Below are 72,089 nucleotides of genomic sequence, written 5' to 3'. Positions count from 1 at the left end.
TTAAGTAATGAATCCTCAACAATCAAAATAATAAAAGACAAATTAATTTTGAATTCACAAATCAAAGAATGATCAGTGTAAATATGCAGAAAAAAACAGGTCAACTAGTTAAAATTATACATAATTGAATTTTCAATTCATCAAAAATATTTCCACCCTTCAGTTCCTGAAAGAGTATACAGTTTTTAACAAAAAGTGAAAATCCTCCAAAAGAAGAGAAACTATTACGCAAAAAAACCCCCAAAAAACAATCCCCAAAACATATTATTGGCTGTCGCACAGTGTTCATCAGTCCACCTGTCAGAACAGATTGTCAGACAAGTTGTTCACTTTTAGTAAAGGTTTGGTTGAGTTTGTTATTGGGAAAATCAGTGGGAAATCGGACAGAGACTGAACTACCTTTTCTACAGATATAAGCTCACATTTTTTTTTTCATACACTAAGAGATAAGACCTGCTGTAAACAGCTGATCTCTGCCATGACATGAAAATGTCAGGAAGAAATAATTAGAGATAGGGTCTCTGTGCAGTGGTAGCACTTTGACATAAAAAAAAAAAATAACTGAATCGTTGTAAAAGATGATGTTATGAATGTAGTGACCAGGGGGGAAAAAGGGGACTGAGTACCCAGGGCCCTCGTGTGAGGAGGGCTCAAAAAGATGCTAGAATGAATGGCTGTGAATACGGGGAGGGGCCCATAGAAAATGCCTTTCTACTGGCCCAGAATTTTGTGCTACGCCCCTGGTAGTGACTGTCAGGGGTATTTGAAGGGGTGTTCAGATCGGTTCGCATCACTGGAAGATATTGATTGACAGCCGGGGCCCAGTATCGCATTTTCATTACTCGCGACAATCCCTGCATTCCCAGGTGCAGCCACTGAGCGGGAGTGAGAACGGGTCAAATTAATTTCTTTGTTTCTGTTATTAAGACGAGATGTGTGTGACTCGAACATCTCACATTGACCAACAAAACGTACAGCGAAAGACCGTGCAAAACATTTCAGACCGTCCTGCCAACCTGTAGACATTTTAACATCAGTGTACGCTGTAACGGTTTTTCACTATAAAGTCACTGAAGCGGCTGCTGTTTGAATACTGTCGGCTCTCTGCAGCGGGCGGGGCAGCTGCTCCATTTCCCCTGCGACTGACGCACGCACACACACACACACACACACACACACACACACACACACGAACACAAACACACAATCACACACAATGGATGCAGGAAAAAACGCAGATGAGACGACACAATGACCTAAATTGAGGACCGCTACGCTCGTTGTTAAAGTCCAATAAGTACTTTATCAAACCGTATGAATGTGTGTGTGGCCAGGATAGGAAATTAACTAACAATGTAAAGATCAACAAGCCACTGACAGTGACATATATGTTCATATTTGATTCATTCAATAAATTATTACTTTTTGTCTTAAATCCCCCAGCCATTTTCCTATTATACCAACATTTGCAGCATCCTGAGCCTTTTTGGTAAGGTTCCTAGGAAATGTCAGCCCAGAGTAATTCATTAATAGTAATAATTATTATTCTCCCCAAAACAAGTTTCCTTTTTATTTTTAAAGAACCATACAAAAAAATTGCAACTTTTTTTGCAATTTTTTACAAAAGCTCCCGTGAAATCAAGCATTTTGGGCCACAACAATCTCAAAAAAAGGCCGAAATCCTGGAAGGACTGCCCTTGTGTGTTTTTTCATGTGTTATGTTGCGCATTCACCATTGTTTTGTGGCTACTCCTCATTTGGTCAGTCATCTCATCTCTTATATGCTGTGTCTCTATGATCCTATCCTGTCCTATTCATGGTAGCCTACTCGTGGACATTGCGCCGTCATCACGTGCTGTAGTAGGGGGGCCTGCCTTGATAATCCTGCATAGGGGCCCGGTGTTGGCTCGTTACGCCACTGGGGGTGTTATTTGTAGAGTTGCCACAACATGCTAAAATCACCCCTGGACTCAGAGGAGTCCTCATCCTTAGATGTGGTCTTGGGGCTTTGTTTCAAAAGCACATTTTCTCTTCCTTTTTCCCCTGATGATCGTTGCAGCCTGGCTGAGGACTGGAACGCAGCTCTTTGTTTTGTTTCCTCGGCAGCCTCATAACGCCTCTGTGTGTAGCTACTGCACTCTGTACTCTCCCACACTTGTTATTGTATCCCCAGATCACCAACAGGTGCCTCTGGAAAGCACAGAGAGTGTCACAAACCAGCTGGAGCTCGAGACATTGACTCAAGTCTACCAGCTGCGAAGTGGCTGACACCCAACAGGGTGTTAAGATGGGGATTCTCAGAGATGAGAAGACCTGCAGCCTAACAAACGAACAGAGCTGCGTCACAATGGCTGCTGGCTGATGAGGTCGAAACGTTAGTCTCGGCAAATCTCTTTAGTGTCACACTCAGTAGTAAGACATTTTAAATAATGAATCTTTTTAATCCAATTCCTTGTGTGATTTATCCAATGTCCCCATTTTGCTTTTATGACAGGCCACTGGATTGCGGTCATCAGGCAAAAGATGGTCTAAATGACTTTATGACTGATCTGTGGAAAGGAAGAAATAAAATACTAAGCTCTAGAGTCTATAAAGCACTAGTATTTAAGACTTTGCTGTTGTAAAATGAAGTGCAATTTCTAATAAAGAAGTAGAGGACCAACCATTTATCTTAAAATATCTAAACTTCACATTCCTCCTGGTCTTTGCTTTATAGTGAAAATCAGGGTGCAGTTGTCATGAGTGATGTGTCACTCTTCAACAGAGAAATCCAGCAAAAGCAATCCTGCTTTAATCTTGACAAAAAAATAATGTAATGCTAAAGTGAAAATAATTTGAATCAATTTGAAATGTACGCCTCACTGCTGGCCAGTTATCAATGCTAGGATTAAATTACCATGCGCTAATGAGTCTAGCTCACTTTTAGTGAGCACTGTTTATCTCTGGCACTAGAAAATGTAATACACAAATGCAGCAATCTCATGGGACCGTTTGCTTCGGTCACACACAGTACATACTGTATTGCAAACAGTTAGATGCAATTGTTGTTGGTGTGTTTCTAAACCTTTTTTCAGCAGCCATTGCACATTGTATTGGATGAAGAAGTTCATCTGTGGATGGTGTTGGTCTGCCCTCCATCAAAAGCTCAACCTTGCTTGTACAACCCATACATGTACACCCATACATGTACAAATTTCACTGAAATACAGTACGTAGACTACCTGTGCTTTGAAATCCCACAAATGCTCATATTTATGCCACCTCCGTGTTTACTGTAACAGCTCACTTCTTGAACTTGGCTTTATTGTTTTGCCATGCAAGTTACAGTTGGATATGTTTCACTGCTGTAATATAGTCTGGTCATATTGCATGTTCCAAGGACAAATGTCATCCCTGGTGGTTGTATTTCTATTTAACTTTTTTTTGTCTTCAAATGTAGCATTAGTTAATGGAACCATTAGGAGAGGTCTACTTCTAAGGTGATTATATCTCCAGTAATAAGAAATTGCTAATTCTTAGAAATAGCATGTAAAGATCTCACCCTCAGCAGGTGGAACAAAACTGAAACAACCCTGGGAAAACGTGATACTATCATCACTTGTCAAGGAGCTTAGGTTTGGCCGCTCGGACATGTGAATCTAGAGCTGAACACTCGGTTGCCAGGCTACAGGTCGTCGCTTTGGCCTCATCCGACCAGCTCACTCCGTGGACCAGCGCTGGTTATCATCGGTAATCCATTGACAGTTCATTTGTAGACAATTAAGATGCGGACAATAACATTAACACAACATAATGGGGAATAAGTATTTTCCTTCCCGGCACTCAGAAACATGTCTTTCTTCTTGAACTTCCTGACCCCAGCTTCTTCTTCTTTTTCTTCTTCTTCTTCTTCTTCTTCTTCTTCTTCTTCTTCTTCTTCTTCTTCTTCTTCTTCTTCTTCTTCTTCTTCTTCTTCGTAAACTGCCCCCAAGCTTTGTGACTTAAGTCAGCCCCTCCTACCTCAGCCTGGCAACCGATAGGAAGATTGTGCAGTGACACACACACACAAATATAGATGGATGATTTCATGCCCTCCATTGTGCACTCCTACAATCCTGTCTGCACACTGCTTTGTGTAATAGGGGAACATCAATGTTAATTATTAACACGATATTGATAAATACTGCACCTGCTGTGTCAGCATCCACCTTATTGACTTTATCTCTTACTTATGAAGTCAGTCTTCCACATGTCCATAGTCTGTTTGTTTATGCTGTGTTAATTGCTCATGTACATAATGATCTGCATCAACCAACTCATTAAGAAATCTCATTGTAAAGTAGGTAACCTTGGGCACCTACTACAGACATGATTTCTGCACACACACGTTACACAGTGTAATACTGTTGCTCTCTAGGGGTGAGACATAGGCTGCTCAGAAGTTAAACATGGTCAAATGTTCTGTTAATTAATTAGTCACATCCCACATTAGTTTGTCTTTTTCTGCCACAGTCTTTTAAGCTTCTCACATCTTCATGTTTGCCTTGTTAGAGGCATAATGTCAAATTCAGTACTCGTGAGTCATTACACTATATACTAATCATAGTGGCTTTATAATACAGCATGTAAAAATGTGCAGTTTGACTTGGGTTGAGGAATCCTTCTGCTCATACCCAATGTCAAGGTTTTTTAAAGTGAAATAAGACAATAGTTATTTTTCCTCTGGTGCTACATGTATCATCACAGTGCTTCAACGTGTCAGTCACTCATGAGCCACTTTGCTCCTGGATACCAGAGTCTATATTTCTTAGGAAAATTGTGTCTATTCTTTACTGAGCAGTATGCAGTTTATAAAAGTAAAAAATTACCTTTTGTCATAATCTACTTCTTAATGTATTCATTTGTGCAACATCTTTGGCACTCAGTCATCAGTGTGGTATTATCTCACTACTTTTCCAAGAGATCATAAAAGTTAGTCAGTTAACTTCTCTGTGTGAAACTGATGAGGCTGTAAAGAAGATCATTTCTTACTGTAACTAGTTCAGGCGTTCATACACGGCGTGCATCTACTTCTTCTACATCTTGTCACCAAACAACATCCCCTGTGCGTGGCTGTGTCTGGAGGACCTTTGCAACCTCATCTTCTGTAACAATCCACACCAGGAGGCACAGAGCACCACAGGCCACTACAGTATACCTTCCATTGAAGGAGGTGCTAATTAGTTTTATGTGAGTCATGATTAGCTGAATGCCCTGAAAAGCAGGATGTCCAAGTTTTCCCATTAGTACCCAAACACAACATGCCTTTGAGGATAATAAGAAGTGAAGAGTTTCAAAACTTCAAATCCACTTGTTGCATTACATATGTTAATGTCATTACATTAAGAAATTCCAAGTTAAAAACATTGCATATACATGAAATAATTAACTTTTGTTTAAGTTTTGTTGTATGTATTTGGAAAAAACAAACGTATTGCACATTTATTTAAGTTGAGTCTTACGTGTGGATAGGAGGATGCACTTTTTTACATTATTTATCGCATTACATATTTCTAAAACTCTTTTTTAGTTTTAGTTCATGTAAAGACTTATTTCTCCCCATATATTAGCCCCTTCTTCTCTGTGGACATTGTGAAAGTGACAGTTTTGGAGTTATGTACTCTGTGACAGATATGCTGACAAATATTATATCTGACAGAAAAAGTGCCAGTGTTCATATGATGATAGGACCCCAAAAAAAACAGTTACACCAGAGTCCATCAATGTCATGTTACACTGCCGACTATATGTCATTGTCACAAATGCACCACAGGATTGTGTAAAACACAATGTACTTTTTTCATATACACAATCCAAAAACCCCACTAATCATAAATCATAGACCATCTGGGAGCAATGATTGATTTCGTCGCAGTGAATAAAAGGCAGAATCAGCCTCGTTTCTCTATCCCTCACAACCCCTGCACCTCTTCCTGCTGTGTTCACTCTGCCAATCCTATGAAGCTACATAGAAGACAGCAGCAGGGAGAGTGTGTGTGTTTGTCTTAGTGCATATCTGTGTGTATGTCAGTTGGAGTAATGAAACAGAGGATGAGGCTGACATGAAGTCTATCAAAAGGTGTCAGCTTAAGGTTAATCCTGGGGCCTTTCCCATTTCCCAGTTTGTGCAACCCCAAATCCTCTCCTTGATTCCCCTCCTCGCGTCTTGGTCCCGCCCACAGGAGATTCGAGCCGAGGATTCGAGGCAACAGCCATTTAACAAACACGAGACATCTCTGCCTGCGAGCTGTCATTAAAAGTGACGTCAATTAAAAGTGACGTCAATTAAATATGACGAGCAGCACCACTGCATCAGCTGTCTATTGTTTTGTCATATGCTGCATGTTATGATCTCTGTCAGACAAGCAGAAGCGTTCATGACAACCTCTATATATTTACTTTGAATTCAATTCACAACGTGAATGAGAATGTACAGGGGTCGTTCATTTGTATTTGTTGTATTTAAAACACACACACACACAGGCCTTATATTTATAATAGCCTATGGCATACATACACAGTATGGTTATATATTTAGTGTAAACCTACAAATGTTTGTATTCAAAGAACTACAAAATTATGTATTAATGATGTATTCATGTCGAAGTGTTTTCTATAACAATTTACTTTAATGATTAGAGATGCTGTTTGTGAAAGTTTCCATGCGCACAGAAAGGCCACTGCAGCTGATATAGTCAGATATTCTAGGAGCAAAACTAACTGTAGTTATAAACTGGACATAGTAAACAGAACTAGACCTTTAGATTCTGAAATAATCCTAATGAAGTTAAATTACTTTCTCGAGCGGATCAGACACACTTACAAATGAAGCTGCATGCGCGACAGAAGCTCTGATATATGTAACTTTTTAGAGAAAGTTTATATTTTCCTCGTTGATTGTATATTATTTCACCCACCCGCTATTAATCAGAATAATAATTTGTATGATATGACCGGCCGATCCGTAACGTTAGATTAACCACGGAGCCGCGGATATTATCGCTCTTTCTCTCTTTCTCGCTCTCTTCCTCTTTGTTTCCATGTGGCGGGTGAAAAGTCTTCTGCGAGGATACAGCAGTGTATCCTCGACTCCTCTGAGGAGCCTCCTCGATGATCGATCCTCACTCCTCAATGTGCATTTTAGGAATTGGGACGTCCTTCAACATGACGCGCTGAGAACGATTTCCGGGTCACAAGCCTGAGGGTCGAGGAGGTACAAATTTGGGAATTGGGAAAAGCCCCTGATGTTATCCTGTCTGTATACACTACGCATAACACACACACACACACACACACACACACACACACACACACACACACACACACACACACACACACACACACACTAAAAGTATGAATTTGTCAAGCTTATGGACACAACCACACACACTCACCCCTATCCTGCCCTCACACACTCTCGCATCTCATACTTTGGACATAACAGTAATAGAGGAGGCCATTGTCAATTAACACTATTTCACTATCTCCCTGAAAGCAGCTAACCTGTCACTAATTCCATCATTACAACTACAACAGAGTTAATCACCATTCCAGTGCCATGCTAAGTTTATTTTGTTCTCTCAGGAAATGGGTCGCTTAGGTCTTTAAGTGACTCTAAGTGATACATAGCATTGTAATAATTTTAACTGTAACGTGCTCCAAGTGACAGGAGATTTGGAAAATGATAAAGTACTGTACATCATTAATCTCAGCTGGTAAAATATCTTATTACACTAGTAATGTGTGCTTTTAGTGGCATGTAGGATGTGATCCTCTTTTGAACACTTTTCTTGATTTCTAATTATATGTGTAATAACTTTACCCAGAGGAGCTGTATGCGAGTGCAAAACTAATCCGTTTTACCGGACATTAAACAGGCTTTACCCTGCCAGCTATCTACGTAGTGCAGAGTCCATTCAATGTCCAATTTAGCCCATGTTTGAATAGACAAGGTGATTGTCTGGAGAATTCACAGTAAGTGAGTTAGGCGTGTTGATGTTGTTTCTATCACACGGCTTGCGTGAAGCCTGAAAAATACAAACATCCGAGGGTGAAGAAGAAGGGTCATTTACACAAAGACACCAATGAAAATGTCTAACTGGAGCGCAAACAAGACTTGGGAACTTTTGTCGGCAAGAGCCGATGCGGAAATTTGGCAGACAAATTCAAGGAATGACAAGAGACTCGGTTGTTTAAGACCAAATTACGAACCAGGCTACGTGACTATGGTGTAATCTGCCTTCTACAAGCTCTACCCAGGCGCCACCCATCTCCTAAACGAAAAGGGAGTATTTCCAGTCGGTGGAAATTAATTGACTTGGCCTTTAATTGGATTTGTCGTCCGCCTTGTCCTTCAAATTTAAGTTAGCCACCTCTTCCTCTGCAGAACATCCATCTTCGTCCGCTTATACGGTATCGGGTCGCGGGGGGAGCAGCTCCAGCAGGGGACCCCAAACTTCCCTTTCCCGAGCAACATTAACCAGCTCCGACTGGGGGATCCCGAGGCGTTCCCAGGCCAGGGTGGAGATATAATCCCTCCACCTAGTGCTGGGTCTTCCCCGAGGCCTCCTCCCAGCTGGACGTGCCTGGAACACCTCCCTAGGGAGGCGCCCAGGGGGCATCCTTACCAGATGCCCGAACCACCTCAACTGGCTCCTTTCGACGCGAAGGAGCAGCGGCTCTACTCCGAGCTCCTCACGGATGACTGAGCTTCTCACCCTATCTCTAAGGGAGACGCCAGCCACCCTCCTGAGGAAACCCATTTTGGCCGCTTGTACCCTGGATCTCGTTCTTTCGGTCATGACCATAGGCGAGGGTAGGAACGAACACTGACCGGTAGATCGAGAGCTTTGCCTTCTGGCTCAGCTCTCTTTTCGTCACAACGGTACGATAGATTAAATGTAATACCGCACCCGCTGCGCCGATTCTCCGACCAATCTCCCGCTCCATTGTCCCCTCACTCGCGAACAAAACCCCAAGGTACTTGAACTCCTTCACTTGGGGTAAGGACTCATTCCCTACCTGGAGTAGGCACTCCATCGGTTTCCTGCTGAGAACCATGGCCTCAGATGTAGAGGTGCTGATCCTCATCCCAACCGCTTCACACTCGGCTGCGAACCGATCCAGTGAGTGCTGAAGGTCGCAGGCCGATGATGCCATCAGGACCACATCATCTGCAAAGAGCAGCGATGAGATCCCCAGCCCACCGAACCGCAACCCCTCCCCACCCCGACTATGCCTCGATATTTTGTCCATAAATGTTACAAACAGGATTGGTGACAAAGCGCGGCCCTGGCAGAGGCCAACCCTCACCTAAAACGAGTCCAACCTACTGCCGAGAACCCGGACACAGCTCTCAGAACATATCTGTTATAAAGTCTACAAAAGTTCCTTATTTTTCCTCTAAAATGTATTTGCTACAAATGGCCTTTCTCGGTCTCTCTTCCTCTCTATGTCCTGCGGCCCTTCCCCACATGAGTCGACATTTCCCAGCAGTGCTTGATGTATATCTGACCTTTTGATGTTGTCGCTGTGTGTCCTGGAGCCTAAGGCCCAATTATAACTAACAACCCCCAAGGCCCTCCAACCATCCTTCGAACCCACCCTTTGTCTCTTCCACCTCTTTTTGTCTCACCCATTACTTTTCCTCTCTTACACACTTTCTCTCAACTCGTCCCCTCTTGCCATCCTACCACTGCGCACCTCTGCTTGTCCCTTTCCTCCGCATTTGTAATTCTACCCTTCCCTTTCTTATCCTTCATCACTTTCCCCCTTTATTTGCAGTCCATCGCTAACACGAGAATGTCTGCCTTCATTTGCAGTCTCATCTTCTTTCTCTGTTGTCACATGGCAATGTATCATTTATGGGCACACAGACTTTGCTTTCTTTCCCATTTGTGTAATAGTTGTGCTGAATACCTCAGAACTCCAATTTCAGAATTTGCTCATTTCCTCACTTGAGCCCACTTCATGTGGAGGCAATATCCAGACTTCATTTATTCCATCCAAAGCACATTCGGTAATTTCAACAAGTGCAGATGCTGTAAACTCCCACAGCATATTCAGTGAGATGACTTATGGATCTAATTAATCAGTTTGTGTGTGTGTGTGTGTGTGTGTGTGTGTGTGTGTGTGTGTGTGTGTGTGTGTGTGTGTGTGTGTGTGTGTAATTTTACCCCGTTGCCTCTCTTGTTGATCAGCTGCCATCATCTCTTCTATAGAGTGTCAAAACAAGCAGGATATGTATAAACACTGTCACAATAATGCAATTATTCAAGAGTAACTGGAGATCTACTTTACTACTACTACTCTGTGTGCATTTAAGAGTAGCAGTAGTAGATCAGTGTGATAGTGTTTGGTGTAAACAGGAGACCAGGGTTCAGTTTACTTCATGCTTTACTTGCCATACAAGCAGGTATTATATTGCAAGGATATTGTGACTTGTTAAACATTTAATACATCAATTAGTCAACAATTTACTCATATGTTCAGTATAATTTTGGGCCATGTCAGATATGTTAATTGTGGTATGTGTTTTATTATATTAATAAGAAAATATATTTTCAATTCAATTTTCAATTCAATTTCAATTCAATTTTATTTATAGTATCAAATCATAACAAAAGTTATCTCGAGACACTTTACAGATAGAGTAGGTCTAGACCACACTCTATAAATTCCAAAAGCCCAACAATTACAGTAATTCCCTCAAGAGCAAGCATTAGCAGTGGCTATTGCGACAGTGGCAAGAAAAAACTCCCTTTTAGGAAGAAACCTCGGCAGACCCAGACTCTTGGTAGGCGGTGTCTGACGGGCCGGTTGGGGGCGTGGTGAACAGTGGTGATAACAGTCACATTAGAAGTCACATTGACTTTGAAGGTTATCGTGGAAGTTCATGTCATAGCAGGGCACATCGTGTCATACTGAGTAGTGCAGTCTCCTATACCGGATCCTGACTACTCTGTGCGTATGAACATCACAGCAGGGCGTTGCGGGATGTAACGTGGCGCTGCAGAGCATGGGGGGAGGCTGCGGATGCAGCAGGACGCAGCAGGATGCAGCCGGGAAATGCAGAGAATCGCAGAGCATAGCTCTGCGAAGAAGAAACATAAGGACTCCGGGGAGTATTACACATAATACATTATATTTCTGTCCAAACTTATTTGTTGTTGCAATTTAGTTGTATGTAAACATCAGTTTTGGGAGCCTTGGTTGCTCTGCTGAAGCCTTACTAAACTAAGCTAAGCTAGCAGTTCAGACCAGTCCGGGTCTGAACTAAAATTTGGAGCTTTAGTGAAACTAGGAACTAAAGTAGGTTTTTACTTAAAGTAACTATGTGGAACTTTTAAATGTTTCCTAAACAGTTTAATTTTCTATCTGATGATCATAAATCACCTATAACAGCAACCGAGACTCCCAGTGAAAAGAACGCTATTTTTCCCGCCAAGTCACAAAATGATTTACGACAGGCAGACAGGGTAATACTTTATAATAACCATCACTAATAAATGGTAAGTTGATAGTTAATGAATCTTTAGTTAATAGGTATTTTACGGTTAAAAGACAATGAAATGATTTGTTTTTTTTATATTAGTAATGTTATGTTATTTTATCATTAGTTTAGTGTCATATACAATAATACATTTATAATTTCAGATAGGTAATACTTTGTCAGTTGTTAATAATTGTTTTGTAAACTGTCTATAAACATTATTTGAATGGCTATTATAAAGTTACAACTAATCCTTATAATAATAAATTAATGATTAATAAATGGTTTATGGTTGATGTGAACAACAATACACTTTTAAAATAACATAAATTAAAGCATAACTAATAATTAGTAAACATTAATTATTTTGTTAACAGTAAAATAACTATTAATTTAAGAATTACAGGATTGTAAATTATTCAAAACCAACCCTGAATTGGCCCTCTTACTCCTACACAGATATGTAATATATTTCTATTTCATTCATAAATTAACTTTACAATGCGAGACTTTGTTGTACGTCAGTAGCCTCCATGAAATTATGTTTCACTTTCCATTTAGTGCCCAGTTTTTATTTCTTTTCAGTTCAGCCAACTATTTTCTTTTTGTCCCCCGGTACTTGTGTCAAGTGTCCTTGTGTTTCATGAAAGGCGCTATATAAATCTAAGTTATTACGTTGGTCGCTATAACAAACTAATGCTTTGGCTTGTGACACAGTGACAGTGTCACCCGGTTTAGCTCACGATACATTTAAAGTAGGCTAAGTTACCGTATGCAACACTTGAAATGCAACGACGATGCATTGGTAACGTATTCTCTTATTCTAAATGAATGATTTTTTGTCTGAGCAAAACATTCATTGCAACTATATGACCTCCCAGTAACGCTAACTCCGTAATACAGAGGGTAATACAGCACCGTCAAGAAAAGACCTTTACGATAGCAGGTGTGGTAACAACACTACCGCTTTTGTTCAAAGGAGCTGCTAGAATCAACACAAACTGAAAGTTCCTCATAGCCACTTTAATATTAATAGCCAAATTAATATATTACCCAAGCAGTCACTCTGTTGAACGCTCAGAAATAGCCCCCACCCTTACACTGAACAAAGTCAATAAACACTGTTCTGCTCATCTACCTCATGTATATTTTCAATTTCACAATTACAATATTGTTATTAATATATTACCATTGCACTGAACTGCCTTGCACTATATTTATATTTAAATCTTAAATCTCAGACTATACTCATATTGCACTATTCCTTCCCTCTCTTCAATTTATTGTATATTTTTTGTAAATTTCTAAATTCTATTGTATTGTTATGCTGCATACTTAACAGTATTCTTTTTATATTTCTTACTGTCCTTTCTGTTTTTATTCTTATATTGTTAAGTGAGTGTTGTACTTTGAGAGCAAAGATCAACCGGAGTCAAATTCCTTGTTTGTTTGTGCAAATCTGACCAATAAAGCTGATTCTGATATATTTTTAATATACAGTATGATGGTAGAGTAATCCAGACTTAATATTGCTTCTGAACACTAAAGTACCATGTGCAACTCTCTACAAATCAAAAGTTGTATTTTAGACTTCACTCCAAACCAAACATTGTTGTTTACATAAGAGAGTGACTGCATGTGGATTACCTCCCACATCTCAGATTTCGGCCAGAGGAGGGCGACTGCTGGTACAGAGCGTCAGGTCTTCCTCCACCAGGTCCTGACCTGCTGTCCGCCCCTAAGCCCCTATCTGGTAAATAATGCATGCAGACTGGTGAACTCCGTGACTCCTCCAGACAGCCACGCCGCTGTATCTACCAATCACTTGTACTTAGACTCTACATGGAGAGAAAAGGTCAATGTATATGGCAGCAGACATGTAAATGTGTGTATATACGGTGTCACTGTGGATATAGGTTGTGTAAGAGATACAGGGCTTTTTGCAGAACAATTCTGATTGAGATAACCATAGAGACAAGGTGCTTTATATATAGTCTGGGTGTGTAATACAGTTATACAGTTATCTTTCACATGAGATAGTATTGCATTACCAGAATTAAAGCACAGCTATTCATCAGACAGACAGAGCACCGTTTTAAACATCAGCTGTCAGCTGACAAAAGACGTTAAGGTTAAGAGTGTCCCTCACTCATTTTCTCTTTCTCCACATCTCTTTCTCCTTGGGGAACAGTGTGAATTGAGGTGAATACAACATGGATAACTCACCACAAAGAAGCTGTCAGACCTGAACAAGCCACCACTGCTTTTTTGTGTTTTATCCTCAAGATTACCATAATCGTGTAGTTGAACATAGGCCGTACTTCAATTTCATTTTGAAAGGATTTTGAAACATGCCTGCGCTGCAACTTAAACATTGCGTATATTTAAAACACACCTACTGAAGAGTACGGGACATGGTGCCCTGTGGAAATCCTTTGTACAAGGACTTTTTTTTCAAGGCTACTTTCACTTTTTTTTACCTACCAAAGTGCTTTAATATTACATATCACATTGCACTTGCAATTAAATCGTAAATTTCTCAAAAGTCACCTTGGTTCTGAATATCACCCAGCATGAAATGCAAAGTTTGTGGCTGCATGGCGATATGCAGAACACACAGTATTTAGATCCCATACATCACATTAGAAGTATCAGGCCTTAGCAGTCCAGAAGTTGCTTATCCGAAGTGTGGCGGCTCATGGGATTGTCAGCCGCCCTATGGAGTATCACGACAAAGGCTCATTCATCTTGCCCTGCTGCATTGTGGGAAGATGCTTTGCCGCACCGGTGGAGGGGGTGGGATGGGATGGGGTCAGGGGTGATGGATGCTGATAAACTTTGGGGCTGTCAGGAAAGACAGGCGACAATCTGTGCTTTCTGGGACCGTGTCACAGTGCACCTCCAGGTATGATGGCAAGAGCAGAGGGAACGTGTTGTGAGGGTATGTGAAGGCTTCCTGCTCAAGGGCGAGATGGGGATGCTGCTGGCTTCCCTCATGTTTCCTCTTTACCCTTCCCTAAAAAGGATGCAACACCCCACCAGGTCTACAGCCACATTCCAAAAACAACACACACGCACGCACGCACGCACGCACGCACGCACGCACGCACGCGCGCACACACACAAGCAGATGCAGACATATACAAACCCCAACCTGCACACACTTGCATGCGTACACACTCATAGACAGACCTAGCACAGGAACACAGACTTTGTCACACACACACACAGCCTGCAGTTGTTCCCCCTCTCTCCATGTGTGACCCCTGATGAAGGGGTAGCAAAGTTGTTGGCAGTTCTTCATTGACATTCAGGATTGTGTGTGTGGGTGAGCGTGAAGCAATCTAACTACAGACAACCCCTACACATTCACTGGTGGCCAGATTGACTTGGTATTCCTCATGGCACCACTCCTAAACCACTTACTAACATTAGCAATGCTAATGCAGGGAGGTGCAGAGGGATGGATTCATCATACACACTACCTCACAAGCTTTTTCTCCCACATACACACACACCTACGAGTAGTGGCACCGACTGTCATCTGCACGATGAGGAGGTAAACAACTGTTGAAGAGTGATTAGTAGGTTCTAGATGTTGGGAAAGTATAAGGTGGAGACAGGCTAGGCATGAAGGATGAGCCGTTCATTGTTATTACAATGAACTCTAAATGACTGATGTGATGGACACCATATGTTCCTCTGTCATACATCTTCTTAAAAGACTATGGGTGTCTCAGACAATAATTGAATAGATGCAATGATCACCTCTGATACAAAAACAAATTTGGAACAATACAACGGATCAGTTGTAACTGAGAGTGGGTCTGGGGAAGCTTCATTCACAGCCCATTTCCAAAGGAGCATCCCCAACAGACGCCGCTCAAATGCCTCTGGGCGCAATTGGACAGTCCTTCAACCAATCAGACAAACGATCCGGATGACGTACCAGCTACAGCGGCATCAACGGGTTGCTGCGCTTCGGTGGCCGTCATGTTGAAGGTAAACAAAAAGCTGCTCGCCGTCGCTGCGCTATCGTCCTCGTGTAAAGCCTGCCTCAATGGTTGTGATTGGTGCCTCGATTTGGAAAAATTGGAAATGGGCTTTTGGCCAGACGGACTTGTAGAGCAAATCTCAAATTTGCCAGAAGTTCGTCAGGGTTTTCCCAGGCTAGTGTCATCCATTAAAGTGTTGTAATTTCAACAACCGTAAATGGGCACATGTCAAAAGCTCATGGTTTTTTAAAGCAAGTGGATGGTTCAAAGTAGGTATATGACTGCACAAGCTAGCAGGAGAAGGTTGGCTTGCAAAAAATGACACAATTACTTTTTTTAATTAATAATCTTTTTTGACAAGTGATTGATTTCACATAATTTGGTTTAGATCAATAGTTGTGTAATAATGTAGCCATACTTCGGATTCTTGTTTGGGTCTCCCAATGTTTATTGAGTAATCTTTACCCTCCATCTTTACACTCTGATTTCTTCCAATATGTAAATATCTGTTTTGCTCCTATCACAGAATAGTGTTACACCACAGTGAATTGTATGTGTTGTGCAGCACACTGGGTGCCTCTTGGGAAAATTTGAATCCCTCTCTTCATTTTTGAATGTTACACTGTAAGACACAGCTAGTAATTTAGCTCACATTAAGCGAGCATTTTTCATGAAGCTTGGCTGATAAGCTCCTTTTAGAAACTAGATGTAAAAAGTCACAAGCACACAGATGTCAGGGATGTGCAATTACTTTAGGCCCCTCTGCACACAGGAGAATTGAATATTGCATATTGAAATTCAGCTCGAATAGCAACCTCCGTCATCAGATGCTGTGTGCTTTGTCCAACTTTGTCTTTATCACAACTCACAGCACATTAAAAGGCTTCCTAAAGTGTATGGTATTATAATCATGCCCAGCAGAAGTGGATCCACAAACCATTACTGCATTTGAGACTGCAGGAACAGTCTCAGTGTGGCCACTTAAACGAATCATTTGACAAATTACATTAAAATCTTTATAACAAAAGAAATGTCCAAAGTCAAATACTTGAATAAATCCAGTCCCCTAATAGTTCTTTGGTAATGATTTCTTATTCCAAATTATAGTAATTTACATGGTACAGTAATGAGGTTTTATTCAAAATGATTTTAAATTGTGAGGTTCAATGTTTACTTTTGAAAGTCAACCGCTAGGCATCTTTAGAAAATGACAGGCCAGAACTGTTAAATTTAATTACAGCAGGATTATTTAATGATCCTTTTCTTATAACTTCAGGCCAGCTTTCCTCCATTTTTTTTCTAACTTTTGCCATGCCATTTGCCTCACATCAACCTGCTCTCAAGGCGATCATATCAGCCATGACATTCAGCTCATGCATCATGTACGACGAGTCCCATGCAACGTCTTATTAAAGAAATATGACAAATGTTTCTCTTTCTCCGTCATGTTCCTCTCTCCCTATCCTTGCATTGAAATCATGTAACCTGAATGTCTACCCTCATTTTCACATCTTTCCTTTTTTGTTACATTACTCCACTGCATCTTGCTGCTTTGAAATCCTGAGGTGAAAAAAAAACACCTTTGATGTTCCATTGCGGAACTTCAAAGCAGAGTGCTGCCGTAATTGACCTTGAAGTAATTAGAGAGTGAATTGTTGATCCTGACATCAGCTTTTACAGTATGAAGTCCTGCTGGTTAATGCTAGGTCAGAGCCGTACTGCACAACTGCAGTCACATGGACTCTTTAATGAAGGGTCAGAGAGACAAATACTCTTTTATCTCTGTACACATGTTAATACAAAGGCATATTCATACAGTATGGACATAAAGATGTGTGTACTTATATAAAGAATCAGCCGTGTGTGTGTGTGTGTGTGTGTGTGTGTGTGTGTGTGTGTGTGTGTGTGTGTGTGTGTGTGTGTAGGGTGCTCTGAAAGTGCTGCTCCTATTGAAGTGGCCTCGGTGTCACTAATGAACCTTCAGGCAAAGAAGGCCAAAGATATTGTGTGTGTGGGTGAGTGGCTCATGCGTGGCCACACACAAGTAGCGCGCAGATTTGTGTGTGCGTGTGTGTGTGTGTGTGAGAGATATCTTGTGTGGCCAGTGGGGCTGAGGAGGCTGCAAGCCGGCGATAGCACTGGCTTCTGTTGTGCTCCAGCTAATCTACTGAACTGCAAGGCACAGGGGGGGTCAAGGAGAGGCCTCGTCCTCTCAGGGAGCTCGGCCCAGCAATCTAATGTTCTTCCTCAACCAATGTGGAACAAAACACAGGTGATATGATCCCAGGAAGCCGGTCCTGTTGTTTTTCATATACTTCCTGTATGCTACCTTAAGATAAGTGAGTTAGGAAAAGTTGTGCTGTGTGAGGGGAAGGTGGTGCAGGATGAGTCTCCCTGTTAAGCCCCTTACCCACTGGACAAAAAGACCCACTAACATCTGGCTTTGGTCTTTAGTGTGAAAGGTTACAATCGGCATTAATTCCCGGGACAAATGACTCTGCATTAGTCACGGATGTATTTTGGCTTCAGGTCCGATTGGCAATGCTGGAAACATGACACCTAGGTGGACACTAATTTTCTCCCCTTTTCCAGTACGATGCTATGACTCTTTGTCATCTCAACCAAAAATTATGTGTGTCTCCGTGCAAGCAAGCAATTGACCATCATTCTGAATTCTGAAAGAAGTAACTACGGTAACATTTTCACTGGCCTTGATTGCTATTTTCTAGTGTTTTAATAGTGTGTTTGTAAGGTTGAATGTGACACAAAGGGAAAAAAAACCAGAAAGGCAGACTTGTCTACTGGCTATAGAAAAGGAGTCTATCATCACATTTAAAAACCCCACATATATGCGCAAATTTAGGTGGGAAAAGGCTATTATATAATTTTAATTTTGTTAAGCATGGTTATTTAGGGTTTCATTCCTCCTGCTTTACTGTCTGTTTTGTCTGTGCAATGCTATCCAAAAGCAGAGAAGTTCAAGCAGGAGCTTTGTTTTTAGCTGGATTTAGCAATGTCACTGGCAGATCCTCTGTGATTAGGTGGTATACACTACAAGCCCCACAATTGCTTTTTAATGAAACGTGGGACTGATTAGACAAATTAAATGTACCCTTTCTTCCTTTTCAAATGTGTTCTTGTCAGAATGTCTTTATTTATTCTCTAGAATGGAATAATCCTGCATTCAAACGACTTCAACCCATTTTCCACATCGGAGTATCTTCCACGGATCCCTGAAAAGAAGTGGCATCTGCCATATTAGCTGCAGCAAAGCATTCAGGCTCAAACAACAATCATTAAGCCAAGGTTGAAATCAGTCAAGGGCCTCTTCTTCTGTCCACTCCCCGCTATGTCTGCTGTGCCCCACAGGAGTAGAGTTCAGTGATTAAAATGTCTGTAATTACTCCACCGGTGTGCACACAGTCTGCAAGTGTGTGTGGGTGAGTGTTCAGGAATGTGTGTGTGTGTGTGTGTGTGTGTGTGTGTGTGTGTGTGCGTGTGTGCACACGTGTAGGTGTGTGTCCATGATAGTGTTGTTAGCAAAAAGGACACCTTCAATGTAGCCCCCGCGGGGAGAGAGTTGTGTAAGTGCTCCCTGTGTGAAAAGTGTTGGATGATTTGACTCAAGGCTTTGGCACTCCGAGATGTGTGTAAGCAGTTTGTCAGTAGCAAAGTATCTGCAAAGCATTGTGTGTGTTTAAGTGTATGTCCTCGCATATGTATGGCTTTCTTTATGCACGCATGATTTATACAGTATATACATATATTCATCGGAAGAGTACACAACAGCAGCAAGTGCCAACTAAAATACTTCTTTTTAAGTTTTCTGACCTTCAGTTTTCTGATTTTCAGCTGCCTCACTTGCTGTGTATTTAAGAAGTTTAACACCATAGAAAAGTCACCAGTGTGTTACCAAGCCCATCTCTGAAATGGTCTCAAGTTATTACACTGAATGTCTTTAGGATTGTTCTGTGCTGAAGCCTGAGAGCTGACAAAGAGGCCTTGATTAAAGTGGCAGAGATAACACAAACACAAACACTTTGTGATTGAAAGGTATTGTGTCAAAACCGCTGGTTTGTGTCAGGGTGCATTCAGATGGTAGTCGACTCTCAGCTTTGGTTCTTTTGTCTGCTAAAATTACCCACCGTGTGTGTGTGTGTGTGTGTGTGTGTGTGTGTGTGTGTGTGTGTGTGTGTGTGTGTGTGTGTGCGCGCGCGTGTGTGCGCGCGCGTGTGTGTGTGCGCGCGCGTGTGTGTGTGTGTGCGCGCGTGTGTGCGCGTGTGTGTGCGTGTGTGTGCGTGCCAGATGAGGCAGGCTCGTCGCGGCCTAGTTATAGACTAACACAAGCTGTGTGGCAGTGCAGTGTGACTCCGTACCTGTTATTGTTTTATACCTGCTGCTTTTCATCTTCTGCTGCATCTACGTGTGCACAGGATTGTGCGTGTGTGTCTTGGCCACACACAAGAGTCGTAGCGGTTAAATGCCACGTATTAAGCATTTTTATGTGTAATGAAATAAGACGAAAACAATATATGTGGGTGCTGAAGTGTGGAGGAAATTGTTATTTAGGGAATTTATGTATATCTCAAGACAAGTCTTGGACACGGTATGTGAAACTGGCATAGTAAATGTATGCGTTTGCATCTGATTTGTCCTTACATACATATGTATGCTTAAGCGACTGCGGTGTGCAGAGTTTTGTTTTGAATGACATTGCAGGGACATCTGCAATCATGGTCCTCCTGTCTCTCTTCGCCTACACACAAACACACACACTCTTCACATACAGTCCAATCACATGCTGCACGTGTGTACCCAGAAACTGAGTACAAGGACACTAATATACTCACACATATACTCTTCTATAAATACGTATATATAAATAAAAAAAACACAATTTCTTCATCAACAGGCATCCAGGCATGTCTCTGTTTTGTGCATACAGATGCAATCAGTGAATGTGACAAATGTCCTGTTTGTGAAAGTGAAACTCATTGTAAACAAAGATGTTTTTTCTATATTTAGATGTGCACTGGTACGGACATAGGATTGGCGGTCTGATCTGTGCCTATGCTCCCCCTTCTGTTGTTGCTTTCTCCCTGAGGTTGACTGCTATTAGCTGAGAGCTGCAGGATGAGGGCTAGACAGGGATTAGCAGGTATGGTTGGAGAATGAGAGGCATAATAATAATAATGATGACGATCATGACTATTATTACTATTATTATCATGGTTGCCCTATGATTAGTCTACTCAAATTATAGGGAAGGTCCACTAAGAGCAGAATATCTAAATACGGAGATGAAAAGATCCCACAGCTCCTTTACATATCCCTGAAATTCGGGGAAGTCCGATAGGGTTGCCTGCTGAAAAAGATAATCTACATGATGTCGAACTTTGTAGTATATATATATATATATATATATATATATATATATATATATATATATATATACTACAATGATGCTTTACAGTCCTAAAGCAATGTACAATTTACAGTGAAAGAATTACAACAGGAAATTAATAGTTGAGAACAATTATATTTAATAAAGCAGATAAAACACTCAATGTGCTGCAATACTACTAAAGCAGATACAATTGAATCCACATTGTGCTACAGGAGGAAGCCTGTTCTATATTAATCCAAGTGTGGGCATGCAGCACAAATAATCCTGTCACTGAGTATGGAGCAAAGAGATCTCTAATAAGTAAATTCAAGACATTCCAATACATTTTAAGGTCTTAAATTGTAATTTCAGCTGTGATTTTAAGGTCAAACCAGGGCACAGAACCTAGAAGAGGGAAGCGATACGTAAACTGTAATAGGCGGGTGAGAGGGAAAGAGTGGAAATGAGAGGATTTGGGTGATAGGAAGGAGAGGTGGGTAAGACATTTGTGTGAAAAAAAAGGCAGTTGAAAGGAGGGTGCGTGTGTGTGTGTGTGTGTGTGTGTGTGTGTGTGTGTGTGTGTGTGTGTGAGAGAGAGAGAGAGAGAGAGAGAGAGAGAGAAACAGAACAAGGGAGGAAAGAAAGTATAAGGCAAGATAAAGTGGGTATTGAAAGAGATGTAACACTTAAAGTCCAAAGACAAAATGTACATGTGTTTTGCATAGTTGAATAAGGTAAGGTTCTAGGATTTTATATGGGCCATAATGGGCACATGTACAGGACATCAAATATTATTCTTTATTACCCGGTGGTGGTGGTGGTGGTCTTGTTATTGCATTGATATTGTAATGAGGCTACAGATTAGAATAGGAATAAGGTGTTTTAATGTGAAGACCTGCCGGAGAGTAATGCGCACAATCAAAGAGATTTGTGTTAACCTCAGGAAACCTCAAAGACCGGAGAGCAGAAACAACTGAGTGGTTAAAAGTGATTGCGTCAGATCTATTGTTCTCATTCCTCTCGGTATTTTAATTCAACCTGTCACATCCCTCATTATCAGCCTTTATCAGTTACCATCCTAACCCTTCGACTTCCTTCCTCGTCTTCATCACCGTATTTAGGATTTTACATCGAGCTGATGCTTTCTGAGCTGGAGAGAGGATTGCAGAAGGACGATTTTTGCAGAACATGTGAACTTGTGGCTGTAAACCATTATCATCCTTCTCATGATTAATCATCTCTGGGTTTTTCTCCCTGATTCCATCGTCTCCTCCCTCTCCGTCTTTCACCCTCATCATTGTAATGTCCACTCTTGGCATGAGGGGGAAACGGGGGGGGGGGACATTTAACCAATGACCAGCAGCAATTAGAGCAGCTGACCTGCTGAGTTATTGTCGAACTCTGCCCTTGACCAGCTTTGACCACACGGTGAACCGCCCTGCAAACAAACAACAGGGGAGGAGGGGGGGCAGGTGCTAACCATAGTCTCATGTGTCAGTGGATCAAGGTGAAATTTGAAAGCCTTTTTCTTCCTCCTTTATAGTGCGCGAACACTAGGGCTGCCACCTCTTAGTCGATTAGTTGACTAATCGGTCGTTTTGGTCTTAGTCGACTAAGATTTCTTTAGTCGATTAGTCATTTTTTATGCTTATTCATGCTTAATTACTCATTTCCAAGAAACTTATGAGCACATTTATGGTAAACACAAGATTTAAAGTGGTGCTTTTGCAGGATTAATTGTGGAGAAACTCAGTTTTACAGATGGTTAATTAACTACATTTATATTGTGCTTTTCTAGTCTTAACCACCTCTCAAAGCGCACAGCTCTGTCAATTAAATCAACTAATCGATTAGTCGACAAAATTGTATAAGTGTTAGTCGACTAAGAATTTCTTTAGTCGAGGACAGCCCTAGCGAACACACAGTAAAGGAAGTATACCCACATAAACGTGTGCAGACGCTCAACGAAAGTTGCACAGCCACCAGCGTGCATTAGTGAGCCTGACAAAGCTCATTTATGTTTGCTGGTGATGAAAGGAGTACACAGCCCCGTCCCACTGAGCTTTATGGAAACGTTGTGACAACGCAGAGTGATCCACTTAGGAGGTGCATAGTGCCCCTCGGGGGGTGGCAGCCTTCTCTGGTGGCTCTCTTTGCTATTGTAGATGTGAGCAGTGTATAAATGCTCCAGCCACATCTCTCCGTGTTCCTCTGGGCACTCTCGGAGGACACCGCGGCGTGCTGATGAAGCGGTGCAGCTAGTAGCGACAGAGTTAGATAGCAAAGGTAGCTCTGTTTGAGATGCTTGCATTGCCATCGTGGAAGTGTGCGTTTGCCTCTGTGTAGTGGGAATGCTGGGTGTTTGTCTAATTAATTATGACCTCTTTCTGTGGGCCTAAGGAGATAAATGCCACTTTCAGAGAAAATATTCTCAAATGAAATACACCAGCACAATAAGTTTCTTTTTCCTCTTTTTAAGCTTTTGGTTGTTCATTTCTTCCTTTGTTTTTTTGTTAATTGGCATCTTTCCGTTTTATATCTTTCTTTTCTTCATCTTTTTTTTTTTCTTTTGTTGTTCCCTTTTCTGAATCTCTGTTTATCTTTTTATTTCTCAGATACATCTGTATGAGACTTTAACGTACAGTGTATGTGTGTGTGTAATTAATAATAATTTAATTTATACTGTTTATTGATCCCCAGTGGGGAAATTACAATGTGTAAATGTGTTGTTTAGCTTAAAACATGCTCTATATTAAAGGTATAGTTCAACATTTTGATAAAATAAGTTTGATGAGAAGATAAATTGTTAGCTTAGCTTAGCATATAGACTGGAGACTGGCGTAAACGGCTATCCTGGTTCTGTCCTAAGGTAACAAAATCCACCTAGAAGCATCTCTAAATCTCACTAACACTTTAGATCTCATTTCTTTAATCTGTGCTAAAACGTGTATAAATGACCTGTAATTCCAAGAGCCTCCGCTGATTGCCTGGCAACTGTTCCTGGCCAAGAAATCAGCTGTATTTGAAATTGCCTACTATATACTGTACTGAAGTATGCACTGCGTTTGTTGGTAGTATTTAGTATGCCACTGTTAAATTGATCTATTTTTGCAGTTTGCTAGGCCAGGCTTAGGAAATCGGAAGTGATCACCATCGTGACTGTTCCAGCGCTTTGCATTGTGGGAAACAACAGGCAAGGTAGACTGGTCCTATGCATACTGGAGATTTTTTTCTTCAAATCAGTCCGAAGTCTGGGTATTTTTGGCATACTGGAGATTTTGTTTTTGTTTACATACTGAATACTACATGCTACATTTTGGGCAAATCAGTACGCAGTGCTAGAATAGTAGGCGGCTTCGAATACAGCGATAGTAACCATAAAACAGTCAATTGTTTTTACTAACAGATTACTGTAACCAAATAATATATAACATGTTAATCAGGGAGCTTAAGAGGTGCTTGTAGGTAAATTACGTTACCTTTAGCCAGGCTAGCTTTTTCCCTGTTTGTAGTCCTCATGCTAAGCTAAGCTAAACAGCTGCTAACTGCAGCTACATATTGACTGTGCAGACATAAGAGTGGTGTCTACCTTCTCATCTGACTCTCACCAAGAAAGTAAATTGGGTGTATTTCCCAAAATGTCAATGTCAAAATGATAGTTCTATTAATTAGTTTTTGCTTCTGTTTTATCTAAAGCACACACAAATTCAAAGTCTGCTTCCAGAGGACAGGAGAGTGAGACGTGTTCATCAAGGTTTCTGTGCAACACTTGTTTGCCAGGAGGCACAATGATCACATGGGGTGCAGGGGCACAGATGGCAGCGCAGGTGTGGAGATGCCACCACATCAAGCACAGTCATCAACCCCATCTAAACACGCTCTGGTGTGCGTCCATTTATACACACACACACACACACACACACACACACACACACACACACTCCTATACATATATACACATTTTGCATCAGATCAGATGACTTGCAAGATATGACTTTAGAATCCTTTCTTTCTGTGTCAGTCACTTCTTCTCTACGTCTGACAGGAAGCTGAGCTGTCAACAACTCTGTTCTGTTAATAATTAAAGCTAAAGTGGAGTCGGAGTGGCCGTAGCTTTGACACATTAAACATTAATGTTGGGAGTAAATGCATCTTTTATCGTAACATGTAACAATCCCCTCTGTCCCGCTTTACTTTCACTTCAGCACTCTGGATGACAGCTTTCTCAGAGCAGAGATTTTTTTTCTGCTGTTCCTCTTCCAGCATATCACTTCTTTGTCTCAAACTGGCAAGCATGGAGGAGTAAACAAAACAAGACAGCTTGAATGATACCCTGACGTCACATGGGAGAACTTAAAATGGATGTTTGGAAAGTGACGGCTCTCCAGCTTGACACTTAAATATTTTGCATTTTCACTTGGAGTACATATGTTTTTGGTGCTCAGTGTGTCTGTTTTTGTCAAGGGTGTTCTCTTGCATAAGAAAAGTTTTGTCAGTCTATCCATTTCTGCATTCCCACCCTACTTGGTTCCTTTTAATCTGCAAGTTACAACAATTGATATTAAAATTCCAATAGGTGTCTTCAAGTGGTAATACCTATAGATGCTGCGTTGGTCCCATTTAACATATTCTTGACCCTTCACCAAGGTAATGAGCAAATGGAGACCTGTAAAGTAATGTGTGTGTACTGATAGCAGTAGCAGCATTTATGAAACACTGTACTGGATTAATTACCTAAAATAGTGCTCTTCATGCTGAATTCCTAAGAGAACAGGGTGATTTGGTTCATAATGAGGCTTCCTCATTACAATGACAAGTCCTCACGGCTCATCAGCCTGACATTGAGAAGGCAAACTCAAGTGCCGAGTCTGCAGCACTAATTGAAGCTTTTATCAAATTAACAATAAAAGCACACTGACAACTATGAGTTCTTAGAAGTTTAACCTCCTGTGGTGTCAAATAAAAGTATCCATTTTGATTTCGAATTAGTTTTATTTCACAATTATCAGTGTGTGAGGAAACAAACATAATATGTTGTGTTAAGTGGCACTAAACCTTATATTTGACTTGAATGAACTGTACTTAAGTGCCAAATTATGAGGCAAAGACACTTAATAGCATCAGTTCTCATCTTCACTAATATTAAAAAGAAACTAGTAATAACAATCTTGGCAGAAACTGTACACGTACTTTAACACAGTACCAGCTGAAATATGAAATCTGGTGTGTTGAACACTTTGCCTAATGACTGTTAAATGCCACCTACTAGCTTCCTGGAAACAAGACTCATATTACGAGTTCATGAAAATATATTGGAAGCTACAGTGAAAGGGGACTATATAACCACTGTGCCATTTTCCCTTCATCACAGCCAAGTTCCCAGGCTGAACGTATAAAGGAAAGAAATTCACCCACTGGCCCTAATTCATAAAAGGGCCTGTTGCAGAGCACTGTTCACTACTTGAAGCCATTTATAACAAACAGAACCCTGTAAAACTGTCCCTCCACCTTCATCAAAACTGGATTAAAAGTCTGTCTGTGACTGTAGGCGCTGAGCACCTACAGGGAAGATTACGGTTTGTGGCTCACACAGGGTTCTCCTTTGTTAGTTAGTCTGACTCCCTGCCTCCACCGGACTCCGTCTTTATCTTTGTACAGTACCTCTATCTTTTAACCTCCCTGCTTTCTCCTTTCTGATCCAGTTCTCCCTTTCACGCCTCTGCGCTTTGTAAATCTTGTCTTTACCTCATGTACAGCAGTGCACAGTTATTGTATGTCTGTAAATTTCCACCCTGGTGGACAATAAAGATTTATTCTATTCTATTCTATTCTATAGAGGCTTTGCTGTTGTGTCGCATAGTGACCACAGTAGGCGTTATCCTGGAGTTTCACTTGCTGTGTGTAAGTAATGGTTATACTTATATTTCTAACAACCAGACAGAAAAACAGATACTCAAAGTGTTGCTGCAGTGTGGGTATCGGTCAGCTGTGTAATATTACAAGTCACAGAGTGCAGAGCGAGTAATGCCCCCGATTGTGGCAGGCGATGGCAGACGTTGTTTGCCATGAGATAATTGTCCCATCATTGGCGCTGTGATGAGTGCTCCACTCCCCCCTGCTTATTTATTTAGTAATGTGATGTGTCACCTGCTCCACACTCAAGAAGGAGAGCCAGGCAGGTTAAACAACTGCAGAAATGTCGCTTATCGATTAGCAGGGTGGGGGGGTGGCTGGGAGGAGTGCTTTGGGGGTCAAAATGCGTTGTTCGGAATACATATGTGTCATCAGTGGAATGGAATTTCCAGGAGAATTGGATTGTTAGCCACCGACTACATCAAATCGTACCAGCCTGTACACCACAGACAGGTTGTAGCTAAATTAGCAATTGACATGAGTAGTATAGCAACATTTGCTAACTAGTACAATGAACATTGGAGCTGATGTTGCTCATAGACCGTTTCTACTCATTGATTTGTCTGTTCTCTGCTTGTGAAGAGGTGTATCACTTTAGCTTTAATTATTAACAGAACAGAGTTGTTGACAGCTCAGCTTCCTGTCAGAAGTAGAGAATAAAAGACTGACACAGAAAGAAAGAATTCTAAAGTCATATCTTGCAAGTCATCTGATCTGATGCAAAATGTGTGTGTGTGTGTGTGTGTGTGTGTGTGTATGTATGAAGGGTCAAATGAGCTCCTGTGTTGCTTCCCTCGCTGTAGTTTCCGTGGGTTGCCAGTGACACACAACGGCAGCAGGACGTTGAAAAAGTCATCCATCATAAACTCTGAATGCAGCGGCAAAGAGCATAGCAAACAATGGAGGTGGCAGGGAACAATGGCTCGTTGTCTAAAAGCACATATTAGTATATTGATTTATAAATATAACTTTTTGTTTTCTCTATGGTGGAGGCACTCTCTGTACAGCCACAGTAACGTTGCACCAATGATTCAACATATAGCCATTCATACCATTTGAATGTACAACTGCTATCATACTATCATGTAATAGCCATGTCTTCTGCACAGAAAACCACTGCAGTGGACTAAGAATTTTAATTCTAGTTTGATTTTACCACACTGAATGCCATACAGCGGATACAGCACATTGGTACTATACCAACCCAAAATGTATTTAATTTATGAATAATAATCTATATTTCAGAAATAATTATGGACTTCAGGCAAGGTGTTTTTATTCACTCCTTTAAACACACACACACACACACTTTGCTGATTCTTTATATACACACATCTTTATGTCCATACTGTATGAATATGTCTTTGTATTAACGTGTACAGAGATAAAAGAGTATTTGTCTCTCTGACCCTTCATTAAAGAGTCCATTTGACTGCTGTAGTACTTTAGGTGCACTTCACTTAGAAATAGATTTTTATCAGTCTGTAGTTTCGGATGGATGGCCATGAAATGAAGAAATTATCTAAACGACACAACATTTACCATCTGCTCCTCTGATATCTGGGAAGCTGTTCATGTGGCAGTTCCTGCCATCAACCTTCCCTGATTATAGCCTTAAATACCCAGATACAACAAACTCTTCTATGTCCTTAGGCAAAGTACCGTACCTGACAGCTGTGAAGAAGTGGTGACAGTTTCAGTTGACATTGATTAGCTAACAGTTTTCCCTGTGTCTGCTTTATTACTATTAATAACATACAGCAAAGAGAATCCAGGAGAGACAAATTAAACTTAAAGGTGAGTGTTTATCCTAAATTCAATGTCATAACAGAAGTTGTCCTATCTTTTGCTATTTGAATTGAAACACACTGAAATCATTCAGAGATGTTGGCAAAATGTCCAAATGGCATGTTTTCTCTATAGGGCTTTTGCCATTGATCAGAGATCCTGATTGAGTGATTAAGTAAAGGATTTGGCTGTGCTGATCCTTACCCTGAGGTTGATCCAACTGCAAGCTTTGGACACCAATATTTTAGTTATTTTGGGTGGTGACGGCATGATGCTGTTGGCAGCAGCAACAGTCAGAGACCTTTTAAACATTGTAACTAAAAATAAAAACAACAATTTAACAGTTGTTAAAATGTAATAACATAGAGTATATATCTCTTGAGGACTGATAACACTGAAGAATGGAGATGACTTAGCAGGAAGAAACAATGTAATGTCTACAGTATATGTTAATGTAATCAGGACACATTAATGCAAGATTGTAGTACAATTGCATACCAGACATAGCATTACATTCTATTTTTCTATTTCGATCAGTTTAACCTACATTGATTATATTAGAAGAATGCTTTTGAAACATTTCTGTTACCATTTTTGTTAACATTTCTGGTTCCATCCAAATATCCAAGGAATTACCCTACCATTTTAGCAGCTAAAGGGAGTCCTTTATATTTTCCTGTGACCAATCTCCGTATGCAAAAGTCAAGAAATAAAACTTTAAAACACTCACAGTCCATAACATTTACTCCTGCTCATTGAGATAAACCTATTTACTGAAATGCCAAGCGTGTCTACCGGTCTCAGCATCAGAAACCGTATGAATCATTAGAGGAGAGGCTTTTCTGCAGTCAAGCAGTTCTCTGATTATGGCCCTCTTCTCTCTGCTGATTGCTGGTGACAAAATGGGTGAAAATGTTCCTCCTATTATAATAAGCATAACTCCCTATCCTTGACAACAGATATGGCATTAACATGGGAACAGCATATGAGCACCGAATGAAAGGAACCCGTAATTTTTTCAAATTTCCGTTTATACTTTTGTTGCTCTATTGTGTTTGTATTGTTCATTTTTTTGTCTTGATTTTAAATCCTCCAAGTCAGAGGAAAGGTACAGATGATATTTGCTGTCAAAGGGGTGAGTATAGTAAGGTATCATTTTAATGTACAAAACAGCACAACTCAGCAAAAGTCTGAGTTGAAACCAGTTACACATTAGATATTATGAAAAGGTAAGCAAGCACTGTGCTTGCATTCTTTATTTTTCAGCAATAAGATTTTATAAAGACTTGTTATTGAGGTAGTAGATTAATGTGTAGATGCATTTAGTTCAAAGAATTATTTGGGGCGGAGCCAACACTGAGGTCAAAAGTGAGAGGTTCAACAAATCAGTATGATCGGTTCATTTCCACTTAAGCACAACCGATAGGGGGGATCAATGATTATTTACATGGTGCACGTTATTCGTTCATTATCTTATTTTGTCACTTACCCTCCTACATACTGCAGGACTGAAACAACCTGGGGCCTATTGCACAAAAGTAGAATAAAGAAATCCAGGATAAATGAAAAAGCGCAGCTTGACTTGGTGTGATCCATTCATCGCGGCTTAATCGGTTGCACGTTTGCCGAGCCAGGATAAGTAGGTGAAGCTATGTCAAGCCAGGTGTACATAGCTGGGATAAGTGCACGTTCACGGATTTCTTAAATAGACCACGGTATCGATCACAGATTTACTGATGCAGAAATGGAAAAGACGTGTGTATATGTTTCACCCGTTGAGCAGCAGCTTCTAATGGAAATTTACGAGGAGGTGAAACATAATATGCAGAAATGGAAATACGGCTGTTATCAAACGGAAAAGCCCGACAGACAATAGCGGACCGACTGAATACATATGGATTTAAAAAAAGAATCTAGGCCTATTAGTCACTCCACGTTTTAATTGCTTTAATATGCTTGTTTTATGTGTTGGTTTTATTGCTGTATCTGTTTTTATGCGCTAAATGTGCTGGTTTTAGTGTAAAGTGTCTTTGAGTAGCCTGTAAAGCACAACTAAATATATAAAAAATAATTCTTGTTCCTGGGAAATTTATAAGGACTAGGCTTAATTTCAAAGCTTATTCATAATGCGACAATATGTTTTACAACCATATGCACAGATCTCCATAAGCTATGTCTACATCTAAATATCCTTCTACAACTAATGTTCATACAGAACAAGCTTGACTGGACAAAAACTAGAAAAAGAAGTGACTTCAATACACACTGTAAGCATATCTGTAAAACAATGTTATTATTCATGTTTTTTTTTCTCACTCCCAAGATGACAATGACAGCCCCAAAATAAAATTATTAAGAAGCTTTGTGGCATTCCACCACATTCTCACTCCCATTTAGTAAAAAAGGACGCTTGATCAGGTGCCATTGTCGTCGTTAGTCACGCTAAAAGTCCCCTTTTAGAGTCCGCTGCACGGTGTGGGAGGATCCCCCTGCCTCCCCCTGCCTCCCCCTGCCTCTCCCCGCGTTGCATGGGCAGGGGCACATTTCACGGGGACAGCAGCTGAGGAAAAGCCCATTTCCTCGTCCCACTTTTTACCATTACCATCTCAACAACTGCAGTAGTAGGATTTAAATCAAACTCGTGACAGCAATAGTGACAAGTAATGCATGTTAATAAAATGAAGCAGAACACATTCAGAAGACAACGGAATAACTGTTAAACACGTTTATTTCGGATCAGAGTGGCAGCTGATTTAACACATCAGATTCCAGGATTAATCTTAGCCTGCTTGTTAGCCTGCTCTGGACCAGGCTAGCTGCAAAGAATAAATCGCCATGGTTACTTGGCTGGGTTTAATTCAACCTGCTTTTGTGCAACCAAGTCAAAGCTAAATTCATCCAGGATAACCTGAATATCCCGGCTTAATCCCTTATCCTGGTTTTGTGCAATACCCCTCTGGTGTGGTCATTCTCAGTGATACCTAATATTATAATATATCTCAAGAAATGTTCTAAAAAATTCCAAACATAATCTTGATTGCAGATATATGATCAGTAATACAAATAATTCAATATGTTTTGATTCATATTTTTAATCCAAAGTTTAAGAAATTGTGCATTGAGGGGCAATAGCATATGAAATAGTGTACCGTTTTCAGCTTTAAAGTAATGACGTCTTTCTGGTTGGCTTACAATCTCTGATTAGGTTTATCAGACACACTCTCACAGAGTTAATACCAAGCACAGTGGGGACCAAAGAGCTTACCAGAGTCCTGGGACAACAAGTGGCAGGAGAGCGTAAGTTTTAAAAGCACTCCTAATGTCACAGAGTGCATTAACCCAGTGAGGAGTGGATGATTGCAGATGATTTTTGAAAATGAAAAGAACAAAAAGAGAATGATATCCAGGGATAGGAGGCTGAGAATTTTTTTTTTTTTTTTTATGTATCTAACCACAAAACCATTTTTGGCTCATCTCAGATTTCACCTCTTACCACTACACAGTAACTGAGTCACTGAGTATCAGAAGCACTCAGGTAAGAAGGGTTGTTTGGTACCATAGCTTGAGAAAGAGCCAAAGCCTTGAAGGCAAACTTGTGAAAACACTTTCGGTCAAGCTACTGCCTGTAAAATCAGAAACTTGATGGTTTTGGTGAGTCTTTACCTTACCTAAAATATGTCCATGTAGGGTATGACTTGCATGCAGAGGCGATATATCTGTCAAAACTTAATTGTAGGGCTGCAAAAATCCTTGAGCAAGAAGTAGTTTTTATGTTTTCCATTTCTCACAATGTGTGTTCACTAGGAGCCTTTTTCAGATCCGTCACTGTAACCAAACTAGCTCCGATTAAAGTTAAATCACAGTGGATTGCACCTCGGATAAAAAAAAAAAAAAAAAAAAAGTTAAAGCTAACAAAGCTGCACTTTAATGTGGCTCTTAGTAGTTTTGCTTATTTAAAGCTAATGTACTTGCACTTACTACTTGTTGTCTGGAGTTTGCACCTTCAGGGTTGAATGCACTTAATTGGAAGTCACTTTGGATAAAAGCGTCAGTCACAGTTAATGTCTTTTAATATGCTTGGACCAATTTTTCCCTGATGTGGTCAGAAGGCAAAGACAAAGGGTTTCCTTATATAACAGTTATGTCGTAAACATATCTGTTTTTGTAGCTGGAACTATCAGAGAAGCAGCACATGCAGCAACACATGTTGGAAATGAAACAGGGGCTGGATATACGTATGGTAGCTTCCACACTAGCATGGTCTCATGCCTATCTGCTTAACCCACCAGAGTGCGTGTGCATTAATACGAAATGGTGAACAGACCTTCTTTCAAAATGTCAAAAAATGCGTCAGGAGATGCTTTTGCAATACAGACTTACAGATTTAAAAATGTCACACAAATAATGAATGAATCTGTGTAAAATGTACGTGTGAAAAATATGTAAAACTGCAGTAAACTTGAATAAGCTCTTTTGAGTAATGCTTGTTTATCTGGTGTTAAGTATAACTTCTCAGCTACAGATTTTAACTGCACTGATTAATGCAAACAAGTAGATTGAGGCAGTCTTGTTATGTTGTGGCTGAGTTATGCCATGTTTTGGAAAATGGAATAAACTAAAAATCAAAACATTTTAATATTATAGCCACTGCCTGTGGATTAGTATTTTATTACACATGACACCATGATATGAGATGTATTTAAGAATAGTGTATTTGAGATAACTATCTTACACATACTGTAGGTTTACTGTTGTCAACCCTTACGTCTTTGGCATACTGTATAATTCAAGTGCATATGAGCAAGAAGCTGTGGGTGCATCGACAGGAAGCCTTAATCACATCAGGCAAAATGGCACAAGAATGGGAAAGGTTGAAAGCTTCATGTTGTTCTTGCACACACTCAAAGACGCTGTGGTGCTAATAAGAGAGAAAGGCCATTAAAATGTAATTTGGGCCTCGTGTTCTGTTTGAGCAGAGCGGAGGAGTGTACAGATTAGCTACTCGTTCCCTGGCAGGGACAGCGCGTACGAGTGAGTGCGTGAAGCGTGAAATATTGATTGCTGACGCCCATTTATTTTTTTTGGGTCATCCTCCGCTCATTGACCTCTGTGTAATTACCTTTGGGATGAATGGGAGGGGTATTTAAACTCATGACACTCTGATCTTGTTTACCTCCCCTCCAAGTGTTAATAAGTGCAATAAATGAGCTAATAATAGACCTTTAACACCTTTCAAAGTTAACACATTGTAGATTTTTTGTTAATATGTCATTGTCAAATGAACTGCAACCCCCTGTACTATGTTCTATGGCCCCTTTGAGGCACTTTCAATTTCTTTTTCTGTCTAACTCAGCCCACTTTGATCTATAACTTCCCATTTATCAACAGGGAAGTTGCTGAGGACCAAGCCCAACAACTCCCCAAGTTTGATCAAATAAAAGTTTGAAGGCAATCATCTGAGCTACTGTTTGTAATTATGACAGTTACCTTTTAAATTATTAATTCCTTTTCCCATAGCATTAAAATGTGTGATCAGAAGTATCAACGCCTCAATGAGTGAATCCTCAGTAAATGCAAGGAGAGCCTTCGTAGAGTTTTAAGCTTGTTTACTCTTCCATAAATAATGATGTTTTTGCAAATATATAATGTATAACTTAAACAGCTCTTTTTTTTTTGTAGGTAAGTTTAGAGCCTTTAAGGAAAATGCTGCCACTACTGTTCTTTCTGTCTGTCTGTAGTCATATTCTGTTTAAGGTGAATGTGCATTAGAACTTGCTAGGTGAAAAAAGAAAAGACAGCCCTTGTGCACTCTTCACACTCCCTGTGGGCATATTTAGTCTGTGGAAACAGACACATTTGGGATTGTTGTTTTGGATATATCTGTCCAATTGAGGGTAGTTGTGGTAGAGCCCAGTTACCCAAGGTGTGCCTACATTGTGTAACGGTCCCTTTGTGAGACCACAGAGTGACTAATAAATGTTGTGTATTATGCACCCAGATACAAAGGCCTGACATTTAGATAATACTAATTGCTTTGCCTGGGTTTCCAGTCATATTTAGCTGTTAAATTACAGTCTTTTATCATTAGCTCTGCCAGCCAATTAAAATGCAAATACCACATACTTTGTGCAAAACACTAGGTAGCCCTGATTTGGTTTTTATATATTTTTCAATTTAGGGCACATATCAATAATTTAACCTATTGAGAGCACAGTTCAAACCTGCGGTAGCAGTAGTCTTTTCATCGTTTACATATTTCCATTGTAGTGAAAGGACAAGAATTAACACAGTGAATAGACTTTATTGTAGCTGACAAATGGGGTCATATTTAATCAGTTTCAGCCTGTCAGTAGTCAGGTGCCCATATGAACATTGAAACAGGGTTAGTTTGCTGTAATCCTTCCTCCTGTTCATACTGGTTGAGGTGCTATATAAATACTGTGAAAGTATCAAAATGCTCAATTCACAGAGAAATGCACACAGCCCAAATTCAAGAACTGTGCCTTTTAAACAAGCAGTGAGGACTACCGTACATTTGTGATGTCATTACTATACTATACAGGTAGAAAGTGCTGCTACAGTGCCGTTACAATCATTCTCCAGCTGCAATGATGGTGCTACTCCCCTTTTCCCCATGTTTCCCCTTTACCACTCCTATATGAGGACAGGTATCCAGAGCTTAGGTTGGCTCCAGTGAGAGCGGTAACATAAAGTTGTTGACTGCACTTAATTGTCAGTTTACCACTTTATTTTACAAATTCTTATTTGTTTGTCTTTAGTTATAGCAAGCCTATACTTTGCATTCAAATTAAATCGTGTTTATCTTTTAAATATGTCAAATACATCTTTATTTGCACTGCTATATATGAAGCTTGTAACTGCATGTATCATACCTGGAGCCTGAATGCAAGGTTGGTTCATAAGATTGCCTTTATAGTCCCCTTTTATTACGAAATTCCTTTCTAATGCACTTCCAATGTAAGTGATGGGGGCCGGAATCCACTTAGGTAGTTCACTCCACCTAAGTGTGTTTTATTTCATAATGGCATTTTTGTGCCCCGTGAAAGGGTGTGATTAACGCAGTGGATTTCTAGGACATGCCACTAACAGGTCCGGGTAGCACACAAGTTTCAGCCCAGACACGAAGAACGTCTCCATGCAGCAACAAGAGAAAAGTCCCGCTACAGAAACAAAAAGAACTACAGTGCACCCCGGTGCAATGTCGGTGCTGGGAGCTAAGGCGAGAGTGGACGATGCTGGTGGACTGTTCGCCTCCAAAATGCCCCCAAACTCTATTTCAAACGGTGGACCTGGACAACATGTCTAGCCGTCCTGCGGCGCTCTATGGCGGCGTGTGTCTCCTTGATGCAGCAGCAGCAGCCAGACAGTCGCCTTGCTGAGAGAAAATGGTAGAAGAGAGCGTGTGAGAGAGAGAGAGTCTGTGTTGTGCTAATCCTTGTCTCATTTGTGGTCTGATAAACAGTACATTTATCAAATTAAGTGTCATTATCACTATTATCCACATACCATTATCTTTTTGTGGAAAGAATGTTAACTATTAAACAGGAAGTAACACTGGCTGGAGGGGGCCTTTAAGTTCCTGCAGTACCTGTGCATGGTATCTACAGTGTTGTTTAGGTTAAGGAAGGATCATGCATACGATTTAAAAAAAATAAAATAAAAAAAATAAAACATTAATTGCAGTGACATGAGGCCAACTCTGGTCCAGTATGGTGCACTACACTCCTGACTTCCACACCCCTAATTTCCATCTGCATTGGCACTAAATGTCACTGTGCGTGAATCATGACCTGCAGAGTGGTGCAATATTAAATGTAATTCCTTGAATACTGGGCTACTTGTTGAAAGTGTGGACAACATTGCAATTTTAACCTTTAAGCTACTTAAAAGGAAACCAGAGCTAGATGGCAAGGATACTACATGGTTTAGCTGGGTTGCAAGTCATATAGCTGCAACAGCTCAGCTACTGGGATGTACTGGGAAGTATTGTCTGCATCACCAAAGCCTGAAACTTTTTTCATCTACACTCAAACAGATTTTTCTTTCCTCGCAATACAGTGCCTATTAAGTAGACTCATAGTAAGCAGGAGTGCAGGTTTTTATACTTGTTAAAAGCCACATAATCTCTGACCTAGACTGAGGGAAGTAAGTGGAAATAAAGGCTTCTTCAGCAGAACATGTATTTTAATTATTTTCAGAGCACTCAGCGGAGTTTTTAAAAACAGGCCTTTTTCTCCCAGCCAGCACACATCAGTATGACTCATACACACACATGGACAGACTCGCACATACAGTAATTGTCTATGCACAAATACGAAGTGCCTGTGGATGAACGCATAAATACAGATACACTTTGGCACCACACCGACATTGTAACCAGCACCCTCATTCTTACTCACGAACAGTGTGTCATTGGGCTTTACAGGCTCCCAAGATAAATCAAGCTCTCAAAAAATAAGATAAAAAAGCACACCTTCACCAGTGCAAAAGCATTAACAAGGAAATGTAGGTGCTGCATCCTTTTGTAAGCCGAATTCCCACTGTTCAGAAGAAAGAATCTAGTGTGTGCTGCCGGATTGAGAACACAGAGTACATTCAGAGCCCACTGAAAAGAGTGAGGTACATTTTTTTTTTTTTTTTAGGGCAAAGCAAACAAACAGCTGTTTTGATTGCTTATGAACAAAGAGCATGCAGCCCTTTCAAAGCAGTGAAATACATATAATGGCAAGACTGCTTCCTGGTTAGGGGAACATGCATTCCGCTATTAACACTGTCTTCGGTGATTTGTATCTCTGCTTAACATATCTGCATACACCATATGTGCCCTTATGCTCTGGTTTCTGTTGAAGGCAAAGAGACTACATGAATAGAAAAGGGCAGACAGCTCTTCACAGCACCGCAGTCCCTTAGATGTATGTGTGCACCCGTGGGTGCTGAGGAATTGAGCGGGACACAAGTGTTGACACGAGTCAGTAAAGCCTCACAAAAAGGCATGTATGCACACACATATCTAATTTTTCCATATTTTCAGAATTACACCTGCAGGGACGTTATTTTTTGTCTGACACATAACGTGATACAACGTCTTTGGCAATGTATTACATGTTCCATTTCACAATGTGCTTCATATTCCATATAGCATGTCTTCAGGCACGCATGTGATCGGACATGGATATACAGACACGCAATTTATCTTTTGGTGCTTTTGTTCCTGCTCTCTAACAGACAGTTTAATATCCTTTTCAAAACTTAATAGTAATTTCGGCTGGCATTTAAGAGCCGTTTCTCCGTCATTATTGTGGATACCTGCATAAAAGGAAAGCATTTTGAAATACATGCTCCCCTGTCACAGCAGCACTCATTTGATAGAAGTAGATGACATTAAATAGCAAACAAGTAGACTAACAATTTATTCAAGGAAAAGGTGTTAAAGGAACACGCCGACTTATTGGGAATTTAGCTCATTCACCGTAACCCCCAGAGTTAGACAAGTCCATACATACCCTTCTCATCTCCGTGCGTGTTGTAAGGCTGTCTGACGGCTCCAGCGGCATCAGGCCAGCACAGAACATGCAGGTGAATGGTTCCAGTAATCCTACTGCTCCGAATAAGTGACAAAATAACGCCAACATGTTCCTATTACATATTGTGATTTATAGAGTCACATCGTGTACAAAAAACAACGTAATATGAGACACAGCCGTCTTCTAACTGTAAACAAACCGGGAACTATATTCTCAGGCGGAAGAATATGGTACTTGGGCGGAGTGATATGCTCGCAGCAAGCCTGTCTGAGAATATAGTTCCTGGTTTGTTTACTGTTAGAAGATGGCTGTGTCTCATGTTACGTTGTTTTTTGTAAATGCTGTGACTATACAAATCACAACATGTAAATAGGAACATGTTGGCGTTATTTTGTCACTTTTGTCACAATACGGAGCAGTAGGCTAGTTGGAACCAGTTACCTGCAGGATCTGTGCTAGGCTAAGCTAATGCTGGAGCCGTCAGACAGCGTTAAAGCACGCACGGAGATGAGAAGGGTATGTATCGACTTGTCTTACTCTGGGGGTTACGGTGAATAAGCTAAATTCCCAATAAGTCGGCGTGTTCCTTTAAGAGTGAACACTAAGACTAAGTGGAGAAAGTTCTTGTATAGTAGACTCAATGTATGACTTCATACCAGTGATATCATTTGTGCTATTAGTTTAAATTCTACTTACAACCAGCAAGGATGAGCATTTTTTCCATAGAAATTGAGTATGTTGTATATGCGCATGCCTGCACAAGCTTTTCAGCGCTGCCACAGCACTCTCTCTTGATGGATGGTCATTTTCATCGGCTTGCTTATGCTTAATGAACCCTGCAGTTCATGGCTTAATTGAATGCTTTTTATGCTCCCATGTTCTGCACTCTCCTCCTTTTCCCCCCCTTTTCCTCCATCCCCTCTCTTGTTTGCGAGGTAGGACGCTGACGGCTAATGAAGAAAGGTTCTCTCACGTCTTATATGAGGCCTCAGGGGCACACAAACAATGACACACAAACACACACACATATAAATACACACATAACAGTGAGGGAAGATGGGAAAGGCCAGTAGAGTCACTAAAATGCTGACTCTTCTTTTATCTTGTTTGTTGCGTCCTTTTCTAAGGAACACCCTTGAAAATCATCAGGAAGTTCATGCGCATGGTGGGGAGCTGGTGCTAGAAATGCCAAGCTTTATAAAGCACAGCCCTCATTAGGTAATCTGTAGTATACAGTATTTCACTTGATTTCAACACACAGCTAGCAGCTACAATAAGCCTGAGCACTTCACTGCAGTGAATTTGCTGCACTTCTTTCTTTTGCTCTTTTTTTTTGTTGTTTTCTTTTGTATTCCCATTTTGTCTGCTGTTTCGTGTCCTCTCTTCGTCTCTCCATGAGTCATCCTACTCAGCCAAACCGAGCTTTGGATCTTCCTCCTGCACAAGTACATGGTCATTCAAAATCACTAATAGTGTCCTTTATCTATTGAGAGTTTGTTCTTCTGATGTTAGACTTTGTGAAGGTTTTTATCATTTTCGAACACGGGATTAAATAATCAGTCTTAATGTTAATGTACAATGTAAATCTTTTGGTACAAAGCTGAAGCTAATTTGTGCTGCTTGCTTTTGGAATTTAAAGAGGTCTGATGGGGACTGTGCTTGCCCCCATTAGGGGAGGTATTGTGGACAGAGTGGACTGTAGATGATCTATTCAGCCATTAGCTACTTTTCTTTTTAAAAAGCCAGAAGATTCAGGACATGCCAAAAAAATCATTGCTGGTAAGGGCCCACAAAACTCTAAACTGTGCTAAGCATTGTTGGTGTCAACGTATGAGATAATAAATAAATAAGTCCTTAAAAGCCTGTTAGTAACTGCCAAGCATTTAAGGCTCTAAATCATTCCTGCCAGCTTCCAGCATCTCATCAGCAACTTCTCCAACTCAGTGTCTCCATCAAACAAATCAGTCAATTTGTCACTACTCAACCACACCACTGAACAAAGGCATTAGCTGTAATCATTTTAAAAAGAGACTGTTAATCCATGTATTCAATGCAAGACTTGTCATTTAACATATATTTACACATAATTATAGTGATTATTATGCAAAATGTATTCAGAAACAAAAGTGAAAATTAGCTAAGAGCTTGTTACGTGCTTACCAGCCGTGAGTACCTCTGCAAATGACTCTCAACTGCCGTTATATCACAAGTCAACAAGGTGCTTGAGTGACAGAAATACAAGGTGAAAGACAGTTCAGCCACAGAATGCATTTTGTTCAACCACCACATTTCTGCACAGAGCCTTCCTCGGGGCTTAGATAAGAAAATCTCTTAACACTGAAGAAGCCAAACTATTTATCAAACTTCTAATATTGCAACACATCTTATTAGGTAACTAACTTAAAATTAATCTTGTATCTTCTTTGCAAATTACTTACAAGGTTCAAATAAATGAATTAAAAAGCAGTCGTCCAATGCAACAGCAGTGACAAATTGCCACAGTAGGAGCTGAAACTTCAGTCCAGCTGCTGGCCTTCAGAAAAATGACTTTCGTTGATTCTTACAGCCATTTCAGAAGTGGTCAAAACTATCTTTCTGATCTCTGAGCTCTATGCCAGCTAACATTGCCCTTAGCAAGCCATCGGTGGCTAGCTTGTACCCTTGTATCACTATACTCTTTTGTCGCTAAAACTGCTATTGACATGCTCACAAATTATATTGACAAAGATCATATACGTTTGTTTACCTATCTAACATAAAGCACATTTAATGTTTAATACATATACTGTATATACTGACAACACACACCTTAAGGTATCATGGCAAACAGCAAAAGCAAAGGGTAAAGGAAAGCCATGAAATCTGGTAATTTCTGATTGACTGCACAGTGTAGTGTGGCATGTCAGAACAGCATTAAGTGGGTGAGCTAATGTGTAAGAAAGCTGTTTTTTCCCCCACAGCTGCAAAAACTGTCTTGGATCTGGACGGATCTTATCTTAAAGAGACAGTTTTTGTTATGAATAATTGTTTTTTTGACAGCAGAAGATGCTTCTCCTCCAGGCTAGCATTAGTGTGAAAGGGTGGTTTTAGCATGGTGTACTTTAAACATTTATGTGCATGGTTAAAAACTAAGTACAGTGCTTTGTGCTGCATAGGTAGATTTTTGAGGTAGCTGTACCTCACTTGAGTGCTCCTATGTTCTGCTAATTTATACTTCTACTCAACTACATTTCAGAGGGAAACATTTTACGTTTTACTGCATTTAGCTGACACCTAAAGTTACTACTTACTGTTCAGATTAAGATTTTACATACAAATCATATGATCTGTTTATAAAATATGATAAAGTGTTACAGATTAAACTACCCAACAGTATGAAACCGTTAGTTAGCTCCACCTTGGCTAAGTTCAACATTAAAGTTAACGCATCAACAATAATGAAATACTGGCCTTTCTGCATCATCAATACTTTTAATACTTTAAATACATATTATTGCTAATATGTCTGCACTTTTACTTAAGCAAACCATTTAAATATTTCTTCCACAATGGCAAGGTCAGCAGGAAAAAAAGTAGCAACTAAAAAAATATTCCAAATAATTTCTGTGCAGAAACTCACATAAGATAAGATAGACTTTATTAATCCCACACTGGGGAAATTCCTGTGCTACAGCAGCTCAAAAGAAAACAAATTACACACAAAAGAATAACACAAATACACATTAAGTGGACATAGGTGAAAAAAAATATACATTAAGGATAAGAAAAAGAAAAGAAACTTTTCTTAATACCCAACAGGCTCCATAAATCAAATTATTTTATTTTTTGAAGTATTATGTGAGAGATGGTCCAGTTAAGGGATGAGGTGAGAAATGGTTTTCTGAGATTTTAAAGGGTGAACCACGATGCGAGATTGGGAGTAGGGACGAAGATGAAGCAGACTTAAAGAAAGTCCCTCAGGACTTCACAGTGTTGCAAAGAAGGTGGTTTGTTGAGGTCAGGTTTGGTGGGCCTGTAACAGAAGTTTTGAATTTAAATTGAATTATTTTACACACAAAAAAAGAATAATTACAATTTGGAAGCACTCTAAACCCTTTTTATTCATATCACTATGAAAGGAACGGAGGGTGTGAAACAGCTTCAGTCATTTCTTGTTGTTACCCATATCAGCTGCACCTGGGCCAATATTATCAATTTGAACACCTGCCACGCCGGCATCCCGAGTTGTGAGACAACAGCAGCCTTGTTGGTATTCAAATACAAAGCTGTCACTGTAATGAAATGGATATTGCCAGGATGGAAAACAATTTGTCGGACGCTTACTCAGAAAGTACAGATTTTATTATGGAGATTGGTCTACAACCTAATTGACACAATGAGGTCAATCAAAATGTGTCAGACATTTGTTTTGCTCGTTACCAATAGACTCGTGTTACTCAGATATTTGTTTACTTTTTCCTTAAAAAACCTAACTTTACCATCTTTTAAACTCATAATAATAGCAGGTTCAGACCAGATCACATAACCTCCTCTTTATGGCGGGTGGTAATGATGCATATTAGACAAAAGCTATGGAAAAGAACAGATTGACTAGCACAACATTGTCTGCCACACAATGAAGTCACTGGCTGTGTTAATTGACCGTCAGACATTATATCTCAGGTGACATCACAGACATCACGGGCCTAAATTTAATGAAGCTTAGAGGGATGATGTATCAGCACTGTGTTATAACACATTATAGTAATTGCCTTGAGAGGAGAACTCCAACTAAAGAGCAACATTTCTTCTTTGATACGTCAAAACTTTTACATATCTCATCGGATTTTGATAGAACATATTGTAATGCTTCATTTTGTTTTTAAGAGTTTCAAAACACCTGATGAGGGTGCTAAAGTAAAATATAAACTCATATTTTAGACTTCACTGGCCCGATTTATAATACATGTTGAACAAAAGATACCTTAAACCAGTGGTTCTCAACCTGAATCGGGACCCCGAAGGGGGTCGCAAGATCATTTCTTGAGCCAGATAGTTGGATAGAAAAAAAATGAAATAACATATTCTAGACTGGGGAATGTTTTTTACATTACTGTGTGAGTTTGGTACATTTCATGTGTTATATTCAGAGCTGTATTTGTAAATCAGGAGGTCCTGGAACACAGGAGTCTGAAGGGGGGGCAGGGGAAGAGAGGAAGTCACATACAGGTGAAAAATCCACAGAGCCTGGAACACATTGGACAAGGCTAGGTGTGAGCTGCTAAAACTAAAAATAAATCAAACTGTCATTAAAGCATTTGTTTACATTTATTAATCAGATAATTAACAAAAATCCCTCAAAATCAGCAGGGATAGGCGTGTAGAAACGGCCGTTTACACTAGTTTGCAGCACTCTTTTTCGTTGTTGAGGGGTTGGGGGGTTGCAAACACCAACCTCATTATTCTGGGACCGTATAATACTCGAGCATTGGATACCATGATTTAAAAAAACGTCAACACATGCATCTGCTTGATATTAAAGATTTAGTGCGTATCTTTGTGATATTATTGAACGTCCGTTACATTCAAGCAATTGCCAAATGAGTTGCTATAAAGCTAATTAAATCTATCAGCTCCACACAACTCTCTCTGTATTTACTCAGTATGGCTGTGTTCAGAAGATTGTGGCGTCCAGTGACTTTCGGGCGCAGAAGATCGAGTCAAGATAATTACCTCTTCTGAAGAGTCCATCGTGTGTTTTTAATCCTCCATGTCCTCCTTGGTTACTAGCAACTGCGTTGGAGGAGGGGTTGGGGCACGTGCACGATCACGGAAGGCTTGTATCATGTGGACGCGCCAACAGTGTTGTTATTACATAGAATTCATCATGGGGGAGACAGAAATTACACACTATAGCTTTAAGGCAGCAGAAGAAGATTGGTTAATTGCCGCTACTCAAAATCAGGTCCTTTGATTTTGTGGGTTGAGTTGACAGGACTTTTTAAGGAACTTCAACTTGAGCATAAAAAAAATCCCCACGTTCAATGGGTTATTCAGAAATGTGCCTGTGTTTAAAAGGATTTGAAGAAAACATGTCCATGGCCCATTATGCACCGCGGACTGAATGAACACAAAGGATGTGTTCAGGTACACTTAGTTCTTAGTACTCATGGCTGCCACAAGCACTAACATGTTTGCGTCTCCTTTCAGCACTTCAGAAGATGCTTTCATTTTATTTGGTTAAAATCCAATTGTAGGATAGTGGAAAAATGACACTGGCATAAAGAACTTTGTTAAATTTGCATAATTGTAGCTTTCTAAAAAGGAATAGCTTGACATTTTAAGACATAATCTTACTTTCTTGTCAAGAAATAGATGATAAGATCAATACCACTCTCGTAATTGTCCATTAAATATGAAGCTATGGCTGGGAGATGGTCAGCTTAGCATAAAGAGCAGGAGCATGGGGACCCAGTTAGCCTGTTTCTTTCAAACGATTTATAATGTGTTAATTAGTGAGTTTTAGTGGATTCACCTTTGTAGAGCTGTTCCCCCCCCTGCTCCCAGTCATTATGCTAATTTAACAGTCTCCTTGTTGAAGCCTCATATTGGCTTACGGACATGAGAGTGGTATCTTCTCATCTAACTCTTGGCAAGAAAGCTAATAATAATTCCCCAAATGTCAAACTATTTGTTTTTATTATTATTTTTATTGGAGTTAAATAACGGAGTTGAGAGTAGACAGTTTTAATTGCAGACATCTCCCTGAAAGTTTCCCTGAAGTCGGTTCTCTCAGCTGCATGTCTGAATGATTCTAAAAGTAACCCAGAGGGTGATTTCTTTTAAATGACAAAAATGTTTAAGACCAATGTCAGATTTGCACCACATCTTCTGAAACTTTTACACCCAGCAACCTTTTCATTTTTAGCAAATAACAACTTTTGACATTTTGTATAAAGTGATAATTTTTCATTAGTTGAAGATCATTTTATGACAAGAGAACACCAAAGCTCTGCTTCTCCTCCTCCACCAATTTTTTGTCAATCTCTTCAAATGAATAACATTTGACATTTGAAATGTGAGGGCAGAGGAAGAGAAGCCGCACAGTTTGAGCTTCTCTAATTTCAATCAAATCAGTTGGCATGAGCCCAACCAGTGGCTCTGCCCTCTTACAGATCAATGGCCTCTGAGCCTTAATAATCTCTTGAATTGATTGGTTGCCTCTTTGATCATTACTCCAGCATTAACCAATCAAACATCTCTCTGGTAAACAAACAAATAAAGGCATCCCCGGAAGTTTGGTCCCAGAGGAGACACGAGTGATGTGAAGAAAATATATAAACTGAAATCCCCTTTAGAAGAGAATATCAAATCGTAAGAGTGCTAAATATTTCACTGACTTGATGAAATATGCATTGTAGCCCAGAATGGAGGAAAAAATGCAATGATTTGGATGCATTATGTATGAGAAGGTCTGCTGGCAAAAATGACTGCACTGTTGAACGATCACCATTTCACTATCACCACAGCACAATGAGATTTTGTTATTACTACGCATCACTCAATTCATTTGGAAAGTGCATACAGTTTGCATTTTGTATTAAGGGCCTAACTTGTGTGTGTACCGAATACAGATGCTCACTAATGAACTTGAGCACTGACTGGGGTCGGATGTGTCCTTTGCCTCTGCCTCACTTGATGAATCTCACTGTGGTTCAGTCCCCAAAGAGAAGTAGATTACTACTCATAAAAATTAACTATAGTTGCATAACGCAAATATTTATTAGGCTGCTAACGGGGAAATAACGGAGTCGAGTGAATTTTCATTGTGCAACAATGTCTTCAGCACAAACACAATTACTTTGCGTCACTCTGGCTCGATGGGCCTGAAAAACAGAAAATCTGAGTGCACAAACAACTCAATGTAAATGTGGTTTACACACAAATATGGAGTGTGATCTTCATAAGTAAATAGGCCCTCTCGTTTGGACACAGGTGAGTGAAAACATAAATATACAGTAGCTTATGCCTTATTTGATGCCATTTAACTAGCCTGGGCCCTGTTTCCCAAAAGCATAAGATGCTCTTAGAAAGAATCATAAATTAACCACCGATAGGAAGCACTGGCCTAATATATTAATCTCTTTTGGAGCTGAAATGCCACATTTACTGTGTTCTTTTTTTAAAGTTTCCACAGCTTCTCTTTTCTTATTATTTATAATACATATGTAATTTGCCACATGTTTATGTGGTATAGGTCTCGTACAGATCGATGACGTGAAACTCATGGGGACTGTCAAAACCTTTTCATCACTTTAAATTGTATTCAGCATCACGTCCAGGCATCACAAAAAGCCAGCAATAAGAAGCTCTTAACGGCGTAGAGCTCGTAGAAAACACTCTTAACTTCTAAAATCAATCATTACAGTGCCCTGCATGGTGTTGTCCACAAACCGGCATTCACTTATATGCGTCATGATTTAATTTGACATGATCTTACTTCTTAACTTGATAGCTTTCCTCTTTAAAAGCAGCGTTGAGGTTAGTCATACAACACACTAAAGGATCATTTGAAAGTGTATGATATGATATTTTATTTACGTGTCATGCCACTAAGTGGCTCATTGCACACGGAATTACACGATACCAATACAAAAGTAATTTCATTCAAAACTTCCGGTCCAATGTCCATGCACAACATACTCTACTTTGCACAAAATAAAGAATAAAGAAAACAGCAGCCACAACACAATTGTCCAACTAAATATTTCATACTTAAAACAAAACTACAAACATTAAATAAATACATAAATAAATAAATAGCTAAATATGTCACTTCCAGACAGAATCATCGCTACAAAGCAGTCTTCCTTTTAGCCCATGCTTGTTCTGAAAAGTATGAACATTAAAATGTCTTATGTTCAAACAACCAAACTAACAGATCTATATCCTACCTCATCTTTTGTTAAATAATTGCAATCTTAAATCATGATAAAATGAACTTCATTTTCGATTTCATTGAGATCACATAAATAACGCACTGCTCACTGGTGCCCGACCAACATCCTGTTTCAATATAGAGAGGGATTATACCAGACATGAACTGAGCACACACAGATCTTTTCACCTAGGACAGATTATATTTTACATATTTTGCAATACCAAACTCATATTTCATCAAAATATAAGTTTTGAGTGTAACTCAACCAGTAATCATTTAGGTGGAGAAAGGCATGATGTGCTTGTTTATGTGGCCCCTGTTACTCTACCAACTAGGCGAGGTTTACACTGAGGGCCAGATGTACGTACATTTACATGGTACAGGACCACGGCCAACCCGCAGAAAGCGCACGCTGTGATACTTCAGCTTACGTCGAATTTACCAAACCAGCAGTTCCTCGGGTAATCAGTGCCTTTCTCCGCCCACTATACCATAAATTGCGCTGTAGCAAAGCGTTAAGTACTGGTGCTATGATTCATTGTCATCTTTGATTTCTTCCAGTAGCCTGTCTTTAATATTGCATGGCTGCTTAATCTGTAACGCTTAATGATTTTGTCTGATCCTTGTGGCAAAAAACGTTTCAGCTTGTCTCCTTGGCCTATGTCTTCGTCTTGCTCGGATTACTGCTGCCATTTCACCAGGAGGGATATGTGAGGAAACTTGCTTCCACGTTTACACCTGCTTTTAAGAGGCAGAGAATGTTCACCGCAAAATAGAGGCGCGCTTTCACGCATGTTTTTTGTACATAACGCGGTATACATAATTAGGCGCACTTTACGCTTCCTCTCCCATCTCTTTATGGGAAACTCCCACTTTCCCCTTGACCCTCCCGTGAATGCATATGCATTGTCTGTTTTGTCTGAAAATGTCTTATCTGTTGTAATGTTTTATGTTTTGTGTGGACCCCAGAAAGACTAGCTGATGTCTTGCATCAGCTAATGGGGATCCTAATAAAATAAAATAAAATAAAATAAAATCAAAGCATGACACGGAAAAGCGCAATTTGCCATTTTCAGTTCCCGCGACAGGCAGTTCGCGCTTTAACCTCAGTGCGGCCTGTACGTACCTCGCCATGCTTTTACGTGCACGCTGCGAAACAAATACGCCTGAAGTGGGTGCAAAAACGTTAGTACATCTGGCCCTCAGAGCTGCTACAGAGCAGGCCCCATAAAGTAAATAGATAATTGGATACTTTTTCCTCCCACATGGTGTTAGTGTTAAAGCAGCGTCACTTCAAATGTGTTGATATTTGCACACAAATCTTTTGGACAGGAATTTAAAAAAAGGTAATTTCATCAAAGCAGGAGGGCTTTTATAACCGCAGGCTCCAGTGTTTGCGATGGATTTGTATACCCAGCTCAGTGCCCAACTCTGAGTAACAAAACAATGAAATGCTCTAGGCTCAAACAAACAATTTTATCAAGGTAGTGTGCAGGGAGGAGTGTAACTTGAGCATGTCCATCCTGGGCATGTCTCTTTAAAGGGGCTGGTTTCCTAAAGTGCACTACTCAATGTTTTACAAGGGTGACACCTCACTGCCTGGTTAAAACTCGGCATCTCCCACAGACACAGATAAAAGAGATGACAGTCTGGAATTCCTGGAGATCCCGGTCAATTTTTTTCCGTTTTACTTAATACAATCTTTACTTTTGCAGCAGCTATTTTCTATGGGTTTCTACTGTATGCAGTAAGACGTGCTATACAAACACAGTTGAGACAGAACACGAGATTTCTGCTACAAAAGCCACATTCAAACCCACTAGTACTGTAAAAAGAAAACGGCAAAAAACAAAAACAAAATCACACTGCCTCTTGAAGGGCATAGACGTATTCATGACTTGTAGAATGTGCATACATTAGACGCATCGTATTGTCCACAAAAGCTCCATGGACATGAAAAGTACTGAGTGTGCACTCAAAGAAATTGTGAGTCTTGGCAATATGCTACAAAGAATAAACTTCAGAAGCCTCAGCAGATAAATAAAGCCAGTATTTGCTTTAGAGCCATTAGTCAGGGCTACTATGCAATAAATTGAGGCAGATGTTACATCATCCCAAGGTGTAAAGGAACGGACTGTGTGGCTTTGTCTGAGATGAGATCCTTGATATACAGGTGCTTTAGAGGGCTGTATTCAAGCTGCCTTATTACTGGTTTCACTTTCAAGGAGAATCAGACACCACCATAAAATAGGATACTTCAAACCGGCTTTTCCCTCTCTGTATGACAAAGACTAGAGATCATTTTTTTCTGAAGTAACAATCAGAAGATCACTCACGGCCTGCACTGTATCCACAAGCAATCTTCTACCTATCTTGAATCAAGCCGTCCAAAAATGGAGTTTGACTGTACAATAACCAAGCCATAAACTACAAAGGACTCTGCTCCCGTCTTTGGTTTTTGAGATGAGTTGCTTTTGACTGCATCCTGCTGCTTTTTCATGCCCCCTCTTTTCTGTGAGTGTGTGTGTGTACGCTTAGGGGACTGAGATCTGCCTCATTGACATTCATGTATTAATTTGATGTCAAACAGTCTAAATATTTAAGACACTAGAGGGCAAAGGGAAGAAATCCGGGAGCAGTCACAAGATGCTATTACTGATTGATTGTCCTCACTGATCTGCACTGCAGTGTTGCATGCATTTGTGCACACGTCTGTAGGAGTGATTAGCTACATGTAGATGCTTATGAGAGGATGGCTGGTGTGTGAGTATGGCCATGTGCATTTCCGTGTCTGTGACAGAGAGGGACAGAAAGATCTCATAAATATGTATATCCGTGTATGCACATCAACGTCACTCGGTGTGCTCACATCACTGTGTGCTGCTGTGTGGGTCCTTGTGTCTTTTTTCACGTCCAAACGATGAAATTCAAAAAATATATATATCAAGGCAAGGATGCTGTTTGCATGGCTTTGATCTTTGACTTTGGTCAACAGAAAGGGGGAATAAATCCTCTTTTTCTTGTTCTCACTTCCTCACAGACAAAAATCCCTCACTGTTTCTCACTAGCTCTCTTGCCAAAACCCAATTGTATCCAACAAATGCGGGCTTCAGAAAAAAAAATCTCAAATCCACTTTCTAAATTGGTATCCGGATTTAATCTAAACCAGTGATTCCCGACAGGGCTACTTGTACACCATGGTGTACTTCGGCAGTTGCAGGAGTTACGTGAAGCTCACTTTATTAACTCAAGTGTGTTAAGAAGAAAAATAAAATGATATGATTACAAATCAGTGCGATGCTGATCATTACTGTATCAACAATAACCAGTGAGCTGCCCATCAACCTTAATCAATTCATTATTGTAATTAACACTACATGTTGTAATTGAAAGTTTGTCTGAAACTAGTCTGCAAGCGAGCAGAGAAGTTGAAATAGACTAGTTAGCCTACCAGAGCATATGAGTGGAGTGGAGCAGTGAGAATATCCGCACCTTATGCAAGGAGCTGTTCGTTCCCTCCGCTCCCCTGCTCAAAGCTGCTCCAGGCTGTTCCGCTTAATATTGCTCCACACTCAACTCGTATTTCACCCCACTCCACTCAAATCGCTCACCACTCGCTTCAAAAAGAGGAAAAGAGCTGCATTGTATTTATCAGATGAACGGCGCCTGCCTTCCCAATCATGCCTGGAGCTCCGCAAGCAAAATGGCCACCGGATGACAGGCACTGGGGGCATGGAGGGAGTCGCCATTCATCTGCATGTACTGCATGTACTGGCCGCGCTACAGTCACAGAGACAGGCTCGGGCATGCTTCGAACTCATGGTATGAGCTGTACCTGGGCAAAATTTTAGCGGAGTGGAACGGAAGATGTGGCAATGCTCCAACATTTTTAAACTCCGCTCTGCGTTTCATCCAAAATCCTACCACTCACACTCCCTCCACACCTGCCACTTTGGCCTGGGCTAAATCTGCATCACACAAACATGCCCCCCTCATGTGACATGTCAGTCTGTCTCTGTCAATCAGCTAACCACGCCCACTTCTCTAAAGACACTAAACTAGTATCATAACAAATGGTTGAAATAAGTAATTAATAAACATTTGAAATTGTAGCGTTAGACATTTCTGCAGCAGTCTATCGTTATTACAGTCACCAAAGTGGTTAGCCAGCACCTTCTAGTGGCACGGGAGAAAAATGACAGACCGCCATCATCTCTTTGGTCTGGGAACTCACCGACCGTTTATTCTGTGCATGCTCACAATAGCATCCTAGTGGACGCAGGCACACACGTTCTAATATGACATAACTGCATAGGCTATTTAACATGGCTTTTCTATTCATATTGTCAAATATACTCAACAGAAATAGTTAGCTTAAAGTAAAGGATAGAAACGTCCAGCAAAACAGCTGTTCTTCCACTGTGTTATAGTAGCCATAGGGGCCGCTGAAGAGAAACCACTGATCTAAACCAAGCCTTCTGTACACACATTCAGTGCATTTACATGCAGTTAAAAAAAAAAAATATATATATATATATATATATATATATATATATATATATATACACGATTATATTCAGTTACCCCAGAGTTCTCATAACCCGGTTAACAGACCTAGAAAACTCCTTAATTAACCGGGGTATTCCTGCATGTATACACCTCAATCGGAGTTAGGTTGGGTTAAACGTCTGTGTATGCTCCATACTGCCCCTCCCCACTCCACTGAAGTGGTTTTTGATAGTGGTATGCGATACTGCAAAATTTGATATTGATACCGATACAAAGTAAATACAGGGCCAGTATCGCCGATACGATACCGATACTTTTTAAAGGCCCTATGACATGCTGCTTTTTGGATGCTTTTATATAGGCCCTAGTGGTCCCCTAATACTGTATCTGAAGTCTCTTTCCTGAAATTCAGCCTTGGTGCAGAATTACAGCCACTATGAGCCAGTCCCACAATGAGCTTTCCTTAGGATGTGCCATTTCTGTGTCTGTAGCTTTAAATGCTATTGAGGAGGAGCGAGGGGGAGGAAGGTGGAGGGTGGGGGTGTGGCCTTGACCAGCTTGAGGCCAGAGTTGTAGCTCTATTTCCTCATGGGCGGCCCAAATTTTCTGGGCAACTGTGGGCAGCAGGCAAAACAGAAAGGGGAGGTAACCTTTCCCCTTATGACGACATAAAAAGCAGATTCCAGATCGGCCCATCTGAGCTTTCATTTTCTCAAAGGCAGAGCAGGATACCCAGGGCTCAGTTTACACCTATCGCCATTTCTAGCCACTGGGGGACCATAGGCAGGCTAGGAGAACTCATATTAATGTTAAAAATGAAATGAAATTTTCATGCCATGGAACCTTTAATGGATCTTTAATTAATCTGAATGAATTTTCATGACCTTTTAAGTGGTTTTGTGATTTTTTTCCTTTGGGTTATTAATAAGTTAAAACCCAGGACAGAATTTTCATATGCTTGTATAAATTTGTTATGTCAACACTGTATCTTACAGCCATTTTACAAATTATACAGCTTGCCGTTGTTTCATTTTTGGCCTGAAAGATGTAGCCACGCAGCGCTCCTCTTCCTCTCTGCCATTCTTCTGCTCTATCTCTGTCCTGCTTGTGTGTGTGTGTGTGCTAATGGCGGGCCTGGCTGCTTGCTTGCTTGTTTGCCTGCCGCCGCTAAGTCACGTGACGGTACAACATAAAATCACAAGGGGGGGGTGGAGGAGCAAAGTGTGCCTGCTCCACGCTGTGACAGGAGCGGCACTTGAAAGCAACGGCACTTACCAAGACACAGACAGCCAGGTCGCCTCTTTGATAAAACCGCAGCAGTGCATAGCCTACTTGAGAGATACTAAAACTAAAGCATCAATCTCATTACATTACACTGGTATTGATCAATACCAGTGGAATGTAATGTAGCTGCCCACCACTAGTTTTTGACCAGAAAATAATCTGTCAGCGCTGTGACCGTCATACCGTCGCTTCGATACAACAAAACCAAACAGCGGTGCTCGGAATCAGCAGCAGCGGCAAACTACGGCCCGTCTGCTTCAATCCCCGCAGAGCAGCGGACACCGGGAGATGGCTAAACAGATTGTCCATCTCTGGGACTGTCAACACTGTGTCCCTGCAAAGAAGTAGAGGGAACAAGCCCTGGCTAATGTTAATGTTAGTTAGCCCGACACCCGACACTGAACGTTACAGATAATGAGCCAAACAAAGCTCTCTGTCATCTGGCAAGAGCGCTGTCCTTTCATACGCTGTGACAAAATGTGTGAATGAAGCATTTAGTTGTAAAATTTGACTAATTTAGTGGTCGTTCGGTATCATTTTGACATAGGTCGACCAGAAGAAAAAGACAGCTGTGCGTTAGAAGAGCGCCACCTACTGTACCGGAGGTAGAGTAACACCTGTAATTCTTCCCAGCTCCTGAGAACAGGGAGAACTGGCATAACCTGGTTGTAGGAGCTGCATATTGTATGTTGTTTATGGTCTCATTTATATTATTTATTGATTACTATATTGTGCACTTATATTGTAGGTAGTGGGCGTTTTCATCGCGGTTTGAGCGGAACATATTTGTTGGCTTCATCTGTTCACCTAGGTTTTTTGGGCTTTGACAGAGAGGGGGTGAGCCTGGGAGCGAACACTTTCTGTTGAACGCCGCACTAACGCACTTATTTTGACTCACAAAGTAACTTTACATTTGGTAACTGCAGTGCTAGTTGTATTTTTTACGCGTGGAGGAATAAATCATTGCAATACAATCTTGAACGCGTCACAGTGTGTTTATGCATCTCTCAGTGTTTAATCCCTCGCAGCAGCACTTTGTTGGACTGCTTACAGCCGCAATACTGGTTATTCAATTATACGCCGGTTACTGCTGGGCATGTAACCGCACTGATTATGCAAACTTAAATATTTTGGGATTATATTCGACTGTCAAAATGTTTTGTTGCGGTCTTATTTCTGTTTATTTAATTGTAAAGTGCACTGCGAACCATATTGAATGGTGATTTTCACTTTTAAATCAAATTTGATTGATTGAATTTGACTCGCATGCTGTCTTTCAGTGATGCATTTGCCGATTATCGGAGGCTAAAGATACACAATGCAAGGTGTGAGAATGGTGTGAGGGAGATGAAAAGGGAGGTCACTTGAGACGAGCACCCCAGAGAAAAGGTTGCAGAAAAGAGCAAAGAGCCTGAAGACTGTGAGACTGAAAAGAAAGGGTATAATGGCTGTTAAAAACCATGTCCCTCTTTTCATGTTCATTCTTCCTCTTGTGTCCCCAAAATGACACCGCTGAACCATAAAATGCTGCAGCGCTCACCTCTCACCTGTCTTGTGTCTGACACAGATCGGTTTGCGACAGTTTGACACCAACAGTCACCCCACCGTTTGGTGTGGAGTTCCGGTTATCAAGCCTGCTGCCGTGAGCCTCAATTCTTCATGCTCACTGAAGGCACACAAAAGGAGGCAGAAAGAAAATGGCATTTGAAATTCTGAGAAAATACAGTGCCACAAAGGGATTGTTGATGAAAAGCATTGTGGAATTTAAGAGGGATTGAAAATGCGATTTAATTTCAAAGACATTTTTTGTTGTCTGCCTTTGATGTAACCAACAGAATTGATTCATAAGGTTCCTTTTTCATGAAAAATCATACTGCTGCAAGAAAACTAACCTTCTATAAAAACACAATCAATTGGACATTTGCCTCTTGGCCAAGGCCTTTCTCCTTCATCTTTAGGTAATTCATTTCATGTAAAAAGAAGTATTTTTTGCGTTCTTTTCTGTCACTCCAAAAGGATCTACTTTTTTCTGTTCTTCTTTTCCACTCATTTACTTCTCTGTTGTTCATTTCCGTCTCTTTTGGTTCAACTAGGCAGTTGTGTCGTGTAAGTTTAAAGAGCTTTGTTAAATATTAATAACTTCATCGACTCAGTCAAATCTTTACTCATTCCACCACAACAAGGCATATTTCTGCCTCACTTAAAAGAGAGGAGAGGAAAGAAGAAGACAGCGTGAAGAGCTTGTGTCTTTTGAGCCGCTATTAGACTATCTGTTTGAAGCTAACTGAGAAATGGGCCCCTCCGGCAACTGCTGTTCACCACACAAGGTGAATGAGGCCAGCTTTAGAGTTGCAACTGCACACACAGACACTAAGCACGAAAGGAGACGCAACCCACTGTGGATCAGCTTTTAACTCACAGTAATTACAAATTATGAATATAAATGCTAGGGCACATTTTTTAGGATAGAGTCCTCATTTAGAGAACAATCAGCATGCAGTGGTTTTGAAGGGGGAGGCTACACGCAGATACACTCACATACACGTTGTGCTCAGCGAAAAATCAGCTGATTCAAAGATATGCACTCAGTATTTATTCTCACACAAAAACGGTGAGGTTTTTACTGCTGTTTTTACATAACGGACACGCCAATAAAGACACAAAATGAGCGTCATCTTTGTGCCTTTTGGTAGCTGATAGGCTGGCAATTGGACATTATGTGTAACAGTGGCAGAGTCAGGATGGCTGTGATCACACAGGGTGTATTGTTCACCTTCTCTGTCACAGCTTCGATAGAGCAAGAAGTGTTATATCTATAGATGGGTGATTAGCACCCTAATCTGTGAGAACAGTCGCCTTCCTACTGAGCTGGGGGCATGGTGATGCCTCTGGCTATGGATATCACCAGGGGTGTTGGACTATGGGTGGAAAGGGGACATACAGCTGGAACACACCACACACGTAAGTGTCGTAAGATTTGGGAGGTGCGAACATTAGCTCCTCTACAAACCTCTGTGACCCACGGTTGCCCCGAGGAAAATCCAACATATCCGTGATCCGATGGCCGATGAATCCAACGGCCACAAGGGGGCGCTAGTCCGTTACCGCCCGTCATTCACCTTCGATTGGGATGAATTTTCATTTTCTGTTAGTTTAACATATGTATAGATGTGTGCATGTTCAACTCGGAGAGCTCGTGGCAGCACCCAAAAACTGCTCACATCCAAAACATGACACTCAAAGGATGGAGGGAATGTGCACGTTGTGTTATCAAACCACTGAAAACTAATACAACAATGATGTGGCCTTAAACAACCTCTTCACTGATGCTCCACATGCAGAATGTATTGTCATAAAAGTGTAAAATGATGTAAATATGATGGTGGAGCAAAGTAAAAAGCTGTCTGTTCTAAAGCTCTGCCATTTTGCTTTGCCTTGTGATGGTCATAGGGCTTGTAATTAAAGACAGCCTGCTTCCCTCTCAACTAGGACAGAACAGACACAACATGTGGCAGCATGAAATTCACTGTGACACCACTAGCTACCAGTGCCAACAAAGAAAAAGGAGGGAGAAAAAAAGAGTAAGGGTTGGGCTAAGGGAATAAAATATGATGGAGAGGAAGTGTAAGGAGTGGGAGGAAAGATGAGGAATGATCCCTGATTGTGCTTGTCTTATGAGGGGCATCCATCAGGAGTGACACCGGGACAAATAAAACCCTTTTTTCCCCATATTCAATTATATAGCGTGTGGCAGGTTTTTTTTTCACACAAATACACACAAGCCCATACATTCACAAGCGTACATGCACACATTCATTCCGACACAGGCACACGCTCTCACTTCTGATTCACATGTGTGCAGCGCATTACAATCTAATGTGACTTATATTTAGCATCATTCTCACAGAGGATTGTTTAATCTCTACTAAGGAAGATTTATTGCACGATGGAAGCACTTTTATATGTAACAAAAGCTGACAGTTTCATGAAATAGAATACGAATCAATGGAGGACTGAGTCGCAGCTGCAGTGTGCGTGCACAGACTCCCACGTAAATTACAGTTGGACGTACATTCGGCGACGCAGATTAGAACCGTCTACAAACTTCAGGGACGGGGAAAAAATGATGTTGTTAGCGGCCTCACCTGTTAGAAGGGGGAACGGAATCCTGGAGGACAGTTGGCTCGATACGCCTGAGCTCCAAAATGCTGATGGGAAGAGAAGAGATTAAACAAGTGATTAGAAGAATTTAAACAAGTTTTTGAAGGATGGAGAGAGAGAGGGAGAGAGAGAGAGAGAGAGAGAGAGAGAGAGAGAGAGAGAGAGAGAGAGAGGTGGAGAAAAAGACAGATAAATAATAGGCCCGAGGATGAGAAAGAAGGAATCAATGTTTAGCTAGTTTGAAAGCCAAGAAAGTGTCAATGAGGAGTAGGTCTGAGACTCCTTCGCAGATCAACAGTCTCACCCGGTTCATTTTTGTAAATGAATAAGTAAAGAGATGAATTCAGTGAACTGTCTGTGTGTAATATTTCATAATTACAATGGAACTGGAGTAAAAATGCAGCAACATTTTCAGGAAAACAATTTGGACGAATTGCTTTGGATAGTTTCCGTAACAAAACACCTACACTGCAATATCACTGAAATTGCAATGGTGCTGAAAAGTCCTAAGTTATCATGACTGCATGGGCTAGTGCTGCTGGTATGAAAAGTTGGCATTTTTTGCATGGAACCATGTTTAAAAATTAACTGAATTGAAAATCTATTTCTGCTGAGAAATGTGTGTGTATGTATGTATGTATGTATGTATGTATATATATATATATATATATATATATATATATATATATATATATATATATATATATATATATATATATATATATATATATGCAGAAATAGATTTTTGGCTAATTTGTTTTTGGCTTGCATACTTACGTATTAGGCCAGAATTGTAATTACCAAAATAAAGGAAATTATAAGTTTTGTGTTGGCACTAAAAGTTGTTTGTGAGGTCACTTTAATTTCAACAGCCACACAGGCTGCGGCGCGGGAAGTCATTTTCAGCAGGGGGTGCGGGGTGCTGTCCCCCCTCCATGAAGTAGGCTACATACGGTGCGAACTAAATGGGCACTAAATCACATGCCAGTCACTACTGGTCAAAAGATTCCTTTGCAGCGGCCCGGGTTTAAATCCAACCTGCGGTCCTTTGCTGCGTGTCATTCCCTCTCTCTCCCCCTTTCCTGTCTATCCACTGTCACTATCGAATAAAAAATAATAAAAAAAAAAAGATGAATGACTAGTCCAGCTGAGCAGGCATCCAGTTCAATAAACCAAGTACTGCCATCTGACTCACACATCACAAGACAGTGTTACAATTAATTAAATCATACCAAAGCGTTGTATGGCTCAAGACTATGGCGATATAGTATTTACTAAAAATCACCCAAGCAGAAAGCACAATAGTAATTCTGAAACGTGATTGACTGAAGATACAACAATGCCATCACACAACACAGCTGAGTGCAGGTTGCAAAATAACAGTCACTTAGTCAGCTGCAACTTCACAAACCGCAAAAGCCAACATATAGGCTACTGCACTTGACAACTGTCTCATACAGGCCTATAGCAGCATCACAAAATTATGGTGCAAAAAGTCTGATATGCATGGCATTTCAATAAACTAAACAAAATATGTACATTATCTGGTCACACGGTCACAACAGATTATATTAACCTACTCAATTTACAGATAGCATAATAACTCTTACCTTTAGAAGTTCTAATTTCTTGTCTTTTTCTTTGCAAAGTCGCAGATCAAATCCTCAAAGTCCAGCTCCCTCAGCAGCTCGCTAAACCCTGCTACACATGCGCTGCTGTGTGTTGGGAGCACTTTACAGGCAACGCAACAAATGTCTCCGGTGGACAGTGAATATAGAATCCGCTCCCGTGGTACCGTTTCGCCGTTAGGGCAGTGCCTCGTTAGTGAGAGAGCGGGTCTTTCTGCCGCGGCGCCAGCCTCGTCCCCCCTCCGAGATGCTGGACATTTAGCCGCCGATTCTGAAAGGCTAATATCCCTCTGGGTATAACTTCCTCCCGGACGGTCTCTGTAATCGGTCCCCGTAGTGCAGGGTCTTCAGAGATGATGGTACCTGAGGGGCCATTACCTTGTTCTGTAATGCTGATGACCGGCCTCATTTCTGTCTTTTTCCACAACAACTTCGCTAAAGTTAACGTTAGCTACCGTTAGCTGTGGCTGAGTGTAGCTGGTGGAAGGCAGCGATTCTTCCAAGCTAACGTTGGCTAGCTCCTCGACATCCTCCTCTTCGTCATTCCCAGCTCTTTTTAAAAAGCTATTTATTCGCGGGACATTTTTATAGCAGCCGCTTTCTCTCCGTTTTCCACACTTTCACTCGCTGATGCAACCCAATCTGACCGGGGATCAGTTACAAATTAATTCCACTCTTTCAATCTCAACGCGTTCTTAGAAAGCTGATATTGGATCAGTGCGATGTAAACAACCTGCTCTATGCCCACCCACCTTTATCTTTAGCCAATCTACACAGTGCATGCGGCCTTCTCCCAATCATTACATTAAACAACTTTTATTTTATTCTGATTGGATAATTAGCACCATAATGATTAATGCCAATTGGGTAATACGGGCTTGATTGCAGTTTGCCAACAAGGGGTGCTGCAGCTCCCCCAGCACCCCTACTTCCCGCGCCTATGCGTTGTACCATGTGTGATGGGAACTTACTGTAGAAATCCTTGCAGTGGAAAAGCAGGATAGAGCTGGATCCTTAGATCTCTTAAATGTAACCTGTATGCCATATCAGGTACTTAAAGAACCATTAGAAAAACCAAGACAAACCATTACCACTTCTACACATGACCAATCACAGCTATGAGATGTTTTATGTACCTACAGGAATGACCTGATTTATATATGTAGTACCATAAGCAACATGTATCAGTCATGTCCATACTTCGGTATTTAGTATTGCTAGAACTTAAGAGAAAACTATTAAAAAAAATGAAAAATAAACTAGTGCTGTGAGTGAAGAGGCAATTTATCACTATGCAAAGCAGTGCAGTAATAATTATAGTAATGCCTCTTTGTCGTTTGCCTTATTTCTGGAGAGTAAAATGTCTTGTGATGCCAGGCGCTCACTCATAGCACCATCCGCCATCTTTGAGCATTTGAAAATGCCAAAGCGTGGGCAGAAGGGGGGGGATTTGATCCAAAACTGTGCTGACTGGAGAGTGAGCTCTGAAAGCCAAAAACCTTAACACTTGGCAAGTTATTTTTGGGTCATTAATAATGTTCAACATGTACCCAAAAGTCATTTTGTGCTTTGGCGGAGTGAACATCTTACTTATTGTATTATCAACTGTGGCACTGGCATGTAGTTTTTTTACCTTATAAATATTTCATGAAAAGCTCAGAGAGGTCACAGGTGTCTCCCAGAGAATGAAGGGTTAACATGGGGGCTGGAAAAGAGAGAGGCTGAGATTTCCTGATTATGAACAAACATGGATTGGAAGTCTGGGTCTCTTGAGCCCACCTCAAAACCAACTATGGATCTCTCTGAGAGACTGTTAGGCTCCTTCTGTGCTAGCTCTCTTTCCACCCCCATGAAAACAATCACAGGAGGGACAACCATCCCATATTCTTTAGGGGTGTTTAAGTATTTCCCTTGAGACTCACAGAAACTTATTTTGTTGCCTAGTTACAGAATTTCTCAGCCTCCTTACATCAAAGTTTGCCTCAGCCGAATGCGTTATTGAAGGAACCGTGTGTGCAAAACGCATCTACTGCATGAACAGGTTGAATATGAAAACCATAGACTCTTAATATTATTTATAGTCTATGATGCAAACACACTCTTAACAAAAGCTCGGGGATTTGGTCAAAAGGAAAATGTGAGACAATGTGATGAATAAGTAGCATGTAGCACTGATGTAATTCATGGATCTTCAGGGTCATGTTTCTTGATCTATGTTTCACATTTGCCTTTCTGTCATACCATTATCTGTTTGGCTCACACACTGATATCAACGCGCACATTAATGTATGCACACACTAACACACACACACACACACACACACACACACACACACAGACTTAAAGAAGGAAAAGGCCATCTGCCAGAGAATAACATACCTGTGTAGCCTAGCAACAGCTTGGAGACAGGCTTATTATCTGGGAGAAGAGAGAAGAATACAAGAGGGAAAACTTTGGCCTATGTCTCTGCCACTCACAAACTTACACAAGCTGAAGGGCATACAGGCTCAAATGTGCAAGCCGCATTCCCGCCAAACCCTCCTCCTCTTACAGCCCTCCAAACGTGTCGTGTTTCTCACAATCTCACATTTGCAACAGACCATCGCTCAGGCTGCTAAACCAAGCAATTTGGCCATGCACTTCTTTTTCTCCGTCTGCCAAGAGTCGAACATTTTTAATTGTCAATTTGTTGCTCTGTTTTTTTGTTTTTTTTTTGGATGCTGTGGCACCCAACTGCCAGCCTAGGTATGCCAACTCCCTGACACAATAAAAGGAGCTTCACTTAATTGCTCTCTCTTAGAGGCAGTATCTAATATCCTGGATGTGATTACTGAGACAGAAGAGGTTTAAATCAATCATAAACAAGGGTTAGGGTGGCTGAGTGAACGGCTGGGAGAAAAAAACACTCAGAATTCAGAAGGTGGGCATATAAGACCTTGGTTCTACCTGAGAGGCCCTGAGAGAAACCCAAATAGTAAGGATCACACATTCTCATCCATACTCCTACACTTGATACAAAGCTCTTTACATGTAGCTTCTCCTTATCTGATTTTTTTCCTACCCTTTCTGTCTTTCCTGTTAAACTTTAATAGCAGAATATTTAGGTTACGGTCAGCGTGTGTGTGTGTGTGTGTGTGTGTGTGTGTGTGTGTGTGTGTGTGAGAGAGAGATGAAGAGAAACAAAGACAGAAATATTTTAATGTGTCAGTGACTGAAATAGTTCTCATAACTTTTTCACACTCTCTATAAACATTTACTTGCATCTCTGCATCAGCTGTTTTTCTGCCAAAAAAAAACCTAAACCCCCCTCTCTATCTTACCCAGTCTTGCCTTCTTGCATCTCATTTCTCAGCTGACACCAAGAGACCCTCATATTGCCACTTCCACCCAGGGGGAATGTGCATTGCAGTTTCAGTAATTATCCTGCTGGATTGGAAGTGCTGAAGCCAAAGGGGCAAACCTCAGAGTGCAGTAGGCCTTGCTGTCACTGACACCACCGCACATGGTAAAAGAAAGTGTACCCCAAATTTAAATAGGTCAGGGCGAGGAGAGATTGAGAAAGAGGAAAGATGGACATGTAAAAAATATATAATCAGTTTTTACATGAAGGGGAGAAAATATTGTTACTTATTGTGCTTACCTTACACTGCAAACGCCCCACGGAATCAAAACAAAAACCTAAATAAAGTTAAAAGAACTGCAGGAAAGTGCACAACATTTTTGCAGAAAGAACTTTGAGGGGCAAACTTCCAAAGCGCTCCCTTAAAAAAACAGTTTGCTGTGTGTTCACAGACGTAATGTTGGGAAACTGAGCAGAGTGGTGTTGGATGAAGTTTCAAAATGCTCCACATCATCTTCCAAACTGCCCAATGCAAACGTTGTAAGATTCATAAACAAGTCCTTAAGAGAATAGTTCTGAAAAATGCGTATATTTACTTTCTTTCTGCAAGTTGCATGGGCAGTTTGGAAGATGATGTGGAGCATTTTGAAACTTCATCCAACACCACTCTGCTCAGTTTCCCAACATTATGTCTACATAATATGTATAAAATCAGGGTGCCTGATGCGTCTCTCTCAGTTAAAGGGTCCTTGGCTTAAAAAACATTAAAGACCCCTGGTCTAGAGCTAAATGTCTATCTAGAGCCATGGTTAGCTTAGCTTAGCATAAAGACTGGAAACAGGGGAAAACAATTAGCCAGGCTCTGTCCAAAGGTGAAACAAAATCTCCCCACCTGCACCTCTAAAGCTCACTAATTAAGATTTATTTTTTTAACCTCACAACAAATTCAGGTTAAGCTGAGCTAAGATAAGATGACAACCTGTTGGCTCTCGCTACATGTTGAGCATACAGACATGAGAGCGGTAGCAATCTTCTCATCTAATTGTCGGCGAGAAACCAAATAAATGTTTCTCAAAATGTCGAACTATTCATGTTTGGCATTTCAATATGTGCTCCATTTTAATAGAGATCAATAAGCCCTATTTCTACTATGGGTTGGGATACAAACAGACGGAGAGCAAGCCGAATCATAATGCGAGTTGTGATTTTAAAAATACATTAAAACAATATGAAGATTATCAGCAGCTTGACAGGCACCTCTATGATGGTAGAAGTGGTTCAGGTGTCAACCCATACCCAGCAACCCTCTTCCTCGCTTTTTTAGACTCCCCATTGTTGAATGCCGCAAAAGCATAACCTTCATTGCAGCGGCATACATTATAACAGATTTATTTGTTTGCTCATACAGTGCTTAGCTGTGCTTAGAATTTTAAAATGTTTTCCTGGCATCAGAATTGAAATGCCAAGAGTTTAACTGTTTTTTCAGGCTTGATTGAGTACATGTTAGCGAAATACAGTACAGATCACTGTTCTGACTGCTCACTGTGATTGGCTGAGGAGGTACTTTAAACTTCCTGATATACCGCTGAATACATGCCTGTAAGTACCACTTTGCCTCGTTGAACTCATGAGCCCCGAGAGGACTGCCAGCTGTTTGTTATGAAGTAATCAAAACCAGCATTCTTCAATTGAGAACAAAAACAGAATTTATTTGTTTGCTGTTACTTTGTCAACCAACATCCTCCTGGGTAGATGGCAGAATAGTTTTCAGGGCTGGCCGAGAGATGTTACATTCACAGGTATTTCACACGCACAGTTTGGCCTAATGATAAAGGACAGGAGATGTATTGGTCAAAGACAAACAAACACATACTGTATATGCACAGCAGTCCTACCTCCATGGAAGCAATTAAGAATTGGAAAAGGCTAGAAATGTGCCCGGTGAATATCCTAAATGTGCTAGCTGCAACAGCAACAACATTTTTTATAGATATTTTAACACTACAAAAGTGGGATTGGTCTTTTCCTGTGGTGTTTCTATAGTGCAGTTACAGTAAAGATGGAACATGAGAGCTGGGTAGCAACAATAGCTATTGTTGGACTGAGAACTAGGTGTAAAAGATATTTCAGTGAGCCTTTGATCAGCTGTGAATAGTGTGTAATGAAGCAACAATACAGGATAAGTAGTGCTGTGATAGCGGAGGTCACTGCAAAGTTATATCCACTTCAAAGTAGATCTCCTGCTTGATTCCAGTTTTAAGATCTGAATTCTGAATACTGTTAAAAATGCATATAATCAGTAAGCTATTGAAATCCAGATGTAGCCATTATAACTGCTCAGTGGTAGGCTTTATCAAATGCAATACATATACAAGAATACAAGAGGCAAACATACAATGTGACATGGACAGTCATATAAAGTAGCACTGTGACACTGCACACATTGGCTTACAGATACAAGTGTGTGTTTGATAATTAGTTTAAATCTCAATAATGTATTCACCTGATGAGTGGGAGAGTAACCAGGTCTAGGGCCATGACACATAGGAGGGGCTGTCTGATGGGAAGGAGTCACTTTGTTGGGGAAGTTCTGAGTGGCAGAATATCCAGCTGTGAAAGGACAAAAGAAGTAAAGGATTGCAGAAAGAAAACGAGAATAATTGTTTTGTGTTCGTAATACAGTTCTTTACAGTAGTTACTGCTGATATACAATGAAATACAAATTAAGTCCTGTAGTTGGCCATTGAAGATCAGTAGTTCACTCCAACAATTGTAGGGATATGCACACATTTAACTAGAGCAAACTGCACAGAAGAACTTGCGTAGTTTCTACAGTGGTTACATCACTGCAACTTCTAAACACCTTGTTGACTTGTCTTCTACTGCAACACATTCAAACATGCAAGCCACAAATCAGAAATTCACACAGAAAATGCCCATGCTTTCTGCACTGCATGGTCCCTTCTCAATTAAGACTTTTAACTATAAACATGCAGTATCTGAGAAGCAACTTCTCCAGAGAGGCAACTGACTGGGTCATTCAATTTAGGTAATATTAAACTCTGATTTGTAAATCTGATCTGGCAAATTTGAAAACAACTTTTGACAGGCTGACTGTACACATACATCACCAAAGTATTTTACAACCTCTGTGCTGTCAAGCTATATTTGATAAGTGGGAAGGCTTGAAAGCAAAGTTATCATTATATTACACACAGACAGTTCAATGAAAGTTTGAATATTTTCTAGTCGCAAATACATGTTAGAACCTGGGTTTGGGAACAGCTCAGTAAAGCCATGTTTGACTCGCATCATCTTATAGAAAGCAGAGGGTATAGGTAAAAAGTATGCGATAATATAAAGCATAACCTCTTCTATACATGTCTGCTTTAAAACTGACTAGATTACTTGTCTGTGCTGTTTAAATGTCACTTTATTATTAATATCAATATCAGACTAAACTGTGCCAGAGATCTGTTAGTGTTCCGTGTTGAGCTTGATAAAAGGCACAGATTAATTGATGTCACAAACAGTAACGATACCACTGGTGTGAGATGGAGACCACCAATCATCTCGACCGCATCCTCATTTGCATGCGGTAGATGCACCGAAATATTACAATTAATTTGACAATGATATATTGAAGTTTTAAAATGCTACACACCGAACCATTGAAGCACAGTGCATTAAGGGCAAGAGGACATGCTGTCGTCATCAGCTTAGCTGGTGTTGCAAAATAAATGCGCTCAGTTAGTGATGATCATGATGAATTCTTCATGTGGCCCACCGTGGAACATAATACTCATCTCCCCTGCACACACAACCTCCAACAAAAACACACATAGGCTAAAGACGCCAAGGGATAAACTTACCTTTGGCTCTGTTAATGGGAACTATCTGCTTAAAGGTACAAGGTCTGGCTTTCTCCTGGGGGGCAGCTGCTTGCTTCATGCCTGCCCTGGCAGCGCTAGCCCAGGACCTGGCATTGATATTATCCACGCCATCTGTACCTGCAACTGCAATATGCACAGCAAGGGGGCAAGGATTAGCAGTATACCCATTTCACATGCACATTATCTTGTCTGGCCTGTTTAATGTTAAGTGTGATGCAGATGGAAAGCTTAATAGCATTGTGTTATTGTATTATGCTGCAAAGGAATTGTAAGCAGCCCCCCACCCAGGGGATCAACAAAGTGCTATTGAATCAACAGTGCTATGCTATCAAAGAGTCAATTCTATCATATCAGCACTGACTGCAAACTGCTGGAGGAGTGCCAGCAGTTTGTATCACATGTGCACATTTATTGAGCAGAGCAGAGCTGGCTTCGGGTGCAGTCGTGCACCTGTTAAAAAGCAGAAAGGAATTCAAACTGAGCTAAATATAACTAAATTGTATAATTTTATGTATATTCTATTATGCTAGGATGAAATATGCCTAAATTACACTTGATATTTATTCATAAATAGTTAATAGCAAAGGAGAGACCCCACTGCAAAGTGTGTAGGAGACTATATTACTGTATGTACTCTACAAGCCATACTGCAACAACATATAAGAATACTTGAGTTGCTGTTGACTTATTCATATCTGTGTCCACATACTGGGTGTGTTCCAACAGCCAGTATGGAAGGCTAACCGTGTAATTCACACTCAACGGTGTTTTTTGCCCCCAACTGCTCCTTCTAGGCAGCGCTGCGACCGCTGCCTTCAAGGCACCTAAACTTAACCCTAACCCTAACCATAACCAGGGCCTCCCAACGGGCCTGGAAGGCAAAAAACAGCAATAAACGAAATTCACTTTGCCACTGCGTCATGCGACTGAGGAAGTACTTCTCTGCAACGTCCTTGCGGAGTCACAGCGTGTTAACACCTACACAGAGAGGGACCCAACGTTTGCATGTATGTGTGCGTTGGCATGTGGGTGGGCAGACTTGTCGGGTGTTACAAGCGTCACAGAGTGCTGCCCCCTCATTGTTTTGTTGTCGACACAACTTTGATTCAAGAAGTAGGTCTCAAGTTCAGAAAAGTAAACAAAGTAGAAGCTAAGCCGCCCGCTACGTGGCGGAAACAAAAGAGCTTCATTAAATGAGTTTTGAGAAAAAAGGGTAAAACTTGTCTGAGCGGGACAAACATTTGCGCTCAGCAACTTCTGATAGCCAGCGTTTCTGCCTGGGACAGGTGCTGCTGCCTCTCTCCTGCCTTTAATTAGCCGAGTATGACAGTGTCATTAATATCAATACTAGATTCTCAGACAGGGTCAGTTTGTGTGAGTTTGTGCATTTGTAGCTCCAGAGGGTGTTACGAATGGCATACAATTATATTAATGATAACAGATTATTTATACCAACTGATAGAAGGAGAGCATATGAAGAGCACGGTGAGGCAGAGACACATGGCAGATATATTACCTCTAGGAGGCGGCTGGTTGTTGGCCTTCAGTTCCTCACAGCTGATGGTGGGAGAGTGGCGTTGGCCGGTCGAGCCAAACGTGTGAAGGTCCAGCACAGATTTCTGATCTCCTGCACAGATGGAGGAGACCTCGTGGGGCACATTTTCCTTCCTCCTCTGATGGGAAGCCCCACTCTCTTGGCGTTGATTTTGTGAGTGAGTAAGCCCTCTTTTCACCCTTGCACCTTTGGTCTTGGGATTCCCGTTACGCAACACACCCAATGCTAAAGGTTTCTTTGGGGGCTGCAGAGCCGGGAAGTCAGCCAGTAGGTCATAAGTCTCTTGCTGCGTCTTGGCTACTGGTGGTGCGTTGTTTTTTAAGTTTGCCTGACGTGCTTTTGCTTTGCCTTGGACAAGAGCCTGCGTATGGGCGGTCACACAGCCTGCCAAAGTGGCAGTGGGGACGTTATGTGGGTGGAATAAAAGGGGAATCTCCCACTGGCTATGCATCTTCCCCAAGGCTGGAGGCTCTGTGGGAAATGGTAGAATGCCAGCCTTGATGGTAGATAGTGGAGGAAAGTCCTTCTCTGTGCTATACGATGGGGAGTCCTGTTTGTTTTCACTCTCTGAGACACCATCGCTGCTATCAGTGGCGCACCTTCGCACCCCAGGTAGAGTTACACAATCGTCATCATCGCTAGAAACACAGTCAGAACTGCTACTTATTTTTGTCTCATCCTCGCTTTCACATGTATCCCTAGGTAGTTTAGAAGGAAGTGGAGGATCTTCCTCAACCTGCAGGTGTGGGGTGTGGTCCTCAGTGGCAGAGCAGACAGGATTTGTCGCCAGAGGATGAGGTTTGTCTCTTCTGCTGCTGGATTGGGGGACCCAAATCTTTTGTTTATCTGACACATCTTCCTCCTGACATGACAGTGAATTAACAACAGAAAATATTGCTTAATCACTTAATCATCAGGTTTTTAATAGAACAGCGTTAATGATAACATTCTGATATTTTTGGTTTCAAAAGTAGAGGCTAACTAGGCTACAGTCAACCAACACAGAAAGAGTTAGCCTGCAAAGTCATCATGCTCACCAAATTTCCCTTCCCCTTTGCCTCCTCCTCATTTCGTTTCATCTCTTTTTCCATCACAGGGATCAGTACCCGTGCAAGCTTGGCAACATGGGGATGTCTGCGGCCCGAGAGATAAGGGCAAGGAAGGGTGAAGGCAGTGTGGCATTGCTGCTTGTCCTTCTCATATGTGCTCAGACCCAAATCATCCGTCTCTTTCTGCTGCTCCTCAGCCCTAGACCTGGAGAGAGACACAGAGTGGTGTGGGAGTGTGGCGGGGTTAAGGCATCTTTAATACAAGACAGACCTACAGCTACAAGGTCAGCCTGCTCATGCAATCTTTTCATAAAGAAAGTGAAATGTCTCATAGCGGTGTCCGATAATTTCACATCTCAAATACAGTTTTTTTTTAGTTTTAGAAGCGGGTGAGATTTATTTTAGAATTGAATCACTGTGGTGTTCATGTAGTATGAAGAAAAGGTCACTTGTATCATGAACATGCTCCAAATAAGTTTAATTGGAGGCACTGGAGGAGTTTTTGCTTTATTTATCATATTTTAAGAATAAACCTTTTGGTTGAACCCAATGTTTGGCCTCGAAAAACATGAATCATTGGGTCCGTGGCTCCATCCTGTGTGTGTGGTGTGGCACCCGCCTTAAACCATGACTTTTTAATGAGGCTACGCTTTAGTCACCATGCTGTCTACTGTCAAGCCACGATGCGGAACAGACGGTCCGGTGGGACCTGGGATGCTTATGATGACGGAGACGTCATGGAAGCTCCGGGGCAGTCGGTGAGCAGATGGTGTACATTAACATTATACAGTGGGTCTATGACCGCACAGCAGCCCACCTGATCTACACTGCAATGGTGAGTCCAGGGTTAGAAATAGGCCTCAACTTCTCATCAATCCATTCATCCATCCATTTTTCATCGACCTATCCAATTTAGGCAAATCATGTTATGAATTTTTAAAATGACACTGCCTGCATGGCTGACAACAAAACAGCTTGTAAAGAAGCTACAGGTCAAACATTTCAGGATAACCTCTACAATGGACCACAAGCCATTTTGTAAATAATATTTATTCATATATATATATTTTCTTTTTTGGACTGCAGACATGATGGCTTATTTGAGAGTGAGGAACTAATGTGCATGTATTAATGGATTCCATTTATACTGATCTTTAATGTTTTATATTTAACACTGAAATGTGCTATACAAATAAAGCTGCCTTGCCTTAAAAGTGCATAAAAAAATATAGAGAATAAACACCACCACCATTTTCACAACCTGGTAACACAAAGCCTCTTCTAAACTTTTACTAATTTAATGTTATTAATTTAGAAACCGGTACAATGATCATTATTAAATCCATCCACAATCATTGGATTATTTAATTTTTTCCTACAAAGACACTAAATCCCTATGAATATTAGTGAAAATATGGGATAATTTGGCTTTATCCTAAAGTCACTACATTCTCCTTCTGGCTATTAGAGTATTAACTTCCATAATCAGATGTTCTGAGTAGCCTAGCTACCACATTCCTGGAAAGGGAAATGAGATGACACCACACTTAAGAACAAAATGATGCAGCATCATTTAACATTATAGACTTTGTAAGCCTGCAAATAGCTAGCATATAATATAAGACAAACTGTACTGTAAAAGGTATACAACGCTACAGTCAGTTCATTGTGAACTTCCTTTCATAGACCCATTTTGAGACACGTTAATGGTTTCTAGCAGTGTTCAGCCTTACTGATTTGGTTTGTTGTCTGGGGCCGTGCAGTCTTTATTCTGCGCTGTCTCAGGTGAACTTCGGTCTCTGCCCAGCACCTCCGTGGCCTTCCTGGCTCTTCTCCAGATGTTTTTGCAGACACGATCAAAGTTGTCCTTCGGCACGTGCGGATGAATCCAGGTGCCGCGCGGAAAAGGCGCAAATGCACTCACGAGCTGTTTTGGTTGCATCATTTTCTCTCTGATGTTCACACGCACGGGCTTATCCATGAGCTTGCCACTCTGGTTACAGCGTTCAAATGTTTATTTATGAACCAACTTTTTGAAAGGAAACATTATCGCGTGCGATCTTGGCACGCTGTCATAGCAACCGGTTGGAACTCGAGAATGATCTGTCCCAGTTCATCTCTCCAATTATGTCCTTACATAGTGAATGAATGAATGAATGAATGAATGAGCATTACGTGTAGACCTAGCCTAGACATTAGCCTAGGCCTAGATGCAAACATGCTGGATTCCTTTACCAGCGTAAATCACTCAGTAACTCACATGATTCAAAAGTTGAATCCATGTCCCAGAACAACCTGATCAGGAGCGGCAGGAACAGCCCAGTGTAATTGGGAAAGTTGAATTTAATGTTGCGGGAGGAATATTTATGATCTCCATCTTATATGTATGGGGTTGAAGGCCAACACGCATTTCATTATCGCGAATGTTTCCACGCACGGCGCATTGCGGAAAACTAATTACACCGGTCCTATGCAAAAGTGGAAATGACATTCAAATTTACTGTCGAGGGTTCCAGCCTGTTAAGCATCAATTTCACGTTTAGTGAGCAGGAAGTGGACATCTATGTTAAACTGCCGGGCAATCCGATGATTGGTCTTAATAGATGAAGACAATGGCCTCGTTGTGGACCCCTAAATCAAAACAAATGGGAACAAGGTGGATTTTATGCGTCATATACTATTATTATTATTATTATTATTATTATTATTATTATTACTATTTATCATCATAGAGGAATATTTATCTGATACAAAAATAATAGTTTATATCTTTAAAAAGTTTAGTGATGAGATTACCTTAATCAGTAGTGAATGGAGTTAGATGTAGGCTATCTCAAAATGTATTGAGAGAGAGAGAGAGAGAGAGAGAGAGAGAGAGAGAGAGAGAGACGCGCAGAGAAGGAGTAGGTCTGCAGTCTGATTCTTGGCGTCGCACAGACCCGAGGCGACGCTGTGGCCAAGTGCTGCGATACTGGGAATAGCTACATAGCCTACATACTGCATATTTCTCTCTATACTATACAGTCAGATCACTGACTACTGACTACGTTGGTCGAGAACTTCTAAAACGAGGCGATTTTTCTTGGATCCGGATAACATCTGTGGCTCTCCATCATTCGCCGTTCGTTCATTTGAATCTCGGTCTAAAGACGAGTTTAAACGTGGATTATCGCCACCGCCAATGTTGTTTAATGGAGATAAAATAAAGAGGACAAACAAGTGCTGCGGGACGAACTGAAAGAGGAATCTCCTGTTTTTTTTCTTTCTGACGTGTGTCTTGTAATATCATCTGTGGAGCGGACGAGGGATTTTCGTGATTTTTTTTTTTTTTTTACGCGTGCGGGGTAGATCAGTGACCACTTGAATCACGACTCCCCCTAGGTTTGCCTTCCCTCCTTTCTCCCCCTTTAAGTGTGAAATCTATCTTCTCAGACAGAGACTCTGAACCCCTCGGTGTCCGCATGACATGGTTCAGTCCAGCTGCGAGATCCGAGCCTCCTCCATGCATTGGGATTTTTCTCAGCACCGACACCGAGTGAATCACCCTTCTTTGACCATCTGAGAACTATCGTGCCTGCAAGACCAGAGAAAAAGCCCTGCCATGACCGCCGCTT

The 72,089-nt window shown here is 40.8% G+C and overlaps 1 protein-coding gene and 1 long non-coding RNA gene across 2 annotated transcripts; both read right to left on the bottom strand.

Moving 5' to 3' along the window:
• Positions 1-41,883: 41,883 nt before the first annotated feature.
• LOC114568337 (uncharacterized) lies at positions 41,884-58,635 on the bottom strand. Its single transcript, XR_003694268.1, has 3 exons — positions 58,621-58,635; positions 56,995-57,057; positions 41,884-42,148 (listed from the first exon to the last, which is right to left on the bottom strand). It is a non-coding gene; the product is annotated as an uncharacterized LOC114568337 (long non-coding RNA).
• Positions 58,636-63,661: 5,026 nt separating this feature from the next.
• On the bottom strand, positions 63,662-70,521 carry c19h1orf94 (chromosome 19 C1orf94 homolog). Its single transcript, XM_028598197.1, has 6 exons — positions 70,209-70,521; positions 68,464-68,680; positions 67,388-68,288; positions 65,851-65,994; positions 64,482-64,588; positions 63,662-63,800 (listed from the first exon to the last, which is right to left on the bottom strand). Exons 1-6 carry the CDS (start codon positions 70,454-70,456, stop codon positions 63,783-63,785), a joined length of 1,635 nt encoding a protein of 544 aa, XP_028453998.1. The 5' UTR covers positions 70,457-70,521; the 3' UTR covers positions 63,662-63,782.
• Between the last annotated feature and the right edge of the window lie 1,568 nt (positions 70,522-72,089).

The sequence above is a fragment of the Perca flavescens genome, chromosome 14 (genome assembly GCF_004354835.1).
Source record: "Perca flavescens isolate YP-PL-M2 chromosome 14, PFLA_1.0, whole genome shotgun sequence".
Lineage (NCBI taxonomy): Eukaryota > Metazoa > Chordata > Actinopteri > Perciformes > Percidae > Perca > Perca flavescens.
This window is presented reverse-complemented; position numbering and strand designations above follow the sequence as displayed.

Coding starts and splice junctions, on each gene's coding strand:
- c19h1orf94 (XM_028598197.1), bottom strand. CDS start 70,456: ATGGATAAGCCCGTGCGTGTGAACATCAGAGAGAAAATGATGCAACCA. Junction 68,681..70,208: donor CCAGACAACAAACCAAATCA/GTAAGGCTGAAC, acceptor GTCTCTCTCCAG/GTCTAGGGCTGAGGAGCAGC. Junction 64,589..65,850: donor TCCCATTAACAGAGCCAAAG/GTAAGTTTATCC, acceptor GTCCTTTCACAG/CTGGATATTCTGCCACTCAG.